This window comes from Lactuca serriola, chromosome 4 (assembly GCF_051521515.1).
Source record: "Lactuca serriola cultivar US96UC23 chromosome 4, Lser_US96UC23_V15, whole genome shotgun sequence".
NCBI classification, from domain to species: Eukaryota; Viridiplantae; Streptophyta; class Magnoliopsida; order Asterales; family Asteraceae; genus Lactuca; species Lactuca serriola.
In genome coordinates this window covers 307,675,408-307,747,496 of record NC_136411.1, presented here as the reverse complement: position 1 = coordinate 307,747,496, position 72,089 = coordinate 307,675,408, and the positions used below count along the sequence as shown (strand labels likewise).

Below are 72,089 nucleotides of genomic sequence, written 5' to 3'. Positions count from 1 at the left end.
TCGTTAGTTTTACCATAATCACCCTCAAGAAACTAATGAGTTTTGTTAGTTTGATGAAGCAGCAGGACCCCAGCCAGGGGCTCTGACCCTTGGACCCCGCTAGGGGCGCTGCCCCTTTGGAAACCCCGTACCCAGTGGTGCTGCCCCCAGACCCCCGACTCGTAATCAAACCGGCTTCTAATTCGATCTTATACATGTGTACACTCCGCACCAACCTGCACATATATTAGAGTACAAATTAAGAAGCCCCTTAGCTGACATGTCAGTTGAAGTTACAGAAAAGGACTTGCTGACACTAAAATCACCAACATTATCTAGTTTTTATTCTAGATAACTAAACTAAATTAGTCCTAAAAATAAATGAAGATTAGTGGGGTATAATTGTCTGTTGTTGTTTCCAAACATATAAAAAGATCCATTTATAATGTTAGTTCCTCCAATAATGTAAACGTCCATCGATCAAGCATTCCTAGCAAAAACGATACCAAGTTATAAATATAGGTAATTTGCTCGTATTTATTTATCCTGAATAAGAACATACTTTGGTATAGTTTTTTTAGATAACAACAATGTTTAAGTTGAAACTTGTAAAATGTTATACAGTATTACATGCTATTATCTGTATGATTAATTTCTAAGAATAATTTGGCCATACTTTTCACTAGTAACATTTTGGCCTGTAGTTTCTATATTAGTGGACTGATCTCCATTTGATGTCACCCCTACAAAGTAGTGAGGACTAGTTAGTATAAATACGAACCAATTTTATGAGACGTATCCAACTTAATATTGATTAATTTTAATCTCACATCACTTTATATGAATGATATAAATGGAAGTTGAATTGGGGCTAACAGGCAACAGTCTATAGTCGACACCAGTAACGAAAATAGTTTGTTTATGAAATTACCTGAAATTGTACTTCCAGTTCAACTTATAACAAGATTTGCATAATTAGAAAGCATAGAACCTGATATTAATAGTTAAAGAAATTCATTTTAGATAATTAGAACTATAATTAGATAATTGATGTATTCAACACACAAAATAGAGAAAAAAGTGGACATTAAGAATTACTACAAACTGAAACACAAAATCTTAATCTCAACAAGAAAAAACACAGATTGAATTTAGGAAAATGTACATAGCCATCTTCAAATCAACATTCAACTCAAGAAGATGTCAAAATCCTCTTACTGTTGGATTACTGTCTAAGTCCATAACTATTTTGGTATGTACTTGACCCGATGGTGCATGGTCCTTTTGGGTTTCCTTCACCAAAGCAACTTGATAGGATGAATTATGGAGAGAGAGGATTAATTATGATTTATTAATATATTATGAGAATAATATATTAAAGGAGAAATCATATTGTTTAATTAATATTAGTCAAGAATTAATTGATAATTAATTTTGTCGCTAAAAGAGATTAATTAAACTTAAGGGAATGGAACTGTAATTATAAGATAATTGCATTTGGGCTATGGATCGCCTTGGAATAATAGGTTGGACTAATTCTATGGGGAAACCCATTAGAAATCGTCCAAGGGATATTCTAAAAGGGTCCATGGGCTGATCAGGGCTTAAGCAGTCAGATTAGGGTTTCCTAGTTGAAAACCCTAATAGCCTACATGTATATGAAGTACCCTTAAGCCCCCAAAACGGGGCTAAGAGTTCCACTAGGGTTTCTGGAAGTTTTTGGGCAGCCTCCACTCTCGTTATTCTTCATCCTCTTGCTCTTGGTGTTTGCGAGCCATTAGAGGAGTGACAATTGTGACTCTAAGCTTTCTAAAGTCATTACAAGGAGGATTTGTGATTGTTATTGCTATATAACAATCAAAGGTAATTCTCAAAACCCTAATTTCAGTTTATAATATGTTAGATCTAAGATTGTAAGTCTTGGATACATTGCATGTACAATAGAGAAACCTAGATCCAAGCATTAGGGTTTGCATGAGCACATAGGATGTTCTTATGGCTAAAACCCATCAGTGGTATTAGAGCCTTGATTGGTTTCTGTTGTATGTGATGCTATGTTGAATTATTAACTGAAAATCGAATTTTGGCCTTCTGTTCGAACTGACTTGGGGAGTCACTACATGGACTCGGCGAGTCTGCCCTACTTGGCGAGTTCCAATGTGTGACTCGGCGAGTCGGAGCATCAGACAGAGGGAATTTCGGATTTTATTGCTGTTTTGCTTAAGGATAATTACCATATTCGTTTTAAACTTATAAATTATGATTTTTAATGTTTCTAAAAGATTATCCTTGCCAAAACACAAGATAATTACCAATTGATTAGATAATAACTTCCTTATATGATTAAAGATTGATTATTTGTATTAATTGGGTAATTTATCTTGCAAGAAATAGAAATTAGGTCAAATATAGATAATGACAAAATTAATTGTTTAATTTCTATTATTTGTTATTTGATCCTTGTGTTGTGAAAAAGTTTCAATTGTGCCCATGTAAGTTTTATGGTTTAAATTTGAACTTAAAGGTTTTATTTAGCAATTTAAATAGTTGAAACCGTAATGTTTTGAAATGTTTCAAAACTTTCCCTCAAGTTTTGGAATTTAAAAGTTGATTAACAGTTTAATTTAGAAATGTTAAAATTCTAAAACCCTAGTATTCTTTTTGAAAAGTTCAAATCACATCCTTATGGTTTTATTAATTAATTAAAGTGTACAATTAAAAGAGATTTAATAAATCCATAAAGTTTTGGTCTACAATTCAATTAAATTAAAAATATAATTATTAAATTTGACCACCCAGTATTTTAAAAATGTAAAATACACCCTATACTATATATAACATTAAAAGTCTAATATTATATATATGTATGAGTAAAAGTCAGCCTTACCATTAGTAGGCCTCTTTCACGAAACTGGTCTATAAGGGGTGTTTAAGGAAATTGCCTATAAAATAACGATTGAATGGGTATCCACTCTTACCCACCGCGCACTTGACTAGTGGAGGGTCGTTAGCCGAACGGGTAGGATACGACAGAAACCTTCCATTATAAGTATAATGTAGTACAAAAGTAACTAAATGCTTTTACAAATTCCTAATCTTAGTTACTTTAGGCAAAAGTGAATTGATGCAATTCCATGAAATTACACTTTGTGCCCTTGCGAAGACGTTAGTGGAGCGTGTGTGGTTAACCGGCACACTAAATGGTTCTAAGCAAAGGTAGCAAAGAGTGACTCAATGTTTGTCATAGTTTGGTGGAGCGTGTGTGGTTAACCGGCACATGGAAGAGGTGACTGTAACATGTGGGGGCACCATGTAAGTTTGCATGGTTATTCACACCCTGTTTTGTGATCCTCGGCATCCCAGTCACAAATCGAGGGGCATATCGAGATTTAATGTAACATCCAGAATTTCAGGTATTATATTTATTCTTTTTATTTTGAGTTTTGTGGAAGAACTCGGCGAGTTGGTGCATAGACTCGCCGAGTAGGGACGCGATTTCTCACCCGAATTAATGACCGGACTCGCCGAGTCGCAATGGTGGACTCGGCGAGTCTGCGCTGTTTAATGAAACCCTAATTCCTCGGGTTTGGGACCTATTTAAGGGGCCTTATGGCCGTCATTTGTGCTCACCAGTCCCCAGAGCGAAACCCTAGTGAGCTTGAGCGTTTGGAGTGAGAGAAGGAGCCATTGTTGACCTTGGAGGTGTTATCTAGCAAGGGAAAGGAAGCTATAGCCAATGGGAAGCAAGAGGATCCACTTCCTGAAGATCTGAGGTTCAGAACATCACGTTTGAGGTACTACTTTTTGAACCATTTCTGTTAAGATGATGTTCATGTCGATTTAGGGCATATTGAGCCCTTTTGTGGTTAGATCTAGTGCTTCCTTGGTCCCTTAAGCGAATTAGGTCCTGGATCTAGACCCTTGGAGGACCAGAGTGTCCCCTTGTCCAAGCTTTTCATGAATCCATGGAGGTTTTGAGTTGGCATCCTTGTGCTTGAATTCAAAACACCATTTATGAGTCACTAGTTGTGTTATGAACGCCAAGACTTGAACTTTACGTGATGAATAAGCTTGGAAGGACTGGATCTATGAGTTAGTGGAGCGGATCTGACCTCAGAAGGTCGTTTGGGGTTGTGTATGGAATGCACTCGCCGAGTCCATTCCCAGAATCGGCGAGTTGGTGTGGGTTGTTCAGTGATTCCGAACCAGGGGTTGAGTAACCAAGTCGGGTGAGTGACTCGGTGAGTCGAAAGGGACTCAGAGGAATCGGGTCCCCGTAGAGACTCGGCGAGTCCACGCCAGACTCGGCGAGTTGAGTTGGCCGTTAACCATTGACCAGAGTTGACCGGTGTTGACTTAATAGGGTTAGTCAACCTTAGTTGGGAAAGTGTTAATTGGAGATGTATTGTGTTATAGGAGGACTATAGCTCTGGAGAACGAGCACTAGTGATTTCAGGGATTTATGGGTTACCGAGATACGCAAGGTGAGTCTTCTCACTATACTTTACCTGGAGTAGGTGAATAAAGTTATGTGATACAGTGTTTGTATGTTATCTATGTGTTATGTGTTGCAATGCATTCTTCTATGTGATTTATGTTGTGCATGTTTGTAGAGTTAGAACCTGAGGGTTCACAGAGTTTGGGTGCACGGACCCACAGAGTTATGGCCTCGAGTGGCTAATGTGTTATATATATATATATATATATATATATATATATATATATATATATATATATATATATGTATATATATATATATATATATATATATATATATATATATATATATATGGTATTTTGGGAAACTCACTAAGCTTTGTGCTTATAGTGTTTGGTGTTATTTGTTTCAGGTACTAGTGAGGATCGCGGGAAGGCGCCGGCCTGATCACTACACACACGAGATTTTTATGTTATGAGATCTTGGGATTGTTATATGCTATGAACTTGAGTTTCAAACAATGATGCTTTTATGAATAATAAATGAATTATGTTTTTATAAAATGTGAAAAATTGTTTTGAAATTTACGGTGTTACAAGTTGGTATCAGAGCCTTGGTTTGAGGGATTCGAGTACACCTTCGGGCGTATTTGAACTCAAACTAAGGATTTGAGAAATATTTTCAAAAAGGGTAAAAGATTTTTGAAAAACGCAGAGCAGAGTCGTGTGTACGATCAGCCAGCACCCGAACGGTGATTTCCCAGAATACCCTCATAATCAGTGATTATCAGAGATGTTATGTTATGCTACATGATGAGTTACGATATGCATGCTAGAGTAGACTAGGTATTCTTATTAGGACTAGGGTGGCCTGATATATGATGCCTTAGTCTAGGGGTTTTGCTGCTAGAGATGCTTAAGAGTGACTTAGATAGCAGCGAGGTGCATATGAGAGATTTGCTAGTGAGTAGCACATGATAGAGAGAGTAGAGTACTTGGGATTTGGGGCTCAAGGAGGAGGACTTGGGGTGAATGCCGATGCGGTATGGACGGTAGTATCGGGCCCGTACTACTGAAGATACCGGGTTGGTGCGCAGACCAAGTAAGAATCCTTAGGGCACTAAGGAACAAGTCAGGTGGAGTTATCGAGTGTGATTATACTCAAAGGGGTCTCTAATATATCGTATGTTGTTTTTCAGAGGAAGATCATGGTGAGGACACGTCAAGCGCCAGAGAGCAGCGAGACCGGTGATGAGGAGATACGCCGTATCATCCATGAGGAGGTGGTTGCGGCCATCAGGGCAGAGATACCAGAGATGTTCGGGTCTATTAAGACCACGTTGATTGAGACTTTCGACGAGCGTTATGTTGCTCTTTCTGAGGCTGATGTTGCAGCGGCCACCGCAGCCATTGCTGCTGCTAGGCCGCAAGGGGGTGATTCGTTGTTGTTCAGGGAGTTCAGCAACACGAAGCCACCGGAGTTTGATGGAACGAAGGATCCGATTGCAGCGATGAGATGGGTATCTGACATTGAGGGGTGTTTCTACACATGCTCGTGCCCGGAGCACTTGAGGGTTCGGTTTGCGCTGAACCAGCTTCACCTGGGGGCGAAGGACTGGTGGAAGTTCACGATAGCACACTATTCTCCAGCGGAGCTTGCTGCGGTGACCTGGGAGAGGTTCACCACCATGTTTCGTGATGAGTACGTTCCTCCGGTGGAACGGGATCGGTTGGCACAGGAGTTTTTGACCCTCAAGCAGGGTACAGAGTCCGTTACGGTGATTACCAGGAAGCTCCATGAGAGGGCGATGTTCTGCCCTGAGCATGTGTCTACTGAGCAGGCACGTATGAGCCGATATTTGAGTATCTTGAGGAGAGACATTCAGGAGTTCGTGGCGAACTCCTCATACCAGACATTTTCCAAGCTTCAGGCCAATGCCCGGAAGCAGGAGATCGAGCTAGAGACTCAGGTTAGGGAGGAGGCTAAGTCTCAGGGGAGGGATCAGCAACCGGCACAGTCCCAGCCAACAGCCAAGCGGGTCAAGCCCGCTGATCCCAAATCAGGGAGCCAGAAGGGCCGCACTTGTGGAAAGTGCGGCAAGGGTCATGATGGAGTTTGTAGAGCTGGATCTTGCTACAAGTGTGGCAAGGAGGGGCATATGGCCAAAGACTGCCCCAAGGGGTTTGCAGTGTGTTTTCACTGCAACCAGACCGGACACCGGAAGGCAGAGTGTCCGCAATTGCGGGGATCAGCTTAGGGAGCACCTCAGGGATCTGCCCCTACCGCCATCAGAGCTACCGAGAGTCGGCCAGTGAAGGCCAAGGCGCCGAGGGCACGAGGGAGAGCCTTTTAGTTTATCGCGGAGGAGGTCCGCGCAGCGCCCGATGTCGTGGCTGGTATGTATTCTTTCGTGTATTTATTTTGATGTTGAGATATTATGCTTATATTATGTTATGCGTAGGTAATTTTCTTGTGAATTTTGTACCTGCCTTGGTGTTATTTGACTCGGGTGCGAGTCGGTCTTTTGTGTCTTTGGCTTTTAGTCAGCATATCAGTCTTAGTCGTGAGGCGCTGAGTCGGGCTCTGAGAGTTTCCATAGCTGACGAGAGGGTGATATATGCCACGGAGGTGATCCGTGGGTGCGTATTCGAGATCTTTGGTGTTGTGTTCCCGATTGATTTGGTTCCTATTGCGATGGGTGATGTTTGTGTCATTGTGCGCATGGACTGGTTGAGCAGATTCGGTGCAGTAATCGACTATGAGCGGCAGCTGGTGACCAGACGAGACCCTAGTGGGGGAGTCCTTACGGTGAACGGCGAGGTTACACGTTCTGGGTCAGCGTTTTGTTCGGCCGCTAGGGTGAGGCAGTGTCTACAGCAGGGCTATAAGGGCTTTGTGGCGTATGTGATGGATATGCGGGTTGATTCAGAGAGGCTGAGGTCAGTTGAGGAGGTTCCGATTGTGCGTGAGTTCCCAGATGTATTTCTAGAGGAGTTGTCGGGTGTGCCTCCCGTGAGGCAAGTGGAGTTCAGTATCGATTTGGTTCCGGGGGCCGCGCCTATCACCAAGGTACCTTATCGCCTTGCACCTCCAAAGATGCAAGAGTTATCCTCGCAGCTTCATGAGCTGCTGGGGAAGGGATTTATTCGGCCGAGCAGCTTGCCGTGGGGAGCGCCTATCCTTTTTGTCAAAAAGAAGGATGGTTCACACCGGATGTGCATTGATTACCGGGAGTTGAACAAGCTGACGGTCAAGAACCGTTACCCGTTGCCGAAGATCGACGATTTGTTCGATCAGTTACAGGGAGCATCTTGGTTCTCCAAGATCGATTTGAGGTCTGTATACCATCAGGTGAGGGTGCGAGATGAGGACATCCAGAAGACAGCGTTCAGGACGCATTATGGGCATTACGAGTTTGTGGTGATGCCTTTCGGGCTCACCAATGCCCCGACAGTGTTCATGGATCTCATGAACCGAGTGTGCAGGCCGATGTTGGATCGTTCGGTGATTGTATTCATCAACGATATTTTGGTATATTCGAGATCTAGAGAGCAGCATGAGGAGCATTTGAGGGAGATCCTCGGAGTTCTGAGATCGGAGAGGCTTTATGCCAAATTCTCCAAGTGTGATTTCTGGTTGCGAGAGGTTTAGTTCCTAGGGCATCTCGTTAACCAGAAAGGGATATTGGTCGACCCGGCCAAAGTTGAGGCAGTGACGAGTTGGGAGGTGCCGAGGTCACCCTCCGAGATCAGGAGTTTCTTAGGGTTGGCAGGTTATTATCGGAGATTTATCAGGGACTTCTCCAAGATCACAGTGCCACTCACCAGGTTGACCCGGAAGGGTGTCGCTTTTTCATGGGGCCCCGAGCAGCAGGCCTCCTTTGAGACGCTTCGCCAAAGGTTATGCGAAGCCCCGATGTTAGCCCTCCCGGAGGGGATGGAGAACTTTGTGGTATACTGTGATGCATCGATCTTGGGGTTGGGAGCGGTGCTGATGCAGAGAGGGCATGTGATAGCATACGCATCGAGGCAGCTGAAGCCTCATGAGACGAGGTATCCCACCCATGATCTAGAGTTGGGGGCAGTGGTGTTCGCCCTCAAAATTTGGCGTCACTATCTGTATGGGGTTCGGTGTACGATATACACGGACCATAAGAGCCTAAAGTATTTGATGGATCAGCCTAACCTAAATATGTGGAAGAGGAGGTGGTTGGATGTGGTCAAGGATTATGATTGTGAGATCCTGTACCATCCGGGCAAGGCTAATGTGGTAGCCGACACCCTGAGTCGTAGGGCGGAGAGCGCCCCATTGCGGGATGTATGTTTGCGATTGACCGTGATAGCTCCGGTGTTGGACACCATTCGTGGAGCACAGGCTGAGGCTGTGAGATCGGAGAACCAGAAAAGAGAGTGAGTTGTTAGGTTGGTATCCGTAACAGTCCGGATTCCCAGGTATTAGTTATTTTGTATTTTTTTAGTAATTTGTGAGGAGACTCGGCGAGTTAGAGCCCAAACTCGCCGAGTATGATCGCGGTTATGGACGCGGTTTCGCGTCTGGACTCGGCGAGTCCAAGAGTGGACTCGGCGAGTCCATGCTGTTTAATGAAACCCTAATTTCCAGGGTTTGAGACCTATTTAAAGGGGCTTATGGCCGTCATTTGCGGCCACCAACCCCTAGAGAGAAACCCTAAAGAGATTTGAGCGTTTTGGGAGAGAGAAGAGGCCATTGTTGACCTTTGAAGCTTGGTTTGGCAAGGCAAAGGAGATTCTAGCTAAGAGAAGGCAAGGGAAGTGGACATTCTTCGACTTTGGAGCTCAGAGCATCATCTTGGAGGTATATCTTGGCTTCCTTTTCTGTTCTTATGATGAACATGGGGGTTTAGGGTTTCTTGACTCCTTTTTTGGTTAGATTTGATGTCCATTTCGTCCCTATTTGTTATGAGGCTTGAGATGAGATCCATAGAGGTCCAAAAGAGCTTTATTCCTTAAGCTTTATGAGGGTTCATGAGAGTATTGGCCTAGAGTTATAAGATATGGGTCGAAAACATCATTTATGAGCAAATAGTTGTAGTTTGAGCCCCAAGGTTTGGACTTTACGTGATTATCATGCTTGGGGAGGCCAGATCTATGAATGTATGGAACATATCTGACCTCAGAAGTGAGTTTGAGTTGATGCATGGCATGGACTCGTCGAGTCTGAAGAACAGACTCGGCGAGTAGCATGAAGATTGTCTAGAACCACTCAGCGAGTGGTCTTTCTAAGTTAAGGGATTGACTCAGTGAGCCAGGGAGAGTCAGAGAGGGTTGACAGGTGGATTGAGTCAAGCTGGAACTCGCCGAGTTGTTCTTGAGACTCGGCGAGTTGAGTCGTGGTGGCCCCGGAACTCATGCCAGGTGGAACTCGTCGAGTTAGGAAAATACTCGACGTGTCGAGTGAGGATCCCAGGGAATCAGTGGATGCGTGTAGACTCGCCGAGTCGCTATAGTGCACTCGCCGAGTCCGGTCAAAGTTGACCGTTGACCATTGACCAGTGTTGACCTGTGTTGACTTGTTAAGGGTTAGTCAACCTTACTTGTGAAGTGTTATTTAGAGATATATTGTGTTATAGGAGGACTATAGATCGGGGGATCGAGCACGAGTGATTTCAGGGATTTGCAAGTTACCGAGATACGCGAGGTGAGTCTTCTCACTATAATTTACCGTCAGTAGGTAACCAGAGTTATGTGATAGAGTATTTGTATGCCATGTATATTATGTGTTGCACTGCATTATTCTATGTGATTTATGCTATGCATGTTTATAGAGTTAGAACCTGAGGGTTCACAGAGTATGGATGCACGGACCCAAAGAGTTATAGCCTCGAGTGGCTAATATGTGTTATGTGGTATTTTGGGAAACTCACTAAGCTTCGTGCTTATAGTGTTTTGTGTTATTGTTTCAGGTACCAGTGAGGATCGCGTGAAGGCGTCGGTCTGATCAAGTACACACACGGGATTTTATGTTATGAGATCTTGGGATTTTTATGTGCTATGAATCTGAACTTGAAACAAATGATGTTTTTATAAAAAGTAAATGAATTATGTTTTTATATTATGCGAAAAATTATTTTGAAATTTACGGTGTTACAGTATCGGAGTTCTTTACCGATGGTCGGGGGCTTATGACATTTCAGGGGCGTATATGGGTACCATTTGTGGGAGGTACGCGTACCATTTTGATGGAAGAGGGTCATCGGTCGAAATTCTCGATCCATCCTGGGGCCACTAAGATGTATTTGGACCTGAGGAGAGAGTATTGGTGGCCCTGTATGAAGAGGGATGTTGCGTGGTTTGTTGAGAGGTGCTTAACCTGCTGTAGGGTTAAGGCCGAGCACCAGAGACCGCATGGTAAGTTGCAGCCGTTGGAGGTTCCCGAATGGAAGTGGGAACAAATTACGATGGATTTTATCACCAAATTGCCAAGGACTGCTAGGGGAGTCGATGCAATTTGGGTGATTGTGGACAGGTTGACGAAGAGCGCCCACTTCCTTGCTATCAGTGAGAGTTCTTCCGCAGAGAAATTAGCAGATATGTACGTGAGGGAAGTGGTAGCAAGGCATGGAGTTCCGATTTCGATTGTTTCAGACCGAGATGTGTGTTTCACTTCTAGATTCTGGAAGAAGTTTCACGAGGAGTTGGGTACTAGGCTGCATTTTAGTACCGCATATCACCCCCAGACTGACGAACAGAGTGAGCGGACGATTCAGACGCTCGAGGACATGCTTCGGGCATGTGTGTTGGACTTCGGAGGGAGTTGGGACACGTATTTGCCCTTGGAAAAGTTTTGCTACAACAACAGCCATCATTAGAGCATTGGTATGCCACCCTTTGAGCTGTTGTATGGGAGGAGGTGTCGGACTCCTATTTGTTGGGGAGAGGTGGGGCAACGAGTGATGGGTAGCACAGAGATTGTACTTCAGACAACAGAGCAGATACAGCGGGTCATGCAGAGATTGTTGACCGCTCAGAGCTGCCAGAAGAGTTATGCGGATAGGCGTCGATCCGAGCTCGAGTTCCAGGTCGGTGATTATGTTCTCCTGAAGGTATCTCCTTGGAAAGGAGTGATCCGATTCAGGAAGAGGGGCAAGCTAGGGCCCTGTATATTGGGCCGTTCAGAGTGATCGCGAGGGTGGTCAGGGTAGCGTATCGCTTGGAGCTACCTGCAGAATTGGAGCAGATTCATGATACCTTCCACGTATCTCAGTTGAGGAAGTGTATAGCCGACGAGTCGGCAGTAGTGCCGTTAGAGGACATTCAGGTGGATGCTAGCCTGAACTACGCGGAGAGACCAGTTGCGATTACGGATCGGAAGATCAAGGTTCTGAGGAGCAAGGAGGTGCCTCTGGTACAGGTTCAGTGGCAACATCGGAAGGGATCCGAGTTGACCTGGGAGCCAGAGCGTGAGACGCGGGAGCAGCATCCGGAGCTATTTTAGGAATGAGACTTCGAGGGCGAGTCAGATTCAAGTGGGGGAGAATTGTAACATCCGAAATTTCATGTATTATATTTAGTCTTTTTATTTTGAGTTTTGTGGAAGAACTCGGCGAGTTGGTGCGTAGACTCGCCGAGTAGGGACGCGATTTCTCACCCGGATTAATGACCGGACTCGGCGAGTCGCAATGGTGGACTCGGCGAGTCTGCGATGTTTAATGAAACCCTAATTCCTCGGGTTTGGGACCTATTTAAGGGGCCTTATGGCCGTCTTTTGTGCTCACCAGTCCCCATAGCGAAACCTTAGTGAGCTTGAGCGTTTGGAGTGAGAGAAGGAGCCATTGTTGAGGATCCACTTCCTGAAGATCTGAGGTTCAGAACATCACGTTTGAGGTACTACTTTTCAAACCATTTCTGTTAAGATGCTGTTCATGTCGATTTAGGCCATATTGGGCCCTTTTGTGGTTAGATCTAGTGCTTCCTTGGTCCCTTAAGCGAATTAGGTCCTGGATCTGGACCCTTGGAGGACCAGAGTGTCCCCTTGTCCAAGATTTTCATGAATCCATGGAGGTTTTGAGTTAGGATCCTTGTGCTTGAAGTCAAAACACCATTTATGAGTCATTAGGTGTGTTATGAACGCCAAGACTTGAACTTTACGTGATGAATAAGCTTGAAAGGACTGGATCTATGAGTTAGTGGAGCGGATCTGACCTCAGAATGTCGTTTGGGGTTGTGCATGGAATGCACTCGCCGAGTCCATTCCCAGACTCGGCGAGTTGGTGCGGGTTGTTCAGTGATTTCAAACCAGGGGTTGAGTAACCGAGTCGGGTGAGTGACTCGGTGAGTCGGAAGGGACTCAGAGGAATCGAGTCCCCGTAGAGACTCGGCGAGTTGAGTTGACCGGTGTTGACTTAATAGGGTTAGTCAACCATAGTTGGGAAAGTGTTAATTGAAGATTTATTGTGTTATAGTAGGACTATAGCTCGGGAGATCGAGCACTAGTGATTTCAGGGATTTACGGGTTACCGAGATACGCAAGGTGAGTCTTCTCACTATACTTTACCTGGAGTAGGTGAATAGAGTTATGTGATACAATGTTTGTATGCTATTTATGTGTTATGTGTTGCACTGCATTCTTCTATGTGATTTATGCTATGCATGTTTGCAGAGTTAGAACCTGAGGGTTCACAGAGTTTGGGTGCACGGACCCATAGAGTTATGGCCTCGAGTGGCTAATATGTTATATATATATATATATATATATATATATATATATATATATATATATATATATATATATATATATATATATATATATATATATATATGGTATTTTGGGAAACTCACTAAGCTTTGTGCTTACAGTGTTTGGTGTTATTTGTTTCAGGTACTAGTGAGGATCGCGGGAAGGCGCCAGCCTGATCAGTACACACACGAGATTTTTATGTTATGAGATCTTGGGATTGTTATATGCTATGAACTTGAGTTTCAAAGAATGATGCTTTTATGAATAATAAATGAATTATGTTTTTATAAAATGTGAAATTTTTTTTTTGAAATTTACGGTGTTACATTTAAACATGTAATTGAAAAGTTCAATGAATCTCAAAGGATCTAGGATTTTTCAAAACATTTAAAACTTAATCTTTTTTTTGTTTTTCATGGTTGAAAATTAGTGAATCGTCATTCAGTTACCTTCAAATGTTCTGCAATTTGGGTTACGGCATCCGTCTCCCAAGTTGTGGAATATTGTGTTGGGTCCTAGCCTTAGTATCTCATTTGGGTGATTTATTAAGGACTCAATCAATCAACTAACTTGAATTTATTTTCTCCAGTTTTGTAGATGTCAAAGTACGACAACTATGGTCTTCCCAAATCCCGTGGAACAAGCTTTCCACATGAAGATGATATTCCACGATTCGATCGAGGAACAAGAGATCATGCTTCACTTCCTCCACCTCCTGCAATTATTCTCCCTAACCCACAAGTTCGATGGCTTGAAAAGTTCAAGCTCACTCAAGCCCTTTTGGCAAGTAAACATGAAGAAGGAAAGTCGGTGTGTGCACACATCCTAGAAATGAAGTCACACATTGATAGGTTAAGAATGTTGAGATCCATTATCTGTGAGGAGCTGGCTGTTGACTGGGTTCTTCAGTCACTTCCTAACTCGTATAGTGAGTTCGTAAGAGAGTACTATATGATAAACCATGATGTGACCCTTATAGATCTCACCTGCATGCTTATTGCTGCTGAATCAGCAATGGTTTGGCGCACTGGAAAAGCAAAGTTGATTGGTGAATCTGCCTTCCAGACCTCTATGGATATAGGCAATGGAAACGAAAGGCATGCCATGATCGAAAAATTTGATCATAAGAGAAAGGCAAAGTCTGAAGTATTTCCATGTGCTATTCCAAAAGAGTCAACTTGCTTTTATTGCCAAGAGAAGGGGCATTGGAGACGAAGCTGCCCTATTTACCTAAGAGATCTAAGAAATGGGAGAGTCAAAACGTATGGCTCTACTTTAGGTAAAATCAATTAACTAACTTTTTTAAGTTCCTATTCTAGACTCTTAATACATGATGTGATAAGATTACATTTGATGTTTTGTAGGATCGAAGAAAAGAAAGGAAGCTTAAGGGAAGAAGTGAGCTGAATCTAATCATGAAGAAATGGATTTCGATCGCATTACTTGAAGATTAGAATTTTGAGCTACTACTTGGAGTTAGAATAAGATTGCTAAGAAATATGTATTAACATAGTTTTTCAATGAATTGCATTGTAATGAAAAAAAATTCGCAATAAAATAAATTTTGATTTTATATTATTTATTTATCCTTGCAATGGCGTGTATGAAAATTTGATGTTTGAATGTTTCTATTATTAGCAATAATGGATTTGATTCTTAATTATGTTATTTGTGGAAGTGTCGAGAATTTACCAAATAGGGAGAGTTTCTCATCGCCCATGTTTCAATTGGACAGAAACTTGGAATCATGCAACTTGGTTGCATGATGAATAAGAAATTTCATATTTGGTAATTAGACTAATTCGTTGACAAAGTGTCAAGTGAAGGACTAGGAGATCGAGTACACAAAGTTGTGTGTTGATCAAGTCCACCACAAGAGTGACAAAGATATTCGTCATGATTTACTAAAGGTTTAGTAAATATGATTATACTTATAAGATTAAGTGTAATTCTGAGTTGATTGAAAGAGTTTCAATCAATAACAGAATGAATAAGAAGAATCAAGTAGGCAGAAAGATAAAAGTTTCTCTATTCTAAGAAGAAGGGAGAATACCTTTTATTATGTTTTATGATAGATCTTAATGATTAAGGACCATGTCTCAATTGATCCTCTAAGTGAGTCTTAGTACAATTGTATGTCTGAGAAGAGGAATCAAGAATTGAAGAAATGGTTAAATCAAGAAGTCAATCATACTTCGTTCCAAAACAAGTCTAAGAGTAAAGATTGTGACATTGAGTGACAAGTCTTAAGAAGGTTTATAACATTCATCAAATTTGGAATTTGAAAAGGTTTTCTTATTCTTGGACATTTGAAATTGGAAAGTTGTGATGTCTTGGATAAGACAAAGACCAACTAGGACCAATTTTGTGAAGTGTTTTGTCTTGATAAAAGCTACACTAACTCTTGAATATTTGTTTGTCGAGAAATGTTTATTGACAAGAGAATCTTATATGTCAAGGAATCAGTGGGAGTCTCAATGGTCTTGAAAAGTTTCAAGAACTAATCAAGAATAAACCTTATTGATCATTAATAGCACACGACTTGAGGTTCATAACCTTTCGTGTTGACACTATCTTGTTTCTGTGCCGTTCCAATTATGCATGTGAGTTCTATGAGTTCTCATTTGAACGCATAAAAGGTAAGCACCTTGATCAATGGAAAGTACATTGATAAGAAAGGATGAGCTGCTTAACTACTTGGAAGACATGGTGGGCACTCTTGTTGCCATAAGGCAAGAAATCAAGATTGAGAAAGTTCAGTCCATATGAGTTTGGATTTGTTGCAAACCTTGGTTTTGACATATTCGCATGGATAGGAACACATACACCATTAAAATCTAAGTGTCATAAGATTCCCACCTGCATGAAGATGACTGTGAGGAAATGCTTTAACTAAGAGAGATTTTAAGAAGATAGTGATTATGAAATTGTATTCTCGAATTCGACTATGGTTACGGTATCCCTTTCCATAATTCGAATTGTGAGATTTGGCAATTAGTTTGAATTGTTTAAACACACATATGAGCTATCTGAGGCAAAAGTGTATAAGTTTGACAAGCTTAGATAAAGGATTATCAAAGCATTAGGTATTAGAAATATGAACTTAAGAAATTCAATAGGTATTGTTTTTTGAAAGTTAAGTTGTTTTCTGAATACATGTCAAAGCTAGTGGGAGCATAAGTGTTATGCTTATATGATAATAATCATCATGATAGTGGGAGCATAAATGTTGTGCTTGTATGATTATTAAGGAAAGTATTGCAATTTAGCAATATTAATTATAGAAAACAATAGTTATACTTTGCAAAGTCGTAAGGGTTGAAAAGTTGTTTTGCTATAATTAAGGGAGAGAATATTATGCTTCATTTCAAATCTAAAGGCTTAGGTTGTGGAATGTTAATAAATTTAGTCAAGGATACATAGTGCGTTATCAAATTTCGATTATGATTATGGCATCACTCTTCATAGTTCGAATTGTGAGAACGTGACACATAAAATATTATGGGAAAAGATTGATAAAGTATCAGATCTTTATGTAAGACATTATGCATCGTGTCCCATACGCTTCGGGTAAAGGATCGATTGCAAGTGCTATAATATTTGATCATTCTAAAATTTTCCAAATGTCTAGCACATTAAGAGGGAAAAAGGACAATAATCGGTTTTTGACTAAAATAATTAAACAACTATCAAAGGACGATCCAAAGTTAGCCGATGATTGGTCGCTTGTGAGTAGTTGGAAGTATGATATTGGATGGACCATATCGACATTATTATGAATAGATAAGATTCTATTAAGAATGAGTTGTCATATGGTAAATATGGAAATGCTTCCATATTAGGAGTTGGATATTGAGAGTCTATGACAAGATTAGAAAATTTTATGCAAAACGATGTTCAAGGAATGTACTTTGAATGAGAGACATCATGTCTATGGAATTGTATTGTAACAATCTCCAATAAAGAATTTTGTAATTTCATTGGCAATAGTCATTGTGACTTTTGCGCTATGACTTTACGAAATGATCATTACATAAAATGTTAGAATCTAGCATATTCTATAAGTGGCAAGAATTTGATATTCTTACACTTGTGATAAGGATTGGGAGTTGTGAAATGAGTATGATTGGAAATGTGTTCAGTTGATCTATTTCACAAAGTAAGGACCATAGGTAAACATTGTGTGCATGCTAAGAGCATGGGACAATTGTTATTATAATTCAAGTAATAAGTTGATCACCCGAAACAACAAATAATGAGTAATCAATATGGTGATTAAATAAAATGTTTTATTTATACCCAGAGTTTGGGGCCATACGGGATTGGTATTATTCTTGTGTTTCACTTTGCATGTTTTGACTTCCTGAATAATTAATTATTTCAGAATAATCAAGTTATTCAAATGGACCACAGTAGTTCATATGTTGGAAGTAGGTATGAATGAAGATTGTCATGAATTGGTGTGTGGATTGTCTAAAGTGTATTAGACATAAGTAAATGTTTGTTGCAACGTTCATGAGTGCTTATGAATATGATTTGAGCATTGGATTAAACCCACACTCACTTGGGTCACTTCATGAATTGTATCACGAGTGATTGGTGAGTCGATAACATCTTATATTCTTGAAACCGAGATGTGTGTGTTGTATCTTGCAAGTCGGTTGCACATTAATAATATGTAAACACACCAGTAACTTGGTGTTATAAAACATATTGTTGTGTGTGATTCAGTGAGTGAGTGCAAGCAAGCATTGAATCAAAGTTTATCCGTTCCTTCTATCCAAATTCGGATAAAAGCAATGTCTTTGGGCCCCTCGATGATTTAGTGATGACACCTAAGCGCTTGGCCAAGCTGAGATTAATTTGATGGGTTCAATTGTAGTCTATTGTCAGTCGTCATAAATCGGAAGTCGGAAAACAGTATAGAGAGAATGATTTAAATCCATGTCTCACGTCTATACGATATCTAGAATGGAGGAATATATGAACCCTTATCTAAAGGACACGCGTATCTGATAAGATCAGAGCTGACACCAGCTTTTGAAAGCTATGATTGCAGATCAAGATCTGAAGTCATACGCAGAATAGTTATTAGACTTATCCAAGTGGGAGACTGTTGGATTAGTGTCTAAGTCCATACCTATTTTGGTATGTACTTGACCCGATGGTGCATGGTCCTTTTAGGTTGCCTTCACCAAAGCAACTTGATAGGATGAATTATGGAGAGAGAGGATTAATTATGATTTATTAATATATTATGAGAATAATATATTAAAGGATTAATCATATTGTTTAATTAATATTAGTCAAGAATTAATTGATAATTAATTTTGTGGCTAAAAGAGATTAATTAAACTTAAGGGACTGGAACTATAATTATAAGATAATTGCATTTGGGCTATGGATTACCTTGGAATAATAGGTTGGACGAATTCTATGGGGAAACCCATTAGAAATCATCCAAGGGATATTCTAAAAGGGTCCATGGGCTGCTTAGGGCTTAAGCAGTCAGATTAGGGTTTCCTAGTTGAAAATCCTAATAGCCCATATGTATATGTAGTACCCTTAAGCCTCAAAAACGGGGCTAAGAGTTCCACTAGGGTTTCTGGACGTTTTTAGGCAGCCTCCACTCTCCTTATTCTTCATCCTCTTGCTCTTGGTGTTTGTGAGCCATTAGAGGAGTGATAATTGTGACTCTAAGCTTTCTGAAGTCATTACAAGGAGGATTTGTGATTGTTATTGCTATATAACAATCAAAGGTAATTCTCTAAACCCTAATTTCAGTTTATAATATGTTAGATCTAAGATTGTAAGTCTTGGATACATTGCATGTACCATAGAAAAACCTAGATCCAAGCATTAGGGTTTGCATGAGCACATAGGATGTTCTTATGGCTAAAACCCATCACTTACTTCCATCGGAAACAACACACATCATTGCTCAATCAAACTATCTAGGTGAAACTCTAGGGTACGACTGCACCAAGCTCATCTTTTGGATTTCCATTATAAATATATAAAACAATGAAATGTAATGTTCCCAAGGGCATAACTCTATATACCTCTTTGATTTCTTCGCTAATCAACTGTTTTACAAAGTTCTGGTCAATGGATCTGATTATGCATCAATATTTGTATCTGCAACTACCATCAAGGTATTTATAAAGACTATCATTAGTCAAAACAAAGAAATTATAGAAGCAGCAATTAGTATAATAATCTTGGAACCAAATCAGTAATACAGGTAATTTGCTATAACAGGTCACATTATTGATAAAAGTCTGAATTGGAAGTATTTATCCAATTTTAAAATTTTGTTTCCACCCTTATATTAAAGGTGAGATGCAGTAGATAATTTCAATAAAGTAAAAAACACATAAAAAGGTGTAATAGCCTATTAGTTACCAAGAAGTGGATCTCGTTATTATTCTTTCACATCTCATGAGTATTGAGAATGCTCTTCCATTCTATCCATCACTTCTAAAAAGGTGTAACATTCATAAAATTCTTGAAAATTTTAAACTTTTTAAAACAACCACAAAGCCACCGTTTATCATAAACTATTTTCAAATAAGTTTTACATCAGAGAAATCCTAGAAATCATAAAACAAAATGAGAGGAAGTGCATGATCACGCATTCGCTTTCCCGCAATCCTCTATGGTACTTGAAACATAATCCATAATTGTAAGCCCAAAGCTTAGTGAGATCCCCCAAAATACCAACACCACACAAAACCAAAACAATGTCACAAACAACATGAAATCAAAGCCTTATGTCTAACTGAACACCTCACCGGCCTAAAGTCTATCTGATACGTTCACAAAACTTACAACATGACAGGTACACCACCTCAGGCTTTCAACCTATCTGGAACGTTCTCTGGGCCTAAGGCCTAACTAGTACGCCCCGCTGAGCCATTAGTCTATCTGGACGCCCTTGGTCTGTTGGCCTTCAACACAAAGCAGGACCGTCTCAACCCACTAGCCATCATATATCATACTAAAACTAGCTAGCATGTATAGACAGTAATACAAATCCAAATCCAAATCCAAATTGTCATACAAAGTAATTAAATATGTATTAATAAACAAATCCAAATCCAAATTGTCATACAAAGTAATTAAATATGTATTAATAAAAATCAAAATAGAATATCGATTAGGTTGTTTTTAGTTTATTTATAACTTAACGTGTGATTTTTTACCCGGTTTATGTCCGATAATGGTGGGATGAATCATATTTTTTTATATAAATTAAGATGATGGTGATGTTGTCCCAAAAAAAAATCCAATAAAAATGAATTAAACAAAATTAACTAAAAGAAATCAATAATCCAATAAGATAATATTTATCAATATACAAATATTATATAGTATAAATAATATTTATTAATATATAATAATTCAATTTATAATAATTAATCCATAGAATGGAAACTACAAAAGTAATTATTTAAAAAAATTAATAATCCAAAAAAACAATTGTCTTACTGGCTAATAAAAAAAAGTATTTCCAATCCATTTAATTAGGAGGCTGTTATAACATAAAAAAAACTGAATACACTATATTTTCGTATACATAATTGTTTATACATAATCGTTTGTATCAAAATTTTACTTTTATATTTTTTTTGTTGCATTTTGTAAAATGTTCTCCTTCACAACATACATTTGAATAAATATTGATGTTTTCAATTATTAAATAATAAACTATTTAGATAATTCACCGAAAGATGTTTTGTTGAGTTTATATATCTTAATAAATTTATAAATATTAATCTATATTAAATAAGGAAAGCACGGGTGACTTTCCTGGTAAGAAGGCCGTGGGTGGAAAATTTGTCCGCAACGTGCAGATTAGTTGAGTCACGAGGAATAAATAATGGAGGTAAAGAGCCAGGTGAAACAAATAAACTAAAATCTTCCAAATCAAAGCGATGAAAAGAGGCGGATCAGGAGCAGTGAGAACTAAGAAAATCCCCGGAGATGCTAGTAACTGTAATGGTAATGCTGTGGGTGGTGAACAAGTTCAGAGATTAGCCACCGATGAGGATGTTCAAATGATCAGTAAAGAAACAGCAAAAAAGGTATCACCTTTTATTGGCAATGGACGCAACAGCCGTTTTGGCGCAACTAGATATGCTCATGATGCTCCCAGGAGGGTAGCACGATGTTACTCTAGAATTGAGGATATTTCTCATGTACGTCCAATTCCATTCAAAGTTGGTAAGCATTATGAAAACCAAGAGTTCGGGCGGGACCCAAATCGACTGGATTACTTTTATTCAAGGCCTTTTGATGTCTTTGAAAACGATCATCTCCCTGGAGTTGGTAGTTATGGCGGCGGTGATGGTGGTAGAAACCATGGTGGCGTAGTGGCAGGCCAGACTACAGCTAGTGACTCTGCCGTTGCAAGTGAAGGTATAAGGTTACGAGTTCCGGTTGGGATTTCTGCTAATAATGATACTGGAACAGTACTACAAAGACTCAACAAAGGAAAAGGTAATGACGGTGATGGTGATGGTGGTTGTGGGGGTGGTGGTGGTGGGAGTCGTGGGGTTGTGGGCCTGAGGCTGGAGAAGGAAAGAGGTAGTAGTGAGACTGCTGGAGCAGGTGGTGGTGACAGGAATCGCGAAGTTCCGTTTTGGGTTTTTGATAATAATGGTGGTGATTGTGGTGAAGCTGTAGTCGAAAGATTGCTTCGATTCAAGCAGGATGGGGCAACGGTGACAATGCGGGTGGCGGTTATTGTGGTGATGTTGTTGATGATGGTAATAATGATGGTGATGGTTATGGTGGTGTTGGTGTTGGTTATAGTGAAGATGGAGGTCAAGACGGTAGGAGGATGGTGGGAAAAGTGGCGGAGGTTGTAAACTTATTGGAAGATAATTTTTAATTAATTTGGACATTTAGTAGATATGTTATGTATTTTTATTTTCATGTTGTTTGATATTGGATTATACTTATATTGTAATGTAATACGTATGTTGAAAAACTATCATTGAGTTATTTCTAATATTTAGAATTTTTTAATCACCAAAGCTAGTTATAAGTATATTAATTTACAATAATGTTTCCAAAAACACTTAAAACCCGTATGCTACAACCCTTATATATTTTTAAAATTAATTCTCATCATTTATCTGTATATCTATTTTGAATAGTTATATTTTCCACTCTATACTTTTTGAAATTTCAATTTGGTTCTCTACTTTTAAAGAATTATAGTGTTCACCCTCTACTTTTCAAAAATGTCATTTTTATTCTTTGCGCTTGAGCTTAAGTATGGCATTTTCACTCCCTTGTTTTGTAAATTTTCTTGTTTATCACGGTAATAAACATAATCTAATTTTTTATAATAGTTTTTCATTGTTAATATAATGAAATGAAAAAGACTATTTTTACGTGTATATTTTTATGTACGTATCGTTAAAATCGTTTTATCAATAAATTCATTAAAATTCAATTTATAAAACGGATTGACACCGCAATAACCGGCAAAATCTCTTTTAATTTTGAGTTTGAAAATAAAATTCTCTTTAATTTGTTTGATTTTTTTCTAGGATTTGCCGCTTCTTTTCATGACTTTTTGTTGAGATTAAATTAGGGATGTCAAAAACTTTTGTGAAACTCAGTTCCCGTTGGACCCCGATTCTGTACGAGATTAATTTTTCAAAAATTTGAGGGCGACGGCTGGGGCGGGGGCAGGAGTGGGATAAACCTTGTTTTATTTTCGGGACCGGGGGCGAGAGTGAGTATTTCCATCTAGTACTTCCGCGGGGGCTCCATTTGTATATTTATAAAACATATATTTAATTTAAATATATATAGACAATACATTATATAAATTTAGAGTTCTTGATTTTCTTCCACTTCACATGACGATCGGATAGTAAATTGATTATATATACATTATAGGTTACTACCAAATATTGCTATTATAATTGGCAAAGAATTTCATAGAAACACCGAGTACTATGATCCTTGCTAAGATCTATTTCTCTATTACTCCTTCCGTCCCAAAATTATAGTCCATCTTTCCTTTTTGGTTTGTCCCAAAATAATAGTCCACTTCTAAAAGTAAATAACATTTTTACCAAAATACCCTTCATTATTACTTAACCAATTAAGCATTTAATGGAACATTAAATGCAAAGTAAGGACAAAACTGTCATTTTATTATATAAAGTTAGTGTTAATTAATGTTTTTCTTAATCTTTGTGTTTTTTGTCTGTGAACAATAATATTGGGACGGATGGAGTATATAACTAGCAACAATATGTTCATTGCAAATTCCGTTGAAAAGTAATGAATCTAAGAGGAAAAAATTTCACTCTATTTTAGCACCCAGTGTTTAAAAAGGTGCAACTTCATAAGTATATATATATATATATATATATATATATATATATATATATATATATATATATATATATATATACCGCTCTAAAAATACAAGCCAATTTAAACTTTTCAAAAACTACCCAGTTTCATTAAATTATTACAAAAGGTTTTCAATACATTTATTATCAGAGTGTTCCCAGAACCCTATCATAAAACAAGAACATGAGGAGTGGTACGATCACGCCTTTGCCTTGCCACGGTCTCCTGAAGTACTTGAAAACATTAAACCACAACTGTAAGCCCGGGAGCTTAGTGAGATACCCCCAAAATACCAACTACATATACCACGCATAACATATCATAACTGAACAGAACAGCCATGCACTTCGGGTCTACTGTGTGACTGGTCCGCCGCACCGGGCCTTCAGTCCACCTGGTCCACCCTTCAAGTCTAGCCATATCCATCGAGTCTGCAGTGTGGTTGGTCCGCCCGCACTGGGCCTTCAACCCACCTGGTCCACTCTCTGAGTCTACAGTATGACTGGTCTGTCCGCACCGGTCCTTCAGTCGGCCTGGTCCACTCTCCGAGCCTCAGCACGTCTGGTCCGCCCTCATGGGGCCTACAGCCTGTTCGGACCACTCGCTGGGCCTTCGGTATAACCGGTCCACCCTGGGTATGTTGGCCTACAGCACAAAGCAGGACCCGCCTCAACCCAACACCAATCCAAAAACCATGTGCACATAAACATTCAATCATATAACAATTCGCATCCAATCAAGCCGATCTACCATATCACATAACATAACATCACATCATCCTAACCAGAATACCGACCTAACCGGTCACTAACATATCATCATCCTATATACCATGATACCGACCTTAACCAGGTCTCTAACATATACCATCCTAACTACCAGGATGCAAACATAGCAAGCAGTAACATAACAACGATACCTGGATTACAATCCGATAAAGGGTCGGCCATGGTGCCGTAGACCCTGTCGATATAGTGAGGATAACTCACCTCGCAACCGCCGACTGAAAGGATAAGATCACGCTGCTCCAACCTTCGACACGAACACCTCTACTCCAAAGCCAAAAGACTGAACTCAATACATACCAAAAATTACCAAAATACCCCTGGAAGTCAACTGGTCAACTCTTGGTCAAAGTCAAAGTCAACCCTCCTGACTGACTCTACTCGCTGAGTCAACCCTCTGACTCGTCGAGTTCCCATGCTCTGAAACTCCCATAACACGACCCAACTAGCCGAGTTGCCCTAAGACTCGCCGAGTCCCACAACTCTGATTCTAATCGTACTCAACTCACTTAGTCATCCCTTGACTCACCGATTCACAGCTTAACCAAAAAAGGTTAGGACCTCATGACCAGACTCGCCAAGTCCAAGAACAGACTCGTCGAGTCCAAGGCTATCTTCAACCAACTCGCCGAGTTGTTCTTCCAACTCGTCGAGTTGCTGCCTATCTTCAAGCAACTCGTCGAGTGCACCCATGTGACTCGCCGACTACCACTAGCTCTTAACCCATATAGAGGCTTTCCAAGCCATGCAGGGTCTCCAATCCATAGATCTACTCTTATACAAGCCATCCATCACGTAAAGCGGCAAACTTTACGTGAATCCAAGGAGATCTAAGCATAATACACTCTTGGGCTAAGGTTTGGCACTAAAAGGCTTCATCAACAGCTCTTAAACAGGGACTTTATGCTCTTTTGGATCATCACTACAGTAGATCTGAGGTAGCAACCTCAGATCCAACCTCCAAACTCAAGATAGCACTAGGTATACACCCAAAAATCCCACAAATGATAGATCTAGATCGATAACCGCTCAAGCAACGAATCATTACCTGAAAAGAAGACTCCAACAGAAGAATAAGCCAAAACCTTGAAAAGCCCCTTTCCCCAAGTCTCTTAATCTTCAAAGATCTCTTCAACAAACACTCCTTCTAGATCCAAATGCTCTCTAATTCTCTCACAAACAAATATTAGGGTTTCTAGACATCAAGGGAGAGCAAAGAGGTTGGGGAGTGGGTATCATGTTCCTTATATAGGGCTAAATTCCTGGGATTAGAGTTTTCTCCACACAGCACCAACTCGCCGAGTCCAACCACCGACTCACCGAGTTGGCCACTAGACATGCGACCCTACTTGCCGAGTCTACCTATGGACTCGCCGAGTTAACCATTCACATTTCACTTTGAACCCTGAACTTGCACTCATGAACTCGGGATGTTACAATATATGTCTGCATATAGCAAGGATTATGTAACCCGAAGATCTTGGTTTTTAATTTCATCATTACAATTTGTGTTGAATGAAATCATTCACATGTAAAATGTAGTTACTAATTTATTCTTAATTTTTCTTAGCACCAAAGCGACATAAACCTCGATAGATCAATGCAAAAACTTGATATTGGCAACCCTAACCAGCCACATGAAACACAACCTCACTTTAACTTAACCATATATATATATATATATATATATATATATATATATATATATATATATATATATATATATATAAGGTCTAGACATTAAGTATTTTCTAAGGTAAAATTTTGAAATAAATATAAATGAAATGATGAATAATTCAGTCTATACTAATAAAAAATTATTATCATGTTTTAAATAATCATGTTGAATATTAACGTATAAAAAATTAAGTGTTTTTTGAAGTAAATTTTCGAAATAAAAACAATAAATAAAATAAACCACAAGGACCATATATGTAATTTGTCTTAACTAATCTATATATTAATAAAACTAATTAATATAAATTCTAAACGGGATTCATTAATATATTAACAGAAATAAAAATTCACAAATGGAAAGTATATTATATACATTAATTTACATTAATTATTATGAGGTGACATTTAATAGTTGGAAGATGAATAAAAATGAAAAAAAAATATACAAAAATGACAAATGGAAAAAAAGTAATTTTAAAATTATAATAAAATGACATGTATCAAATTCAATAAGAAGTTGACATTTGACAAAATTATCTTTATTTATTAGAGTATATATATATATATATATATATATATATATATAGAGAGAGAGAGAGAGAGAGAGAGAGAGAGATTAATTTAGTGGTTTCAATGATACAACTCACCATCCTCACTGATGAACACCACTAGCAGTCAACACCGCCATTAGACCATTTATTGTTCACTGTCATCTCTACCTTTTGTTCTTACTGACAAATAGGGCGATATTGTTGACCGTCAATGTTCGAAATTTGAAATTGACATCAATGTTCAACATCCATAAACTTCATCCCTTAGAATTAGTAATCTACAAATGTCTTCAAGTTTGATTTTCGTCTTTTTATATTTGGATTTGGCATCTCTTTTTGGTTTCATTTTACCACCACGTACCACATATGTGATGTTGGACTCAACCCTAAATTGTCTCTACCTTTTATATGATTAAGATGTGAATATGATGTTTCAGGTCTTCCTTTAATCGTGTATGTGTCTAATTTTTTTTTTTTTCGTTATCATTTAGGGATAGAAATTTCGGTGGGTTCAATGATACAACTCACATGTCAGATGTTGAAAGCTAACGATGATATCTATCCTCCATTCGTTTCAATGTTAATCTTGAAAGCAATTGATCTGTAGTTTGTTATCATGCATCTAATTTTTTATTTCATATTCTATGTATTGAAATGTGTGTTGGTTTTGGGATAACTAGAACCTCTATACTATGTTCAAAACCTTAATATGTATAGCGATTTTCTTTTATAGCCCCCGGGGTTTTCAGGGTTGAACTTTATAATTTCATACTGACACCATTAACGACATTAACTTTTACCGGTGTGTAATTAGTCCTATATGCTTTTTACCTTTTTGAGATTGACTATTGGAGATTCAATTTCTCATTTATCTTCGAATTGATGAACCAAATATTTTGTGAATACCTAATTTTTTATGGGGCATTGTTATCTCATTAATCATTTTATGTGTATGATCATATTACATAGTTACATTTAAAATTTTCAGCTTTAAGTTCGATTGATACCCACTTCAAGATTTGATATCATATATAGCATTTTTTCATAGGAAGAATCCACTGAAATCTTAGATTTTCAACCGAAACAAACCATAACATGGTCAAAGATTTTAGTCTATTGGCGATTGTTGTTGGATTTGGTGCCTAAGCCCATAACTATAACTGGGATGTACTTGACCCAATAGTGGCATGATCCTTTTGGGTTGCCTTCACCGGTGCAATTTGATAGGATGGACTTTTGAGAATAAGGTTATTTATGATTTATTAATATATTACAAGTATAATATATTAACATATGAAATCATATTATTTAATTAGTATTGATCAAAAATTAATTCGGAATTAATTTTGTGGTAAAAAAAAGACTAATTAAATATATGGGGACTGATTATGTAAATCAATGATTCATGTAGTGTGGGCCAATGATCAAAGATTATTTAGATGGGCTAAACCAATAACTTAATCCATGGAGGTTAAACCCATGGAGCATAAGAATGTGAAACGTCATGGAGCATTAGGGTTTACAAAGTGTAACCCTAGCATTTGCCACACTATAAATAGAACCCTCATGAGCCAAAATCGGTGACACCATCTTTTTGTTTGACCAACTTAACAAATTCACCTTCATTTTTCTAAACATGATGGATTTGGAACTGTGCATTGACCTTCCCTGACCTGTATCACATGAAACTCATGTTAAACAATTTGTGCCAAAAAAAAAATAAATGGATTAAGTCCCTTTGAAAAATATATTGCATAGCCATGATTATCCACCACACATTTCACCCGATTTTGATCACATGCATCTGCTTTCAAAGATGTAATTGTAGTGCTAAATACAGCATCAGGGGTTGCCTACAAAATGCAAAGGCATTCCATTTCCATTCCCACCATGGAATGGAATGAAGAATTACAATTCCATTCCTTTGTCATTCCATTCCATCATACCAAACAGAAGTGTGATTGTAACTTACTTGTAACACTTTGACAACTCCACTAATTATATCGGGCTCATCTCCATCAATTATAGGAGTGCCTCATTGCAACGTTCAGTTCCTGTAAATTTGATGCAAGAAATAGCGATGTAAATTATAATTAAAATTGTGTAGATTATTCAAAGTATAATGATGCTATATTTAACAAACAATGATATTTAACCTTACCATTTCGACAAGATTGTTATGACATCTGCTCCAAATCCATGACAACAATCTGCAATCCTCTCATCATCTGTAGCCACCACTGCAACATAGATTAAAGCTAGGGACAGTTAAGTAATTTTACATTTATCTCAATAGTTAATTTTCTTATTGCTTATCATTGATTGTTGATTTGTTTCTAAAAATATATTCATTTTAATCCTAAATAATCATTAATCACTTAAATTAAGAATTCAATTGATTGAAGCTCGGTTTTGATGGTGGATGTTTAAATATTTCTTGTTCTATTTGGTCTCTATCGTGCTCTTTTTCATTGGAAAAGTTCGGTAAAATTGTCTTTTGGTGGTTTTTTAGGTTGCTTTTCTAGCTTAAAAATATATATAACTTTTTAGGAAAGAATATAATTGTTGTATTGTAAATGATAACTTTTTTAAAAGATCCATTTTGATAAATAATATGTGCAAGGGATGGGTATAAGGTCAAAAAGTAATCACATATTTTTGTGAAGAAGACGGATTGAAGATTCTACAGCTCTATATGACAGAATATAATCAACCTCCATCATGATCCTGGTCTGAATAAACAAGCATATATGGCAACATAAAATAATTGTAATAACATGTAAAAAGAAAGAACTAAAAAAAATACATGGCTTAAATCCAATAAGGATGAAGCATGTTTATGAATTGTTGTCTCAATATCATTTGAAAATGATAACCCAAGACGAGCTGGAATTCTTAATCCCCAAGGTATTCTTGCTGAATAGAATTATACAAATCCATGGTTAGTTCATCAAGATTAAAACAGATACTCAAAATTGCCACTATAAAATTTCATGATAGATGGCAATATTCAGGTTTCTAGTGATCTTTTGTTGAATTATAAAATAGAAAGTCCACTTTACATATAAAAGATGACTGTAAATCATTAGCTTGAAGAAATTGAACTCAAAATGACCATTTGAACCACCAATTGTAAGATCAACATGGTTTCCAATTGCCTGCATCACATGGGAATGGGATCTCTAACTCATTAAGTCTTAATGTCCTTATTTCATACTATTGATACTTTTACAAAATAAAAATAACCACAACTCAAGAAATAACCACGAAGGAAGCATTACACTGCATCTAAACAAATCGATTGAGTGGACTATGTGCTAAATGATTTTATTACATGCTTTAGAACAGTAAAAATTGAAGGAAGATTCTCAAACATCATTAAAATAAACAGATCAACGACATACCTCTATGATTTTTGAAACTGGATGTTGTTGGAGAGTAAAGAAGCAATCGTCGTCACAGGGGAATTGAAGCATCATCAGTGGTGAAGGTGGTTGTGATGTGGAGTTCGGCTGGTAAAGTAGCTGTCGATTTCGTATCCAGAAAAGCAGCAAATCTTCGATCAAAGTAGAGAGAAGAGTGAAGGGGGAACCGTCATCATGAACTACCGAAGGAGGTTGCGGGAAACGAGTCGGTACCAACGTTGGCAATGATAGCGGTTGTTGCTGAGGAGGCTGGAGGTGAACGTGATCCACCTGTGTGCCCTGGTGTTCGACGTCTACCAATCGCGATCGAGATAGAGGAAAACGTGAAAAGGAGCTGTTATTGAATGAGAGAAGAGGATAATGTATTCTTGACATCAATTTAGGGAGTAGAAACCCTATAGGGACGATCTCTCATCCTTGCAACCTTAAACAAAACGACACCCCTCCAATATTCTAAATAAACAACATATAAAAAATATAAAATACATCTATTTTTTTTTGGGGGGGGAAGACTTGTCGTCCCCATATGTTTTCAGTATGCCACCAAAATTCCCACCTAACTTGTCGGGACGACAAGTCGTTGCTATATCTTTTCACAAACCTGCAAACTACCCACGTAACCTATTGCAACAAAATGTCGTCTCTATAGATTATCGGGTTTAAAAATTTTTGTTAACCCTATAGAGACGACATGTCGTCTCTATAGATGATCTATAGAAACGACTTTTGTCGTCCTTATAGGCATCGTCCTTATAGATGCTTTTCCTTGTAGTGTGGTGATCCTTTTAAAATATTTATTGAAATGGCGGTAACCGGAATTAATGAAAGGAATAGGCTTAGCAAGATACTTTTTTTTTTTTCAATTTTGAAGACAAAAATAGTCTAAATGCAAGAAATAGACACATACTTTTGGTTTATTATTTATTATTACACTCTGCTTTCATATTCTTCTATCTTTTTGTGATAGAAAGAGAAGATGGATTGAGTCCACACTTGGTTCAAAATTAACCAAATCCTTGTCACATCGTAAGTACTTCCATTAATTTACATATATAAACTTCAAATTGCATTAATTTATACGTTGTATATCAACATGTTGAAATTTCTTTCTAAAGAACCAACATATTTGCGAAAATACAAAAAAGTGCCATGATAAGCAAATATTTGTAGCAGGATTACCCACTAAGTATCTCCATGAAATATGACTCTTTATCATCTAATATGTGATCTAACTTTTTTTTTTTTTGTGTTTGTAATTGTTGTAGGTTATACAACATACAAATGTCAGTTCACTTTGAATGAACTTAGGTAATAGTAACATTAATATTAGAAGTATATAGACATATTGCTATTGGAAAGGTGCCATTAATTTTAGGTCCAAAAAGAAAAATAAGTAATAAGAAAAGTTTGTTATATTCGATAAAGGAAAAAAAAAAAAGTAAATTGCTATATAGTAAGTTTCTCTTATTGAAACTTTGTTCGTATTTAGCGCAAAAAACTTAAACTAATTATACCATCTAGAATCAGGTACGAACATCACCAGGAAAACATTGACAAGTACGGCTTACACCATTTTATCCATATTTATGATTATTGTATGTGTTTTGCAGTGTTTGATGCGTTGACTAGGTTTAGGAGGTTATCAATCTTGGTTAGGGACAACATGAACCACCCTTTATTGAGCCTATTGAGCCAGTTTGCACCGATTAGTTGGATCTTGAATGGTGGAGTAGACCCAATCTTGGTGGTTTGTAGGGGTATAGCCATCATCTAAAATGACCAATACTGTATATTTTGCAAAATACGCTAAAAGTTTTGGTCAGTTTTATTTAACCTGTTATAGCATATATAATTGTATGTTAACCTATTGGAGATACCTTTTACTATTTTTGTAATACTTTGACAATTTATTGTCAAATTTTTGTTAACATGTTTTTAATTGTTAAGGATGGACTGAAGGGAAGTGTTGTATTGTTTGAATAGTATCTGAAATGTGTTTGTGTCATGTATAGTAGTAGGTTAAAAATATTATGATTGTAGGTTAGCAATTGTGGTCCTTACTTGGGCTTTTTTATTAACAAAACATAAAATTGCTTCTCGATTAAAATTTGACATGAAGAGCTTTCTAATTAAAAAATGCTCAAAAATCTCCGTAAAGAAAAATGAGATAATTTGCTAACGTACAAAGGGCTTCTAGCCCAACGGTATTAGGTGGTGCCCACCCTCCTAGAGGTCGAGGGTTCAAGTCCCGCGGTGGACATAGGTGGAATTAGGTGTTAGTTTAGGAGTAAATTATCATATTTGTATTTGCCGGTTCAAAAAAAAAGTATAAATAAACGTTGTCTAAACAAATCCAGAAAATTATTTTGGTAAAATGTTTGCTGATATTTCAATTAATAGGTTGTTATATTTATTTATTTTCCATGGCAAATTGTAGGCTTTCTATTTAACTATTTTGTTTATTATTTCTCTAATTTAATAGTTTTTTTTTTTTTTAATTTTTATGAATGCAATGTAGGGTGTTATTTGACAGTTTTTGTATTTTTTGCAAAGTAGGTTGCTATTTTTTTGCAATTACAATTTTTTGTGCAAACAAAGTAGTAATGCTTCTATTTATTGCTTTTTAATCTATTGACAACATATTGGCACCGATCTAATTTAGTAAATTCGTTAATATAGTCTAGGAGTGTCTTGAATTCCCGAAAAATACCTTATCTCATCCAAAGTCATGAGTTTTACTTATTTTCCATCCTTATGAAAAATAAGTCAGTCTATAAGATTACAAGAGAAAGTGGTAATGTGTAACAACCCGAAGTTGTTCATCGCTGAAAACTCATTCTACCCGTATAACTCGCCGTATATCGAAACGTTCCGATGTCGTTTTTGGGTTTAGTTAATTAAAATTATATGTTTAATTGATACTAATGAGTGTCCAAACCTCTTAGGAACTCATGAATTTAGCCCAAAATGTTTATTTCATAAATTTTAGAAATGTCCTCGTCGGATTACGGAAACTTAATCGGGTGCGACCAAAAGCCCCGTTTAATGCCGGTATCGGGTAGAATTCCACCATGTCCAAGTTTTTTTCTACCTATATAAACGTGTTAAACATTTCATTTGAAGCTTTTTCTCTCTCTCTCACTACTCTCTCTCTCTCTCTAACCTCTCTCCTAAATCCAAGTTTAAGGGTCCAAAACTCAATTTTAAGGCCTCAAATCCCTAAGGTACCTTCCTAAACTTAATGTATAGCATATTTGACTTCCAAATTCGGGATTTAATCATGAAATAAGGCCTTGAATGTGAGTTTACGGCCTTGGTTGAAGCTTAGGCCGTAAACACATAGTTAAGGGGTTTTTAAGCCCTAAAACCCTTCCAAACCACAACTAGACTTTAGATATGGCTTAATGACTTCATGGAATGGACTTAGAACATTTTAAACATGGATTTTGATGGATTTAAAGGAGTTTACGGCCAAGGCACATGCTTGGGCCGTAAACTCATATATATGGGGTTTTTGTGACCTTAAACCCTTCCAAAACACTAATAAGGCTTAGATATGAATTTTAGAATATTGGTTTTAGCCTTAGAACACCTTAAACATCTTATTTAAGGTAAAATTGAGAGTTTACGGCCAATACCTATGCTTGGGCCGTAAACCCTTCATTTTGGGGTGTAAACTCCTTTAAAGGTGTTAGAAAGCCACTTTAACACCCCTAAAGCCTTAGAATAATTTTTAGAAGTGCATACAAACAAGTTTTTGGCCTTAAAACATAATGAATCACACTTTAGGAGAGTTTGAGGCCATGAGGGGGGTCTCATAGGCCGTAAACTCCAAAAACACCTCAAAAGTCCCATAAAAATTCATGTAAGGCCTTGGAACAATTTTAGCAATCACATGTGATTTGTTTGGAATCAATAACACAATTATTCATGGGTATATAGGAGTTTACGGCCATGAGTCCCATGCTAGGCCGTAAACTCCCTTAAGTATGTCCATTGGTGTTTAAAATTCATTCCAAGCCTTTAAACCAAACCTAGAAATTTTCCCCCAAGTGTTTCAAGCCAAATTGCACCATAAACCACCCCACCATGAGTTTACGGCTGTAAACTCATGGGGAATGGGTGTTCTAGGCCGAAAACTCTTGTATGAGTTTACTCTTGAAGAGTAAACTCCATTTCCCGGTCATTCAAGTCCTTAAACGCCACCCGGGTCCCTCCAAACACTTGTAATGGGGTGTTTCCGTGACTAAAAGTGTTTGTCCCTAAAAATCAAATAATCTAAGTCCTAATTAGATACAAATATGTATCTTTTCATTATACTTAGGAACCTCGTGCGTTTGCAAGCCCCGAACCAACGTTTAGCATCCTAAATCGTCACGTTTCTCGTCCGGTGAGTTCATACCCCTATGCTTTTTCCGTGTTTTTCAATGTTTTCAGGAGGGAATACAAGCAAACTTTAACTATTTTCAAAACATAACATTGATGTGTTTCAAATAATATCTGGCAAATTTATAAATACTTTTACTCCTTATGTATTATGCTGAGCATAAGGGATGATCTATCAACTACAACTAAATGGATTTTAGTTAAGAAAATAACCAAACTAATCAAATTATTATGGGAATAATTTGGGGTTCTTTAGTTTTCGTTTTATCATGTATTGATATGTATATAAAGTTATTAGATAAACTATGTCTGATTCAGTTTATCTCCGTATCATTTGAATGTATTGTCAGATAGTTTCACTGTATTATGTTTCATAATCTTTTGTATGTTTGATATCGTATGAGAACCCTGTGAATAATTAGTACTAGTTTGTGAGTTAGTCACTACCCTTTATGGATGATTAGTAAATCCTCCCCGGAAGTGTAACCAGAGTCTCCTGGAGGGAGAGCGAGAAATTTGTGAATAGATCTATTCGGGACTGACAATCCCACACCTTAACTGCTAGCTACAGTTAGGCGGGCACGCCTGGGGTGACAAATTCTGGATATCGTCCGACGTCTGACAAGCGTCAAGGAGGTCTCGTTGTCGTATCAGCATGGTTACCCGACTCACAATATGTATTAATATAAATTTATTCACGGTTTTGGTTTTGGAGATATATATCAAGTACGGGATGGTGATCCCATGGTTTTTAGTCTATAAGTTTCATATCTATTGGAGGATGTTATTCCTATGGTTAGAATCTATATCTAGTTCAGGATAGTGATCCCATGGTTTTATCAAACTATTTTGTATCTAGTCCGGGATAGTAGTCCCATGGTTTCAGTCTATATTTTCAAGTATATCAAACTATCTTGTATCTAGTCCGGGATGATAGTCCCATGGTATTAAATATATTTGTAGTACGGGATGTTAGTCCCAAGGTTTTCAAACTACTTTCCATCTACAGTTCGTATAGTTAAAGTATTTTATACCTAATTCGGAATCGCAATCTCATGATTCTCAATATATAGTTTTGTGTATTAAACTATACTCTGTAATATTCAATCGGTCTTGTATTTAGGAAAATATAGGATTTTCTTGGGGTAACGTATAACACGTAATTGAACTGTAATGAAAGATAACTAAACTGTTTTACATAAGAAAATATGGGATTTTCTTGGATAACAAACCTTTTCGGAAAAACTAAAGGAAACTGATACATTTTCACAAAACAAAACCGCTTATGAACTCACCAGCTTTATGCTGATTTTCAAACCGCTTTATTCTCAGGTCCAAGTTAGACAGGTACCCAGCGATATCTTTTGGTGAAGACGGAGTGCTCAGAAGACTCGTCTCAACTTTTGTTCATATGATATATGTATAAAACTTATACAATTTACTTTTGAAACAAATGTAAACTTTCAAATATATGTAATGTAATGGTTGTTTACTGTGATTACTATGTACATTGGATTTGATACTCAACGTGGAGTCAACCCCCGGAAATGTTTCCGCTTTTGGTTTTCGGGGTGTTACATAATGCTCAACTAATACAGTCTGAAAAATAATCATATAGAACGAAGCGTCGATGGCTAAAAAACATGTGTTGGAGGCGGTTGACCGTAGATTGAAAGATATATCTACGGTGAGGCTTCCATTTTGGGAGACAATTTCAGACAAACGTTGTCGGTAGTGAGACATGGAATACGAGCACATACTATGAATAATTGTTTAGACATAGTAAACTAATTGCGCAAAAGAGCTAATTTTCTCTAGAAATTAATTTCTAAAAATCCTATTAACAACGGTCGCTAGGTGTGGATAAACGGCTAGTGTGTGTGTGGGTATATATATATATATATATATATATATATATATATATATATATATATATATATATATATAGGGATGAAACAAATGAAAGAAATAAACTAGTATATAAGCTATATTTTGTAATTTGCAAATGTGTTGCTATTTCATTGTTCATCATCTCTTAGTGTGTCACATGTGCTATAATATTTCTTTGTACGTTTTACGTTCATGTAACCAAAGAACTTATTAAGATCGGTACCGGCGACGTCTATATCGACGATGATAGATGTTGTTACAAATTAGGATTTACGGGCAACAAGTCGTAACCAAAGTGTTGGCTGGGAACTTTCGACCTCAAAGTCTACATAAACGACAAGTTGTCACAATAGGTAACTCTGGAACCGAAAATATTTTACTGTAAATTTTAAAATAAAATTATAAGAAAACAAAAAGATGTCAGATTTGTTTTTTACTATAGCAATGACATGTTGTCCGTATAACCGATCTTGGTGTGGGTTATAGGGACGACATATCATCTACACATGTTGATATTTCGTTTCTTTTTTTTATTATGATTTCTCTTAAATAAATGAACGACTTGTTGATTTGGGCTATAGAGACGACATGTTGTTATAGGGTTCTAATTTTAACATAATTTATATCGCGATCTGCTTAATAGCATCGCAACCTCAAATTAGCTTTTGCTTTCCCTCCCTCCTCTCTCTCTCTCTCTCTCTCTCTCTCTCTCTCTCTCTTCTCTTCTCCCTCTGAAGTCGTTGACCTCTGTTACAACCACCACCTTCACCGTCAAACTCATGTAAGCTTCTATGTCCCTCCTTTTTTATACAATTACAACCTTCGGGCACCATTTTCCTCTCTTTCTTATTCCATTGAACACAAGCCACAACAACCAACATATGGCTGCTACCACCAGGAAAGGCTTGTTCTCATATATTTTTATTTCGCATCTTTTTTTTCTCTGATTTTGTGTTTTATTTCCAATCACTACCAGTAACCACCGTAGGGCCACCGTCGGCTACCACAACTCATTCCGAAAAACTACCAGAATTCCACAACTACTAGATTTCGGCCACAATAGTAGGACAACTTGGTACGGTTTCTAGCACTTTTTTTACTTTCACCATTGTTTAAGTTAATCGTAGACGTTAAGTGGTTGCTTTAGTATGATTTTAATCTTGTTGGGTGATTTTTTTATGCGTTTTGATTCTTCCAACAACCAAATGATGCTTCAAATCATGCTCACACACATATTCATGTGCTACATTATGTTTTAAATGTTGGCTACTTTTTTTTGTATAAATTTGATCTTGATTAGTGATGTTGGCTACTTTTTTTGTATAAATTTGATCATGCTCACACACATATTTTATGTTCGAGATGTTGGATACCTGTTTTAGTATATATTTGATTTTGTTTGGCATGTGTATACAAATAATTCTAAAAATAATAATAACTTAAATAATAACAATATATTATTAGTGAATAGAGAACTCAATCCACTAGATACAATATTATAACTATATAAAATAATCTCATTACCTTAATGTTCGTGCACCCTCATGAATAATAAAGACATATCCTGATTGTGAATTACAATCATCTATTTCTGGTTGAAAGAAGCATCAATGTAACACTTTACACTTAGATCTTCTTCACAGCCATTCAGTGACTATCTCCTGCATTTTGTTGATTGTTGATATCTTCTCGTCATTCTCAAAGTATGAACTTAATATTGTGCCATATGTCATTGGTACATATCCTCTCTTGGAGTTTTCCATCTTAAACCACTTCAAGACTTTATAAATGTATGTACTTTGGCTTAAGCCTATTAATCGCTTTGATCTATCTATGTAAATCTTTATACCAAAAATATATGCTACCTCACCTAGATCTTTCATTGAAAAACACTTTCCAAGCCAAGACTTTACACCTTGAAAATTTGGAATGTGATTTCCCATGATAAGTAAATCTTCCACATATAGAACTAGGAAGGTCACTAAGCTCCCACTAGTTTTCTTATAAACACAAGATTCATATTCGTGTATGATAAAACCATACTTGATGATTTCATCATCGAATTGGTGATTGCATTTTTGAGATGCTTGTTTTAACCCATAAATGCATATCTTGAGTTTACACACTTCAAAATGTGTTTTGTCTAGGGTAGTACTAAGATAGTAGTGAGAATAAATAATAAACACTAGTATATTCTCTTTACCTAATTAATGAACCAAAACAAGCTTTTCAATTAATCATAATTTTTTGCTAACCTAATTAAACAAGCTCTTAATCAAATTAGAAAAGTTGCATTATGATCTTTATAAAATTCCTAGCAATATTCAATACTTCTCACAAGCTCGGAAGCGTAAAAATATGAAATTTCAGTTTATACCAGAATTAAATAGCATCACGGAACCAATCTAATATTTGTTACTTATCATCAGTAGATTAGAACAATTACATATCCATTAACTTATTATCTATAATGATTCAATCCTAATTAGGTGATCAAGCTAAAAACAATCAAAATCAAACATTCAGTAAGATCAAAACTGAAAAATCTAGAAAGAACCACAAATCAAAAATCAGGTCTAATGATTGATTACCTAAAAAGTACTAATCTATGCAGAATTGAAAACTAGGGTTTAACCATACATGGCTAAAACGAGTGTCGAACAATAAAAAGAGACATTAAACTACTGAGTCTTACTAAACTAAATGATTGAGATGATCCATAGCCTTCAGATCTTCAAAAAGTGAAGAAAAAGTGCTGAAAATCGCTATCATAAGCCGTTTTCGCCGTCTGGGGACATTTAGGGTTCAAACTAATCAGATATGGAGTCTTTATATAAAAACCAACAATAAAAAACACGTTTTTTCATAAAATGTGATCGCATTCAGATTTTTCCTTCGAAATCCCGAAAATTTCTATTTTTCGCATTTAGTGAAGTACAATGCTATTTTGAACACTTTTCTCACATCAAAGAGAAGTTAGGATCACATTCTGGGCATCGACGATCACATTTTCATTTTTGCAAAATTTTGCAAACTGATTTTTGGTCCGGCAAATCCTCGAAGCAAAAATGCGACCACATTTGTTGTAAAGCATGATTACATTTTTAATAAAATGCGCGTTTCGGCCGTGAACTTTTCAGTTTCATCAAATCCAACCCAGGCTCCAGCTTCCTCATGTATTTTAGCACCATTAAACTCCAAATATGCATCCAAAGTTGCTCCCAAAATACCGATCCACTCGAAATATCTGAAAACGACATAAAACCATGAGTAGAATGTGAAATTTTGACGATAAACATGAGTTGAACATTATTTATAGTAATGAACATGAAAAAGCATATAATACGATGCGAAATGCTAATAAAAACTACTCTAAAAGATGCATAAAATGACATCTGTCAGCACTCCTCATTTTTTTTTTCTTTTCCCTAAATTAAATCGGCTAAATTTAGATCACATTACAAATTTTAAAGCATTTAAAGTAAGTTACAAATATAAACATGTTTATGAAAATAACTATTTTTTCTATGGTTTTAAGGCCTATTATAATTTTTCTTTCAAGTAGTTTTAATCTAATAGTTAAATTACAGTTTTTGGTACCTTACTACAAATTTTCCTCCAGGTAATTTTAATCTAATAGTTAAATTATACTTTTTATCTGGGATAATGACTTAAAAAGGTAATATATTATTTGATTTGTACACATTTAGTCACTGACTTTTTTTCGTCCACATTTACCCCTTCAACTTGTTAAACTGTACACATTTAGTCTTTATGATCGGCTACTCCAGGTTAGCCGGTAAAAATGACTTAATAGGGTAATATATTTCTCACTTTGTACACATTTAGTCCTTAATATTTATGTACACATTTAATCCTTAATATTTTTTTTTGTTGCAAAATAAGTCATTTTTGTTTTTGTAATCATTCAGTACTTATGAATGATTTCTTTAGGTTTTTCTCGCAACATCTTACATGGGATAGCCATATGGTGGTGGGATAGGTTGAGGTGGTCCTGCTATATGCTGTAGGCCAAGATACCTAGTATGGGTCGGCTGTAAGTCGTAGGCACGGAGGCTCGATTGGATTTGTTGGATCTATTGCATGTTGGCATTCTAGTCCGATGACTGATAGGCCAAGGTATCCCAGTCTAATGAGTGTGGGCCCGTTATGCATGATAATGCGTTTGTTGTATCGGGTATTTTACGGGAAACTCACTAAACTTTATGCTTACCCAGTTGTTTATGTTTTCCAACAAACCCTGGGTATTCCAGTTCGATTACTGATTGGATCTGTTGCATGTTGGCATTCTAGTCCGATGACTGATAGGCCAAGGTATCCCAATCTGATGAGTGTGGGCCCGTTATGCATGATAATGCGTTTGTTGTATCGGGTATTTTAGGGGAAACTCACTAAACTTTATGCTTACCTAGTTGTTTATGTTTTCAAGTTCTATCGTTGATCGTGGGAAGGCGAAAGCGTGACTGTACACATTCATCAATAGTATTGAGGAGTCCGTGCTTCTTATATTACTCTGATTTTCGATAAATGTATTTTGGAATAAACGTTTTTTCTTAATAATAAATTTATAATCAATGACTTTTTCCTTATTTAAAAATGAAAATTTTTGTTGTGAAAATGAAACGTTACACATAAACATCAACAACCTCACACACTTCATCAATGATTGTCCCATATTCATAACTATTGAATGAGTACAAAAGCAGAGGTGAGTTTACATAGATGGTTGGTGGGTCACTTGACCCACCTTAATTTTCAAACCTTATAATAAGTTATATAGGAAAAAAATTAGGAACCATCTTGAAAAATTTTTAGGACCTACCTTATAGTGTTTGATCAAAATAGGTGATCAATTTTAACGACCTAATTAGTTGATTTATAAATTTATCTATACCTAACCTGTAACAGCCCGAAATCTCAGGTATTGTTAAATTATGTTTTGGGGTGAGTTAAGAGGGGACTCGGCGAGTTGGAGCCTAGACTCGCCGAGTAGGACCGCAGACTTGGTCGCGGGATCGCGACCGGACTCGACGAGTCCAGATATGGACTCGGTGAGTCTACGCTGTTTAGCGAAAACCCTAACCGTTCAGGTTTGGGTCGTATATAACGCATCATATGCCGTCATTGTTCGTTTTTAGTCGATTGAGAAGAACCCTAAACGGCTGTGGGCATCTAGAGCAAGTTTGAAGGGTATTAGGGCTTTTGAAGAATTTGTGGTGCAAGGAGGAGAAGAGTTTTGGCTAAAGGAACTGCAAGGGATTCGAGTTCTGCGGTTTGGGGACACAGAGAGTGCGTTATTCAGGTAATATCTCGAATTCCTTCTGTATTGTTGATGTGTGTATGGATTTAGGGTTTATGGAACCCATTTGGTGGTTAGATGAATTAATACATCGTTACCCAAACGACTATACCTCTGTATTAGGACCCTTAGAGGTCCAGAAGGTCCCATGTTTGTGTATGTCGGGACAAAACTTATCTCAGGAAGCAGTTTGATCGACTGCATGGCATGGACTCGCCGAGTCCGATGAACAGACTCGGCGAGTAGCTTGGAGATTACTGGAACTCGTCGAGCTGTTCTTCAGACTCGACGAGTGGAGTCGGGGTGGCCCCGCGATTCTTCCACGAGGATCTCGTCGAGCCAAGAGGGATACTCGACGAGTAGAAAGGGAACATCAAGGGAAGTTGGGGAGGACGTCTAGACTCGCCGAGTCGCCATGGCACTCGCCGAGTCCGGTCGAGTTGACCGTTGACCAGAGTTGACCTAAGTCTGACTTCTTAGGGATAGTCACACTTAGAAGATATAAGTGTTAATGAGGGATATGTGATGTTATAGGGAGGTTGTAGCTCGTCGGATTGTGCACGAGTGATTTCAGGATTTGCTAGCTTTCAGCATTCGCGAGGTGAGTCTTCTCACTATACTGTACCCGGAAGGGTTTGACTGTATGACCGGAAGGTCAGCTATGATATGTGATATGTATGCTATATGTGGTAAGCTGCTTGTTATATGTGCTATGTATGTTATGGGCCGGAAGGCGATTATATTATGGGCCGGAAGGCAATATGTTATGGGCCGGAAGGCAATATATTGTGTGATGGACCGGAAGGTCGGCGTGGGTAGGACCGGAAGGTTTACCCAGCAGGGACGGAAGTCCCCTGAGACACATGGACCGGAAGGTCAGGGCCTGGAAAGGCGTATGCGCGTAAGTATATATTGGGGAACTCACTAAGCATTTATGCTTACAGTTGTTGTGCATGTATTTCAGGTACTAGCGAGGACCGTGGGAAGGCGCCGGCGTGATCAATACACACTGAAGAATGCTTTTATGATCTTGGGATTTTGACTATTTGTATTTGACAGAATACTTAAACTATTTATGCCTTGTTTTGAATGGAAATAAATATATTTTAAGATGAAAAATTTGTTTGAAAATTTGCGTTGTTATAATTGGTATCAGAGCCTTGGTTTGAGGGATTCGGGTGCACCTTCGGGGTAACTGAACTCAAACCGAGGATTTGAGGAAACTTTTTAAAATAAAGGCATAAACCTTTATAAATGGTTTTGTGGTAAGCAAGAAAGAAGCAGTGTGTACGATCAGTCAGCGCCCGAACGGTAAAGACCCCCAAAATACCTTACAATGTTATATGATATGAATTGTTATGCATGCTAGAAGACTAGGTATTCATGATAGGACTAGAGTGGCCTGATTTGTGATGCCTTAGTCTAGGGAAGTTTGCCGATATGAGATGCTTTGTTAGTGTGCGAGTAGATAGTGCATAACAGAAGTAGAGTACTCACTATCCGGGGTTTGGGGAGGAAGATTTGGGATGACTGCCGATGCGGTGTGGTCGGTAGTATTGGGCCCGTACTACCGAAGACACCGGGTCAGTGGGAGGCCCAAGTAAGAATCCCTGGATATCGGAGACTGAGTAGGGTTGCGTTATCGAGTACGATTATACTCGATGGAGTCTCTGATAGATTTATGTTGTATTTCAGAGATATCATGGTTAGACCACGCCACGGAGCGAGTTCGAGCAGTGTGAGTGACGAGGAGATTCGTCAGATGGTTCACGAGGAGGTAGCGGCGGCGATCCGGGCTGAGATCCCGGAGATGTTTGGGTCTATTAAGACCACCCTGATGGAGACGTTTGATGAGCGGTACGCCGCGTTGACTGAGGCTGCAACCGCTGTAGCTACCGCAGCTGTGGCCGCTGCTAGGCCACAAGGGGGTGACTCGTTGCTGTTCCGAGAGTTCAGCAACACGAAGCCACCGGAGTTCGATGGAACGCAGGATCCGATTGCTGCGATGAGGTGGATCGCGGATATAGAGGGGTGCTTCTACACTTGTTCATGCCCGGAGCACCTGAGGGTACGGTTCGCATTGAACCAGCTCCGTCTGGGAGCGAAGGACTGGTGGAAGTTCGTGACGGCGAACTTCACTTTGCCAGAGACTACAGCAGTGACATGGGAGGGGTTTACTGCCATGTTCAGGGATGAGTATGTTCCCCCGGTGGAGAGGGAACGATTGGTACAGGATTTCTTAACCCTCAAGCAGGGTACTGATTCTGTTGCGGTGATCACGCGGAAGTTTCATGAGAGGGCGATGTTCTGCCCCGAGCTGGTATCCACTGATCAGGCTCGGATGAGCCGGTACTTGGGAGTGTTGAGGAGGGATATCCGGGAGTTTGTGTCGAACTCCACTTATCATACTTTTGCTGAGCTTCAGGCGAATGCTAGGAAGCGCGAGATCGAGTTGGAGACCCAGGCCAGGGAGGAGGCCGAGTCTCAGCGGGTGAACCGGCGACCGGCTCAGTTCCAGCCGGCAGCCAAGCGGATAAAGTCTGCCGATGCGAGCAAAGGAGGTTCGAAGGGCCGCACTTGCGGAAAGTGCGGCAAGGGTCATGAGGGGGCGTGTCGATCTGGTGCTTGCTACAAGTGTGGCAAGGAGGGGCACATTGCTAGGGAGTGTCCCAAGGGATTTACGGTTTTCTTTCATTGCAACCAGACAGGCCATAGGAAGGCCGAGTGCCCTCAGCTTCTTCAGGGATCTGCACCTGCTGCCGGAGCTACTGCGACTCAACCGGTGAAGGCCGAGGCCCCGAGGGCTCGAGGAAGAGCCTTTCAGCTGACTGCGGAGGAGGTCTGCGCTGCGCCGATGTCGTGGCAGGTATGTTGTAATTCATGTATTTATTTTATGTCGAGATGTTATGCTTATGTTATTATATGCGTAGGTACTTTCCTTGTGAACTCTGTGCCTGCCTTAGTGTTATTTGACTCGGGTGCGAGTAGGTCCTTTGTGTCCTTAGCCTTTAGTCAGCATATCAGCGTTAATCGTGAGTCGTTGAGTCGACCTTTGAGAGTTTCTATAGCGGACGAGAAAGTGATTTGTGCCACGGAAGTTCTTCAGGGATGCGTGCTAGAGATTTTCGGGGTTGAGTTCCCGATAGACCTGATTCCTATTGCGATGGGTGACGTCTGTGTCAACGTGGGCATGGACTGGTTGAGCCGATTCGGCGCTGTCATCGACTGTGAGCGTCAGTTGGTGACTATACGAGACCATAGTGGGGGAGTTCTTTCGGTGTACGGCGAGGGTACCCGTTCGGGATCAGCTTTTTGTTCGGCCGCCAGGGCGAGGCAGTGTCTACAGCAGGGCTATAAGGGTTTTGTGGCGTATGTGATGGATACGCGGGAGATTTCCGAGAGACCAAAATCAGTTGAGGAGGTCCCTGTGGTGCGCGAGTTTCCAGATGTTTTCCCCGAGGAGCTGCCGGGAGTACCTCCTGTGAGGCAAGTAGAGTTTGGCATCGATCTAGTTCTGGGGGCCGCGCCTATTGCCAAAGTGCCTTATCGTCTTGCACCTCCAGAGATGCAAGAGTTGTCCTCGCAGCTCCAGGAGTTGCTGGGGAAGGGATTCATACGGCCGAGCAGCTCGCCATGGGGAGCACCCATTCTGTTCGTCAAGAAGAAGGATGGTTCACACCGGATGTGCATTGATTACCGGGAGTTGAACAAGTTAACGGTCAAGAACCGTTACCCGTTGCCGAGGATCGATGATTTATTCGATCAGTTGCAGGGAGCATCTTGGTTTTCCAAGATCGATCTGAGGTCAGGGTACCATCAGGTGAGAGTGCGGGATGGGGATGTCCAAAAGACAGCGTTTAGGACGCGATATGGGCATTATGAGTTTGTGGTGATGCCTTTCGGGCTCACCAATGCCCCGGCTGTGTTCATGGATCTCATGAATAGGGTATGCAGACCGATGTTAGATCGGTCAGTGATTGTATTCATCGACGACATTCTGGTGTATTCTAGATCTAGAGAGCAGCATGAGGAGCATTTGAGGGAGGTCCTCGAGGTATTGAGGTCGGAGAAGCTTTATGCAAAGTTCTCCAAATGTGACTTCTGGCTGCGGGAGGTCCAATTTCTAGGACATGTCGTCAATCAGAAAGGGATATTGGTCGATCCGGCCAAAGTTGAGGCGGTGATGAGTTCGGAGGTGCCGAAGTCACCTACCGAGATCAGGAGCTTCCTTGGGTTGGCAGGGTATTATCGGAGATTCATCAAGGATTTCTCCAAGATCGCAGTGCCACTCACCAGATTGACCCGGAAGGGTGTTGCATTCTCATGGGGGCCCGAGCAGCAGACCTCCTTTGAGACACTTCGCCAGAGGTTGTGCGAAGCCCCGATATTAGCTCTCCCAAAAGGGATGGAAGATTTTGTGGTATATTGCGACGCATCGATTTCGGGACTGGGTGCAGTGTTGATGCAGAGGGGTCATGTGATAGCATATGCGTCGAGGCAGCTGAAGCCTCATGAGGCGAGATATCCCACGCATGATTTAGAGTTGGGAGCAGTAGTGTTCGCTCTCAAGATTTGGCGTCACTACTTGTATGGGGTTCGATGTACGATATACACGGACCATAAGAGTTTGAAGCATTTGATGGATCAGCCCAACCTAAATATGCGCCAGAGGAGGTGGTTGGATGTGGTCAAGGATTATGATTGTGAGATCCTGTACCACCCAGGCAAGGCTAATGTGGTAGCCGATGCATTGAGCCGTAGAGCGGAGAGCACTCCATTACGAGATGTATGTTTGAGACTGACTGTGATGACTCCAGTATTGGATGTTATTCGTGGGGCACAGGCCGAAGTGGTGCGATCAAAAATGCAGAAGAAAGAGCGGGTTGTGGGGTTAATTTCAGAGTTCGTTAAGGATGGACGAGGGCTTGTGACGTTTCAGGGTCGGATTTGGGTACCGTTCGTGGGCGGTACACGTATTACTTTGATGGAAGAGGCTCATAGATCGAAATTCTCGATCCATCCCGGTGCTACGAAGATGTATTTGGATTTGAGGAAGGAGTATTGGTGGCCCTGTATGAAGAGGGACGTCGCATGGTTCGTTGAGAGGTGCTTGACCTGTCGTAGGGTTAAGGCCGAGCACCAGAGACCGCATGGCAAGTTACAGCCATTGGAGATTCCCAAGTGGAAGTGGGAACAAATCACTATGGATTTCATCACCAAATTGCCGAGGACTGCCAGGGGAGTTGATGCAATTTGGGTGATTGTGGATAGGTTGACGAAAAGTGCACACTTCCTTGCCATCAGTGAGAGTTCTTCAGCGGAGAAGTTGGCGGAGTTATATGTGAGAGAGGTGGTATCTCGGCATGGGGTACCGATCTCGATTGTTTCAGACCGTGATGTGCGTTTCACTTCCAGGTTCTGGAAGAAATTTCATGAGGAGCTGGGTACTAAATTGCATTTTAGTACCGCATACCATCCCCAAACAGACGGTCAGAGCGAGAGGACGATTCAGACACTGGAGGACATGCTTCGAGCGTGTGTGTTAGACTTCGGGGGTAGCTGGGATGCATATTTACCCTTAGCAGAGTTTTCTTACAACAACAGCCATCATTCGAGCATTGGTATGCCGCCTTTTGAGCTGTTGTATGGTAGGAGGTGTCGGACCCCCATTTGTTGGGGAGAGGTGGGACAGAGAGTGATGGGTAGCACAGAGATCGTGCTTCAGACGACAGAGCAGATTCAACAAGTTAGACAGAGGTTATTGACTGCCCAGAGCCGACAGAAGAGTTATGCAGACAGGCGCCGATCCGAGCTTGAATTTCAGGTCGGCGACTTCGTTCTCCTGAAGGTCTCTCCTTGGAAAGGAGTGATTCGATTCAGGAAGAGGGGAAAGTTGGGGCCCCGGTATATTGGGCCATTTCGTGTGATTGCAAGGATAGGCCGGGTAGCCTATCGGTTGGAGTTGCCAGCGGAGTTGGGTCAGATCCACGACACTTTTCATGTGTCGCAATTGAGGAAGTGCATAGCCGATGAGTCGGCAGTGGTTCCATTGGAGGATATTCAGGTGGATGCGAGCCTGAATTATGCCGAGAGACCGGTGGCCATCAGGGATCGAAAGATCAAGGTGCTGAGGAACAAGGAAGTACCTCTGGTGTTGGTTCAGTGGCAACACCGTAAGGGGTCGGAAATGACTTGGGAGCCGGAACGTGAGATGCGGGAGCAGCATCCGGAACTATTTTCAGAATGAGACTTCGAGGGCGAAGTCTAATCCAAGTGGGGGAGAGTTGTAACAGCCCGAAATCTCAGGTATTGTTAAATTATGTTTTGGGGTGAGTTAAGAGGGGACTCGGCGAGTTGGAGCCTAGACTCGCCGAGTAGGACCGCAGACTTGGTCGCGGGATCGCGACCGGACTCGACGAGTCCAGATATGGACTCGGCGAGTCTACGCTGTTTAGCGAAAACCCTAACCGTTCAGGTTTGGGTCGTATATAACGCATCATATGCCGTCATTGTTCGTTTTTAGTCGATTGAGAAGAACCCTAAACGGCTGTGGGCATCTAGAGCAAGTTTGAAGGGTATTAGGGCTTTTGAAGAATTTGTGGTGCAAGGAGGAGAAGAGTTTTGGCTAAAGGAACTGCAAGGGATTCGAGTTCTGCGGTTTGGGGACACAGAGAGTGCGTTATTCAGGTAATATCTCGAATTCCTTCTGTATTGTTGATGTGTGTATGGATTTAGGGTTTATGGAACCCATTTGGTGGTTAGATGAATTAATACATCGTTACCCAAACGACTATACCTCTGTATTAGGACCCTTAGAGGTCCAGAAGGTCCCATGTTTGTGTATGTCGGGACAAACTTATCTCAGGAAGCAGTTTGATCGACTGCATGGCATGGACTCGCCGAGTCCGATGAACAGACTCGGCGAGTAGCTTGGAGATTACTGGAACTCGTCGAGCTGTTCTTCAGACTCGACGAGTGGAGTCGGGGTGGCCCCGCGATTCTTCCACGAGGATCTCGTCGAGCCAAGAGGGATACTCGACGAGTAGAAAGGGAACATCAAGGGAAGTTGGGGAGGACGTCTAGACTCGCCGAGTCGCCATGGCACTCGCCGAGTCCGGTCGAGTTGACCGTTGACCAGAGTTGACCTAAGTCTGACTTCTTAGGGATAGTCACACTTAGAAGATATAAGTGTTAATGAGGGATATGTGATGTTATAGGGAGGTTGTAGCTCGTCGGATTGTGCACGAGTGATTTCAGGATTTGCTAGCTTTCAGCATTCGCGAGGTGAGTCTTCTCACTATACTGTACCCGGAAGGGTTTGACTGTATGACCGGAAGGTCAGCTATGATATGTGATATGTATGCTATATGTGGTAAGCTGCTTGTTATATGTGCTATGTATGTTATGGGCCGGAAGGCGATTATATTATGGGCCGGAAGGCAATATGTTATGGGCCGGAAGGCAATATATTGTGTGATGGACCGGAAGGTCGGCGTGGGTAGGACCGGAAGGTTTACCCAGCAGGGACGGAAGTCCCCTGAGACACATGGACCGGAAGGTCAGGGCCTGGAAAGGCGTATGCGCGTAAGTATATATTGGGGAACTCACTAAGCATTCATGCTTACAGTTGTTGTGCATGTATTTCAGGTACTAGCGAGGACCGTGGGAAGGCGCCGGCGTGATTGATACACACTGAAGAATGCTTTTATGATCTTGGGATTTTGACTATTTGTATTTGACAGAATACTTAAATTATTTATGCCTTGTTTTGAATGGAAATAAATATATTTTAAGATGAAAAATTTGTTTGAAAATTTGCGTTGTTACATAACCCACATCAGAATCAAAGTAAAAGTTATGTGATTTTTGTTATTTATAAAAGGGAAGGGTGATGGGAAGGTTTATTATGGATTGTTTAAGCAATAAAGTTTTCTATCTCCCACTCCAACATTATTCAATGGAGTTATTAAGGGAAAATGTTAACGATTAAAATCTTAGACTTGATTTATTACAAGTTTAACCTGGTTTTAGTCATTTAATATTATTTTTGTATGTTGAACCGATTTTATTAGTTTAACAATGCTTTAGTCTAAAAGGGATTGTTTTTTAAGTTGAATCGGTGTGAGTTCTATTGAGTTTGAAAGACTTCTGATTCTCTTAGCCAAGTAGGAAAAACTCGCCTTAGTAGAAAGCCAAGCCCAGGTAATTTGTGGAGTACTCGGCCGAATTATACGAGTTTTACAATAGTATACACGACCCACCCCACAACTAATAATTTTAATTATTTCATTTTTCCTGGTTTCACTTAAATAGGAAACCACATAGTTTTTTCTTCTAAACTCGCCACTGACAAAAAACAAAAATTGTTTATTTCGAAACAAAAACAATATTAAGAACTAAATGTGTACAAAAATATTAAGGATTAAATGTGTACAAAATGAGAAATATATTACCCCATTAAGTCATTTTTTCCGACTAACCTGGAGTAACCGGTCATAAGGACTGAATGTGTACAATTTAACAAGTTGAAGGTGAAAATATAGACGAAAAAAAACTAATTAAGTGATTAAATATGTACAAATCGAAAAGCATATTACCCTTTTAAGTCATGATCCCTTTTTATCTCATACTTTTAAAGTTAAATTGTTATTTTATATTTTGGTCTTTTACATAATTTGTTTTTATAACTTTTGGTTTAATTAATATTATTTTTGTTATTATAATTTCTTAATTAATCATCATTTCTATTCTTATACAAAACAAAATATACTTTCAAATTTTATTTTTGTTCATCGATTCAATACATAATTATTTTTTTCGAAACATTATTTTTATATTTTTAAACTCCTTTGCAAAAGTTTCCTCCAGGCTACACACTTATGACTAAAAACTGGGTATTTTCAATTATTCAATAATAAACTATTTGCCTTGGATGGGGGAGACTTGCACGTTGCAAGATATCAAACAGGTCACGGGTTGAATCCCTGGCCCTCCATTAGCCACCGCCGCTGAGTTGAGTGAGCCTTTAAAGTGCCCGTTGAATCAACTCGCCCCATTGAGGCTGGGGTTAAAATAAGCCCGGTTTGGGTTGCCGGTAATCAACCTTAAAAGAAGAAATAATAAACCATTCCGATAATTCACCAAAACATGTTTTGGTCATTTTCACATATCGTAATCAACTTATAAAAATTAATCTACATTAAACAAGAAAGAAAGCGCTGGTGACTTTCCTGGTAAGACGGCCGTGGGTGAAACTTTTGTCCTCTACGTGAAGGAGAGTTGAATCACGAGAAATAAATAACGGATGTAATTAAAGAACTATGTGAAACAAATAAACTATAATCTTCCGAATCATGGCAGAGCAAAAAGTCGGATTAGGAGAAATGAGAAACCCCGAAAATCCAACTAGAAGTTGAGGAATGATCCTCCGTGTTGGTTATCCAACTTGCATCTGAATGATCTTCTAAAGCCGAAGGACTTCCCAAATAACTCAAGCCATAGTCCATGGTTCCCTTGAGATACTTGAATACTCTACTCACTGCCTGCCAATATTGAGCTCTAGGATTACTAGTATACGTGCTCAACTTACCCACATCAAAAGCAATATCAGGTCTGGTACTTGTCATGGAATACATCAAGCTACCAATAGCCTTAGAGTATTCCAACTGTGAAATGGGAACAACATTATTTGGCATTAGTTTCACATTGGATGCATAGGAGTACTCACAGGAGAACAATCGTTAAATTAAACCGCTTGGGAATTTTCTCAATATAATGACTTTGAGTCATCACCAAACCTTTGTTCATCCTCTTAATTCTTATTCCAAGAATTACATCAGCCTCTCCTAAATCTTTCATGGAAAACTTGGATGATAACAATTTCTTTGTTTCATCCACTTGATTCTGATCGGGACCAATAATCAACATGTCATCTACATATAAGCAAATGATCACTCAAGCTCTAGTAGCATCATCAAGTCTACTATAAACACATTTTTCATATTGGTTTTTCTTGAAACCAAAAGACAAATCACCTCATCAAATTTTTGATTCCATTGTTTAGACGCTTGTTTCAGCCCATACAAAGATTTGACAAGTTTACAAACCATATGCTCTTTACCGGGCATAACGAAACCTTCTGGTTGTTTCATGTAAACTTCCTCGTCAAGATCACCATTTAAAAAGGCTGTTTTCACATCCATTTGGTGAATAACCAGATTGTGGATACTTGCCAAGGCAACCAACAATCTAATGGTAGAAATACGTGCAAATGGAGCATACGTATCAAAATAGTCAATGCCGGATTTTTGTCTAAAACCTTGAATGCCTAAGTGGGCTTTGAATTTTTCAATAGTCCCATTAGCATTCATTTTCTTTTTGAAAATCCATTTGCAACCAAGAGGTTTAGAACCCGGAGGCAAATCAGACAACACCCATGTGTTGTTCTCAAGAATTGATGACATTTCATCATTAATTGCTTCCTTCCAAAAGGCACTATCATGAGACTCTATGGCCTCTTGATATGTGTTAGGGTCATCTTTATTACTATAGCAATAAGAGTATTCAATATTACTTTCATCTCTTCAACCTTCCACCAAATACAATTGGAAGTCGGATCCGAAAATTTTCACAATTTGGCCTCTTTTGCTTTTACGAAGCTCTTGTGTTTCTTGCACGATACCACCATCTTGACTTTATGAATTTTTCTTTTTATTAGCACCAAAAGTCAGATCCTTAGGCCTTTAAATTGATGAAAACCACATCCCATCAAAAATTTCATCCCATGATTCAATAATAGTGTTAATTGAAACCGAATGATTAGGTTCTATTACATAAAACGTATATGCCTTGGAATGTTCTGCATTTCCAATGAATATGCAATCAGTCCACGTTCTCCCAAAATTTTCTTTTTGGGCTCGGTGAGTTTTACAACTGCCCGACATCCCTAAACCTGAAAATAACTCAAATTCGGCTTTTTCTTGAACCAAAGTTCATATGGGACTGTTTTCTTCCTTTGTTTTGGAACCCTATTTAACAAATAGCAGGTTGTTAACATGGCCTCTCCCCAAAATCCTTCACTCAATCCGAGTATGATAGCTTCAAGTTTTCCATTTCCTTTAAAACTCGATTTTTACATTCAGCAATACCAATCTGTTGGGGTGTGTGAGGTGTCGTGGTCTCATAAATGATACCCACTGATTGAAAATATATGGGATCCATATATTCACCTCCCCTATTAGTCCTCAGACGTTTAACCGAAATTCCCAATTGCAATTCCACCTCGGTTTTGTATATTTTGAATTTATCTAAGGTTTCATCCTTAGAATGTAACAAATACATATAGCAAAATCGAGTGTAGTCATCAATAAAGGTGACTACATACTATTTATTTCCCAAAGAAAAAGTGGAGTGAAAATCACACAGGTCACTGTGCACAAGTTCCAAAACAGTTGAATTTATAGTGACACTAGGAAATGGTTGTTTTGTTACTTTTGTAAGCATGCATGTTTTACATTTATCAGATGTCATCAAAAAAGGCTGGAATTAATCCATCCTTTGACATCTCATGCATCCTTCTAAAGTTGACATGACCTATTCATATATGCAAAATCATAGATTTATCAACATTAGAAGCAGAAGATACAAATGCAGAATTTTGTACAGGTAATAATTTATCAACAATATTCAAACGAAACATTCTATTATTTAAATATCCAAAGTCAACAAACATTCCACCCTTAGACAAAACAAACTTGTCCGACTCAATAACTTGTTTAAAACCATCATAATTCAAACAACTAGAGCTAACAAGATTCTTACGAATCTTAGGAACACACAAAACATCAAATAACCTAATTGTCTTTCCAGAAGTAAATTCAAGACACACGACACCTAAACCACAAATAGGAATAAAAGAATTGTCTCCTATTTTTAGCACTGACCCATCTTCAAGCGGAGTTAATGTTTCAAACATCTATTTATCTTTTCATACATGGTTCGTTGCTCCAGAGTTTATCCACCAAGCAACATCATCATCTTGCATATAGAATGATTCAGGGATAAATGAAACATAGTAAACATAATTCTGATTAGAATTATCAAAGTTAGTCAAAAACTCACCTCCTTTAACTTTGGGCCGAAGACCCGTTCACTTTCCCATTGGTTCCACTATTTCCAGCACCATTGTTGCCTAAATTCACACGACAATCATGCTTGCAATGTCTAACTTGATTGCACCTCCAACAAACCAGATTCTTTCTCTTTTTGTTGGAGTTTCTTGGGACATGTTCCTACTTGCGTTCTGGTTCCTTGGTTTATTTTCAACCATATGAACCGAGGGCTGTCCAGGTTCAACTTTTCCTTTAGGTTTTTCAGATTTGTCACTTTCCTTCGCACGAAGAGATTCTTCAATACGAATGTGACTAGCAAGTTCAACCAAGGACAGTTCCTCCTTTTGATGTTTCAAGTTATGTTTGAAGTCTTTCCCGAATGAAGGCAGTTTGTCAATGATGGTTGATACAACAATGGATTCATCCATATTCATATGGTGTAGTTTAAACTGACCGTATATGCCAAGGAGTTCATTATATTGTTAAGTAACAGACCTTGAATCGTCCATCTTATAATTGTTAAAATCACTAACCAAAAACTTCTTACTAGAAGCATCCTCAGTGATATATTTCAACTCAAGGGTGTCCCACAACTCCTTGGAACACAAGGCTTCACTAAGGGTATCAAATAAAGCATCATACATACCGTTCAGAATGTGACCTTTGCAGATGTAGTCATCATTGTCCCACTTCTGTCTCCTTCTTATCTCTTCAATTGTCTTGACAACACCTACTTCAGGCTCCACTGGTCTAAGAGTAGTCAGCACGTATGCTGCCTTCAGAGTAGTCAGCATGAAGTGCATCTTCTTCTTCCATTGCCTGAAATCAACAACTTCGAACTTCTCCAGCTTTGCAAACTTAGTGGTCATCTCGTGGATTAAATCACCCATCTCCAGGAACATATAATATCAGTTTGAATGTAAGAAAATTAATAGGGTTTATGGTGGAGATCTGGATACCAACTTGGATCGTGAGAGCACTTTCCGAACTGATATTTCTACCCTATGCCTCGGTTATAAGAAATTCAGCCTAGGATAATCCAAGTGGACACTTATGATTCTAGGCACAAAAATTATAAGCCAATTTGCTTGAGAGATTTAGTGAGGGTTTTATGAAAATGAGAGCTAAAATTCGTAACCCTCTTCTGAGACAGAAGAGCCGTTTATATAGTAAACGAGATTAGGCTTTTATTAGGGTTGGCCCGTCATTAGTTGCTTTGGAAGTAAGTCAGGATAATCCGGATTTAATGAGGATTTAGGGTTACCAAAACTAATGAGTTTCGTTAGTTTTACTGTCATCACCCTCAAGAAGCTAACAAGTTTCGTTAGTTTGATGAAGCAGCAGGACCCCAGCCAGGGGCTCTGACCCTTGTACCCCGCTGGGGGTGCTGCCCCTTTGGAAACCCCGGACCTAGGGGTGCTGCCCCCAGACCCCCTACTCGTCGTCGAACCGACTTTTAATTCGATCTTATACATGTGTGCACTCCACACCAACCTATACATATATTAGAGTATAAATTAAGAAGCCCCTTAGCTCACATGTTAGTTGCAGTTACAGAAAATGACATGGTGACACTAAAATCACCAACATTATCTAGTTATTATTCTAGATAACTAAACTAAATTAGTCCTAAAAATAAATAAAGATTAGTGGGGTATAATTGTCTGTTGCTGTTGTAAAACTTATATAAAGATCCATTTATATTGTTAGTGCCTCCAATAATGTAAACGTCCTTCGTTCAAGCATTCCTGGAAAAAACGATACCAAGGTTATAAATATAGGTAATTTACTCGTATCTATTTATCCAGAATAACAACATACTTTGGTATTCTTTTTACAGATAACAACAATGTTTAAGTTGAAACTTGTAAAATGCTATACAGTATTACATGCTTTTATATGTATGATTAATTTCTAAGAATAATTTGGCCATACTTTTCACTGGCAACATTCTGGCTTGTAATTTCTATATTAGTGTACTGATCTCCATTTGATGTCACCGCTACAAAGTAGTGAGGACTAGTCGGTATAAATATGAACCAACTTTATGAGATGAATCCAACTGAATATTGATTAATTTTAATCTCGCATCAGTTTATATGAATGATATAAATGGAGGTTCAAATGGGGCTAACTGGAAACAACCTATAGTCGACACCGGTAACCAAAATAGTTTGTTAATGAAATTACCTGAAATTGTACTTCCTGTTCAACTTATAGCAAGATTTGCATAATTAGAAAGCGTAGAACCTGGTATTAATATTTAAATAAATTCATTTTAGATAATTGGAACTATGATTAGATAATTGATGTATTCAACACACAATATAGAGAAAAAAAGTGGACATTAAGAATTACTTCAAACTGAAACACAAAATCATAATATCTACAAGAAAAAACACAGATTGAATTTAGGAAAATGTACACAGCCATCTTCAAATCAACATTCAACTCAAGAAGATGTCATAATCCTATTACTTCCATCGGAAACAACACACATCATTGCTCAATCAAACTATCCAGGTGAAACTCTACGGTACGACTGCACCAAGCTCATCTTTTGGATTTTCACTATAAATATATAAAACAATGAAATGTAATGTTTCCAAGGGCATAACTCTATATACCTCTTTGATTTCTTCGTTAAGCAACTGTTTTACTGTTTTACAGAGTTCTGGTCAATGGATCTGATTATGCATCAATATTTGTATCTACAGCTACCATTAAGGTATTTATAAAGACTATAATTAGTCAAAACAAAGAAATTATAGCAGCAGCAATTAGTATAATAATCTTGGGACCAAATCAGTAATATAGGTAATTTGCTATAACATGTCACATTATGGAGAAAAAAAATCTGAATTGGAAGTATTTATCCAATTTTAAAATTTTGTTTCCAACCTTATACTAAAGGTGAGATGCGGTAGATAATTTTCAATAGAGTAAAAAACACATAAAAAGATGTAATAGCTTATTAGTTACCAAGAAGTGGATTCTTGTTATTATTCTTTCACATCTCATAAGTATTGAGAATGCCCTTCCATTCTATCCATCACTTCTAAAAAGGTGATCACGCCTTTGCCTTCCCGCAATCCTCTGTGGTACCTGAAACATAATCCACAATTGTAAACCCAAAGCTTAGTGAGATCCCCCAAAATACCAATACCACACAAAACCAAAACAATATCACAAATAACATGCAATCAAAGCCTTTTGTCTGACTGAACACTCCACCGACCTAGAGTCTATCTGGTACGTTCACAGAACCTACAGCATGACAGGTACACCACCTCGGGCCTTTAGCCTATTTGGAACGTTCTCTGGACCTTCGGCCTAACTCGTACGCCCCACTGAGCCTTCAGTCAATCTGGGACGTCCTGGGTTTGTTGGCCTTCAACATAAAGCAGGACCGCCTCAAACCAACCGCCATCATATATCATACCAAACACTAGCTAGCATGTACAGACAGTCATACAGATCTAATGGATCACTAATCATAGCATCATCCTATATATGGGGAAACAGATCTAACAGATCACTACACATATCATCATACAATAAACCAGGATACAATCCAAAGGGCTGACCATGGTGCCTTCGACCCTGTTAGTATAATGAGGTGAACTCATCTCACAAGTAGCGTTGATTGATAAGATCCAACTCCCGAATCTCAGATCTGAAATCAAATGCCTACAACCACCATTTGACCAATCCCAAAATACCCAAAATTCCCTCAAGAGTCAAACTTGGTCAACCATGGTCAAAGTCAAAGTCAACAGTCCATGTTGACCCAACTCATCGACTTCACCTACCAACTCATTGAGTTCCTACAGTATTCAGAGAATCAGGAAAACCGAAGCCAACTCGCCGAGTTGTCAGGACAACTCGTTGAGTCCGCACAGTGCCTAGAAGATCGGGGAAAACCCGAGCCAACCTTTTGAGTTGTCACGACAACTTGTCGGGTTTTCCTAGTCTTAACACATTCAACCCCTTTTTATCGAATCTAATGCTTAATAAATGTATATCTAACACCCAAGGGTTGGAAACCCACGTAAAGTTGCTCACCTTACATACATGTATGTCACCAAGGGCTCCAAAATTCAAAAAAGGCTATATAAGGGACCTAAAACATGAAGGAGGCCTAGATCTGAAGTGATAGCTTCATGAAAGGCTCAACACATGAACAAAACCAAAAATGAGCCAAATATGACAATAGACTTCCAAGGAGGAGAGCTAAGCAATAGATATGCAGGTTTTTGACTTTTTACCTCAAAAGAGTAGCAAAACTCAAGGAGAGTCTGGATCTATAGCTTTCCCTTCAAGCTAGGAACCACCAACTTCAAGCTCTTTCAAAAAGGAAACCAAAAGAGGCAACTCTTAAGCTCACACTATGAACTTGGGGTAAGATGCAGAAATTTTAGGGTTTATGGATACAGAAGGCGATTAGGGAGGCCATCCATGGGACTTAAGGCCTTTAAATAGGGTGCAACACCCTAAAAATCAGGGTTTCATATTCAGCCACCAACTCGTCGAGTTTTCCTTGCCAACTCGTCGAGTTGGTCCATAACGATCCTCGGTCCAAAAAGATCCTCGGCCCAAAAACTTTCAACACGTCAAGTTGAGGCCATCAACTCGACGAGTTCCAAGGAAAATTGCGTTTTTTATAAAATTTCTCATTCCTGGGAATCGGGATGTTAAAAAAGGTAGTGATTTTTTATAAAATCACTTAGACTTGAGCCTTACATAAATTTAAGTGGTAATAAAAATGTAACATATGGGAAGAGCAAGGACCTCTTGAATTGGTTCCCCAATTACATCTATTACAATGTGGGTTTTGCTTTCCTTCTCCATGATGTTGTTAAAAAGATACACATGTAAGCATCAGAATGTTGACCAGGAGCAACACATCCCAATAAAAATAGCATATATGACATAAATACAAACCTGATAAATGGTATCAAATACGTGAGCTTCAAACAAAAGCAATACATGGTGAACTGAATAGATGATACCCAAAAGGGAAGTGATATTGCCATGGCAACTTTTTATACCTCCACTGGAAAATAATACAGATTGACAATTACACCCTTCTTTACTTTAGAGAGGGAAATATCAATGTTTCCTTAAAAAAAACACAAGATCTTCAAGTGGATATCAGAATTGGGATTTAACCTACAAAATTCTCACTAGAAAACAATAAAACGAGTATTTTACATAATAGAGCTAACATAACTGAGACGTTAATTCTCGCCCAGGCGTTGAGGTCCAACTGGACCTCGCAGGAGTACAAACATATCCTGGAAACGGACTAAGTAGGGTGATCGAATGGGTAACTCACTAATTAGGTTCTCGTCTTCATCATAATAGATTACTCTGGAGAAATACAGGGCAGTTATTTATCCCCTATCAGTATTTCCTTCTGCCGGCCTGTCACCTCCGTGATCAACTCCTTCTTATCATGTTCTTTTCATCTGGTGGCGTAACTTGATGGATTTGTTGCTTATGTAGGAAATTACTTTCTTCGGCACCCCCAGATAGATCTTTGTATTGTTGTTCAACTTTTTCGAAGCTATAATCGTTTGCTTAGCATAGAGAAGCATCATAGATGTTATTGATTGCAAAACTTCGTAGAACATACGTTTAGCCTTGACATCGTTGGAGCTTGCGTCGTCGTTATCGTGTTTGCTCGCCATGTCGGAGGAAGGGCTGTGATTTGATTCCAATACGAGGAGGATGGGGGCATACATATACGGAGGTGATATTTCCATTGCAACAAAACTAGCAAAGAAGACTACATGTTGGTAATGGTTGAACCTTAATATGGGAAATACAAAATCAATCAAATCCAATCCTTTTGTCGCCATGGCTGCGACGAAAGGTAGTTCAGTGATGTATATTTATAACGAGGTCTCCTTTGTTTTGAGTGATATAAAGTGGTCTTCCATATATGGGATGTGTATTTCAAAACAGAAGGTATAAAGGTTCATTAGTTTTTAATTCTTAATTTGTATGATCACCCTCTGAAACTCCAAGCGATTCCTCCGTGGGATGTGAGATTATAGTGGAATACAAAGATCTTTTGAAACTCAATTTATATTTTTTTTTCAGTGGAACTATCAAAAATTGTCGTAGCAATATCACCTCCCTACCCAAAAGGAAGCCACCCATAAAGTACAACTACTGCCACAATCATATATTACTATTGCAACATTGTAATTTGAGATTTCTACCAAAATATACCTTAAAAAGTCTACCTTATAACACAACAAACCAGAACCACTTTTAGTCTTCATTTACCTTCCAATAATAGTCTTACCACAACTGACTTTTGAAAGCTTGTTGAACAAATTTAAAAACAAACTACTTTATGCTATTACAAAGTAGAGGTTGAGTGAGATTAAACATTTCTAAATGGAAAATTAATTATAGCAAATATGAAAAATACCTTTTCTATTTGTTGGTTGCAACAATCGTGAGGGTCTGAGTGAGTATGATGGGTAAGATTCATAGAAATCATATGAATATTAGCATCAATTTAAGTTATAATCTCACTTGAATTCTGAAATGTAGCAAGCAATCAATATGTCAATGTAATTCTAAGAAAAGATGGATCAAACACCTTTACTTCATGACCCTATATAAGAAAAAGACCCTGTAGTGATGAGTTGTATCCATAGTGTTTACAAAATTAAAAACAGATGAATGAAAAGCCACTAATGATGTAAATGTAGTTGCCTAAAGTCGAATTTCAACTTTCTCTTCCTCTTCCTCGTCTTATCCCTCTTTTCTCCGTGTTTCCTTTGCATTTAGGCTGATGGAGGAAACACGTTTAGAAAACCAATATAAACCAAAAGAAAACGTATTGTAAAAAAAACAAAACGTACTGTAAAGAAGTTATAAGGTTAGGGTTTACCAGAGAAAACCAATTTTATAAGGTAGGGGTTTACCTAAGAAAACTAATTGAAGCAGTCGGTGGTAATAGTAGACAACAAATAGAGAACTGACAACCGGAAATTGAAGGCAAAGAAAGAAAATAAATCCATCATGATGTGGGAAAATGAAGTAGATGGCGGAATCAAAGGCAGAGAAAGCAATAAACCAAAATTTAAGAATATCAGCGGGGAAGGAGTCATCAGTGAATGGTTGTTTCATTCCATGCAGTTGTCAAAGGGAGTAAGAGGGACGATTTAGGGTTCGATGGATAGTGTTGTTGTTGATGGTTCCGAAAATGGTTGGCACGGAGGTGTGTATAAGAGTTTTTGTGGACACAAAGTAGAGAGTTATGGTGATGGTAGAAGAGTTCGTCGGTAGCTCTTACTAAGGAGCTAGGTGGAAGCGATTATTGATATGAGTTGGCCGGTCCAATAATCGGTGGAATATGGATAGGTTTGAAAGATGAAATAAGCTGGTGGAAGATGGATAGGTTTGAGAGATGAAATTGAAAGCAGTAGTAATGAGGCGGTAGATAAAGGTTCTAGAAGTCGGAGGAATGATCGGTGGGAAAAGAGAGTCAAAGAGAAAAGAGAGCCGAAGAAGGATTGGGAAGGATGGAGAAGTAAAAAAGAAGCGGTGGACCGACTAAAAAAAGAGATTTTGGTTAGATAGGAACAAAGTATTGTTCCTAAAGGTACGTCACAATATATATATATATATATATATATATATATATATATATATATATATATATATATATATATATATATATATATATATATATAGAGAGAGAGAGAGAGAGGTAGGTTCCGTTGAGATTAAAAATAAAATAGAGATCTCGAGAGTCAACCTCAGCCATGTATTTCACTTCTTCCGCTCTAACCCTTCGGCGTACCGGCGCTGCAGGTCTGGTGTAATCATAAATGATTACATAGTGCCACCCGTTCCTTTCTCCTCCGCCACGATCCCCACCATCGTAACCGCCACCGCCACTACCATCACCTTTGACACCAGTCGACCCCACCATTATCACCTCCATTACTTATACCACCGCCACCTTTGTCACCACCACCTCTTTTGCGACTAACTATAATAATCATTTATGATTACTCAATCTGTGAACAGACATATATGTATAATCATTTATGATTATGCATATACGTATAAACATATATAATCCTGTATGATTATACCTCTCTGCCATATAATCATTTATGATTAGGCATACATCGTTGCTGCTGGTACGCTGGAGCATTATAGCGGCAAATGCGAAATATGTGGTTGAGGTTTAATCTCAAGATCTCTACTTTTTTTAATTTTCAAGTGAATCGTCCCCTATATATATATATATATATATATATATATATATATATATATATATATATATATATATATATATATATATATATATATATATATATATATATATATATATATATATATACAGAGAGATACAGAGAGAGAGTTAGGTTCAAATGTTTTCACTATCTATTGTGTGCCCGTATGATTGATTTTGGATCAATCATTTTAGTTATTTTAAGAAAGTAATTAATGCATATTAAATGTTGAAGATGTAATTAATACCTATTATATCTTCAACATGTAATATGCATTAATTACTTTCTTAAAATAACTAAAATGATTGGTCCATAGTCAATCATATGGGCACACAATAGATAGTGAAAACAAAATAACCTAACCCTATATATATATATATATATATATATATATATATATATATATATATATATATATATATATATATATATATATATATATATATATATATATATACCAACAAGTAGTTATAATTCAATCTACCCGCAAATGCCAATATTTGTGCAACGATTTCCGATTATTGCAAATGCCGACACAATTTGTGTCGGAAACACAAAACATGAACCTATTGTATCGTCAACCCCAAGATGCCAATGAAAGTTAGTGAAGAAATCAACCTATCATACAAGATTAAGAAGAATTAAACGAGTCATCGGATACACCCCAATGACTTATTTATACTAAGAAGAAATCAACATAGTGGAGCGCTAACAAACAAGTCATATTTGGCCAAGTTTTGGAATATTTAAAAAAAACATTTCAAACTATTTAAAAAAAAATTTTAAAAACAAATTGGTAGATACCGATCTTACTATCTATCAAACTATTTCAAAGTTGAACAATAGGCAATTTAAAATCATCAAGTCTATTTGAAAAGGTGGTGAAGCAATTTATCATAAATCAGAGCAATGTCGATAAGAATCCGTGATGCAATAGACAACAACCAGTGGAAAGAAAATGAATAGAAACACGATGAGTTTTTAAGGTAATGGGGCAGATACAAGTGTTCCTAAGGTAGAGAAACTCTTATCCAAGAATAGCACCAGTGTCCCCAAGATAAAGCAGTGGGGCTAGGCGTATAGTTAACGACGTACTGCTCACCAATGTCTCATGCAAGATTTCAAGGATATTATTTTCGTCGGCGGTTATGTATTTAGAAACATTTGTTTCATTGTATAGTAAGCAACGTCACGAAAACGTGTTCATATTTCCAACAACGTACAGATGCTACAAGTATAATTGGTTTTACTCACTTACAAAAATGCACCACCTCATCACTTCGTCAAGTAACATATGTCACTTCCCCCAATCCACGATATTTGCATAAACCTACTTGTAGCAACATGCAATAATTATATTCTCAATATTCGAATGTGCACAACTTCCCTCGAATTTTAGGAAGCCAAGATTGCCTCCACTGGAAATGGGGCAAATTCCCGAAGGCAAATCGAGACCAATACACCCGAGGTGATCATGGTTATTTAATTATCATACTTGAAGCGATGGCCTAACAAGATTTGTGGATATGACATGAATTTTTTGTTTATGTTGGTTCCTAAATGACATAAATGTTCTTAACATGTCACTGTTATTCGACGACATGTATAAACGGACTGCACCAAATTCTTCATTCAATATGCGTGGAATGTCATATAGGTATGAGTATTATCTTGTGAACGAGATCTATCTGGAGCACCCTAGTTTTGTTAAGTCATTTTCTTGTCCTAATGATCTTAAAAATGTTGAAGTTTAAGAGAGCTCAAGAGAAGGCGAGGAAGGGTATTGAATGAGTGTTTGGACGGTTGGCCACATCGATCATAATGCGGAGTCAATCGATAATTTAGACGGCTATTTTTCAAGGACGATGTCATTTAGGTATATCTATATTTCATATTTTAATTTCTAAGTTTTGCAATTTTAATTTCTATGTTGCATTTTTTAGGTGTGTCGTATTTTCCTTTCTAGTTTAACGAAATTTTAGTTTTAATAGAAATAATTTGTTTAAATTGTCTATTTTTTATATATTAATTATTTTAAGAAAAAAAAATAACTTAGCATGGAAATGCACGCCCTCTAAATAATATTTTTTGATACAATGTGTAAATCATACGAGGCACATACGTGGACTGTGGCAGGTATGATGTTGATGAGTTTTGAGGACTACAACATTCATATGGTGCACATGCAACCCTAATGTTTTGCATCTAGGTTTTTCTCAAGTTATACATACAAATCATTATCCAAAGCATAAATTGTAACGACGCGTTAGTTCAAATCAATGTAATAGTATAGATCAACTTGTAATTCATTTTTAATGTAATAAAGAGAAATTATTTGAAAATTTTGTGCATTTAATTATTTTTAAATATAAAATTAAAATAATGTCAAATAGTCGACGTAGTGTAAATGAAAGTTGTAGAGTATAATCTCACCTACGCGTGGATATAAAGAACGTCGAAAACGGAGCTCGTATGCAAAAGTTATGAATATTTAAAGTTTTGGACACAAAAACCGAGAATTTTTGCATATACTAGGTCCGGGTTCGACCACCTCGTCCTACACCTCGCAGGCATGACGCGTGTCCGACCAATGACTCATCTGTAGCGAAGGTTCAACCGGAGTCTGACGTGTGTTGCATCTGTGGTACGTCCGAAGCCGAGACGTGTGCCTCGCCTGCGAGTCCAACACGTGCCCCCCCCCCTCGCCTACGTGTCCAACGCGTGCCCCATCCTCGCCTACGATTCGACGCATGTCCCTCCTCCACCTCTCCGGTGTGAGACTTAGGTCCTATAAAGAGGGTGCGAAATCTCCCGATTTATGTTACAAAAATTCACCATTTTTCACACTTTTTCACATTTTTTACTCCCTTAAACCTTCTTACAACCCCCGGAAGTCCTGGAAAGATATCTAACACCCGTAGAACATCCTGAAGCACCTGAAGTCCACTAGAAAAGAATCTTTTGGTTTCTAACTTGACCCTCGCAAAGCCTGGTTTTCATCAGAAACTCACAGTTTCTTCAAGAAAAATCCTTTCTAGAAACGAAACGCAGCCCAAATCACCACATATCAAGTGAGTTCATACCCTTATATTTTTTCTATTTTCACTATTTTAGGGGGGGGGGGGGGAATACAAATCTAACACAAGAATATTGTGTTTACAAATAAATGATTTCTAAATATATCTAAAACAATTTTAAATGTTTTATAAACTCATTTTAACAAATACTTTACCAAAATCATATTTATATTATATTATAATATTATATATATATATATATATATATATATATATATATAAAAGTTATTTCGATCAGATTTATATTCCCTTTTTAACATGTCGAGTAAAGGGGATATTTTCATGAATATTACATGTCAAACAGAATACACATATAAATTATAATAGGTATAATTTATGGAACTCTCATACTATTTTCATTAATCAGATATACAAAGTTTAATGGTATAGTCTCGTACAAATACTTTACAGTCAAGTGTATTAGAAAAGAGACATACTGTCAGTTCATTGATTTCAAAAAGAGTTTTTATCATTATTATATACGTAATCGTCAATATGGTTATTCTGAGATAAAGTTCAATCGCTTTTCCATTTAAGAAATACTATTAAAGTCCTGATAATTATAACCAGAATCTCCGAACAGAGAGAGAGACAAATGTGTATAAATCTATACGGGATTGACAATCCCGCACTCAGATTGTTCACTATAGTTAGGTTGGTATGCCTATGATTGACAAATGTCGTTACACTTCTAACGCCTGTAAAGTGTTGTGTCAGGCTTACTAGTCTTAGTATGGTTATAATAACTCACAAAAAGATATGAATAATACGATTAGTGAATGAATAATAAAACCAAACAGTACAAATACAATGTACTAGTTTTACAATAATACGAATTACAGTATAATACTACGACTTACAATTACAGCTGGTGGAACTAGACATACTCACTTTTACAAGGTTTCAAGTAAAATTTCAGAATTTGGAAAAGATAAACAACACAGAACACATTCTTTTTATAATTTTATTTTGAATTAAAACTATGTAACGCTATTTTATAATAGAACAACATTTACACAGAATATTTTTATGGTATTAAAACTAATTTTCAGTTAAAATAGAAAATATTGGATTTTCTGGAATAATAAACATACCCACTATTTCAAAGAACAGAAAACAAGTTTTTAAACATAAATACTTATGCACTCACCAACTTAAATTTTGATATTCTCTTTTTCAAAATACTTGTATTCTCAGGGAACCAGTAGATAGGTATCCTCCCAGGATTTTCAGAAGACGGAGCAATATATAATCATGTATTTTATCTTTTTCTATATCTATTTTGGTGTCAATATATAATGATTGAACACATATTTAAAATTTATACTTTATTAATGCGATGGTTGTTGTACTTTGATTACTATGATGCATGTATTGTGATACTTAACATGAAGTCATCTACCCCCAGATGTTTCTGCCGCTTCGGTTTGGGTGTTATAGATTGACATCAGAGCATTATTTATAGTGAACTCAGTATATCAATTCATAAGTGAAATACAACTATAAATACCTTGGGGCTAAAGAACTCTGCCTACAAGTATACTTTTCAAATACAAGTATTTTATAAGAAGTATACTAACATTCATACATACAGGAACAACATCACAGTAAGCAACAACATAAAAGTGTTTGGATGTTGGACACTGCAGTTAAACCTGAACGGTTATGTAATCATTTATGGGAAAAATATAGCCTGATCAACTATATTTATTTGTGATACGACCAACATGTGTTTGGGAGTGATGGTAGTGTCACGACAAGTCTAAAACTTACCGATAAACCATATAGAGAACCTTTAACATACATATTTAGAATACTATAGGAGTATTTTGTAATACTATAAAACTACATTCTTTCTATGCATCTTTACCATTAATTTCTCATATAGACTTTATGGCAGGATATCCCCCACATGGAGATCCCTACTTCCCTGATCAAGGGAATAATGGTTGGATTGAAAATGATCCTAAAGAGGATCCCGAGAAGGATTAAGAAGGTACAAACTTAGATCCATAAGTATACAATCCACCGCCAGTTGATCAAAATCCCTCAGCCAGACAGGATTTCCAAGGTCCGATACCAGCATGGGGCAAAGAACTATATAGGTGGAGCCAACAACAAGGATAACGCCCTTCTTTTGGTATGAACATAGGATTCTATAACATCAGCAATGGAGGTTCAGTTGACAGGGCCCTCTCTGTTATAGTACACCACATTTCCTGCCAAGTTGATCAATCGAGAATATCGATCAACCGAATTTTGGAAGTGAACGCTTCCTCCCAAGCTAACGCCATTAATCTTCGTTGTCTGGATGGAGATCACGATCACACTAGACATCATACTGAGATGCTTCACAAAGAAATGATTGCTACTCAAGCTGAAATTAGAGCACTCTGGGAGCATCAAGCCACACTAGAGAGGCGTTTGAGAGGAAAAGAGCACCAGGATACAGATTCCATTGCCAAGAACCGTACTTGCCGCAAGTAGTGTTTACACTACTTCTATTTTTACTATAAAATGGAATCTCAGATATGTATATTACTTTTATTTTTACGTAAAACTATACCCTATGATTAAGTAAATACACTACACGTAGGTTGTAATACTATCAAAATTTCCCTATGTAGGTATTATATAAATCTATATCAAGGTTAAATATTTTCAACTGTATGTACAAAAATATATATCAAATGACAAGCATCTTATTTTCAATGGGAGTTATCACAATTTTCATAACATATTGACTACTCATGGTAAATCTATAATTATTTAATATGTATAAGTATTATGTAATTAAAATTTTATTGACCTAGAAATGGTAGGTCCAATTAGGCCATGTTCCTTGTTTGGTTGTGGACTGAAGGCAGACATATTATGTTCAACATTTTGTTCAATTTTAATTACATACAACTTGTATACACTAAATGAGCGTAGAAGAACCTAGTACGTAATACATTATACAATACAAGTGTTGCTATAAACAAAAATTTGTGATTGTTTACTTATATTAGTAGAAATTAATTGTAAATCACTTAATAGAACACTATGTCAGTCAGGAAATAATATCATTAGAATTAAGATATGTCTTATTCAATATCCCATGACTCATGATCACTAAACAATACTTATCACTATTTTTCTTAAATAATTATAGATAAAGATTCCTCAAAGAAGAAATCCAAGGCGTGTCAATGCAGCTTCGGCACTACCTCCACCTCCGCCGACACCTCCACAATTTGACACTGTTATGTTTCAGGCAGCAGTCACTACAGCTGTGGCAGCCGCCATGTCACACATAAATACAACCGGTGCCAGTGGATCTGGGAGTGGTGCTCATCCCTCCAATCATGGTGAAAGTCATGGACACGCACAAGAGTGTACTTATAAGGACTTCATAAATGGGAAACCTTGAAACTTTAATTGGACTGGGGGAGTCATGGCTCTAACTCAATGGATAGAGAAAACCGAAGAAGTTTTTGAAATCTGCTCGTGCCCTGAAGGGAGCAAGGAGAAATTTGTTGCATGTACCTTTTCTAATTGAGCTGTTACATGGTGGAATAGCCATGTAAAGTCACTAACTCTTACAGTGGCTAACTCAATGGGCTGGGAGAATCTAAAATAGATGATGATGCATGAGTATTTCCCGAGGGGTGAAGTATAAAATCTTGAGTATGAGCTTTGGGTCCTTACCATGAAAGGTACAAACATAGCAACTTACACCAATAGGTTCAGTGATCTAGCGACTAGCAAACCTATGTCCTGGAATGGTTGCTCTGGAGAGCAAGAGAATAGAAAGGTATATCTGGGGACTATCGCCTTAGATCCAAGGGAGTGCGTTAGCTTCAAATCCTGTTACCTTTGATGGTGCCAAACAACTGGCACAGTCTCTAGTAGATCATGGAGTTCGTCAGGGCTTCATGACTGTCGTTCCAGAACAACCCAAAGGCAACAACAACAACAACAATAACAACAATAGTAAGAAAAAGTCCTGGAACAAAAGGAAGGGTCAATCTTCACAAGAGCCTTCCAAGAAATAGCAGATAATGGTCGTTCATGCTGCTACTGTTCCTACTGCAGTTCCTGTTACCCTTACCCCAGCAAAGCAGTATGCTGTAAATTTATTGAAGTGCAACAAGTGTAATTTCGATCACACAGGAAATTAACGTGAAATGCACTCTAATAATTGCAACAGAAAGGGGCACACTGCCCGTTTCTGTAGGTTACCTGTGCAACCGATCACTCAAGTTCCCGATGTTGGAATAAGCTGGGTATGTTATGAGTACGGTGAAACTGGACATTTCAAAAAGGATTGTCCAAAGGCAAGGAATGTCGGTAGTGTGGGAAAAATATTGGCTATTGGTCACGAGGAAGCCGTTGTGGACCCTATGGTAGTAATGGGTACGTTTCTCCTCAACAATGCATACGCCTGCATTCTATTTGATAGTGGTACAAAGAAACGTTTGGTGAGCCATAAATTCGAACACCTACTTAAACAAAATTCTCAACCACTAAAAGATACCTTCATTATAGAAATGACCAACGGGAAAACCGAGTGCACTAACAATATATACATAGGATATACCCTTACTCTAAATAACTTTTCCTTCTCAATCGACTTGATGCCAGTATCCATAAAATGTTCAGACGTCATTATTGGGATGGACTGGTTAAGTCTATATCGTTCTGACATCCTATGTTATGAGAAAGTTATTCGCCTTAACCTGCCAAGTAACGAAACCCTTATCGTTTACGGCGACAAATCCAACGTAAACCTACAAATCATTTCCTGTATCAAGGCACAAAAGTATCTTCGCAAGAATTACTATGCCTTCTTAGCTCATGTGGTAGACAAGAAACAAGAAGTGAAGGAATTCGAGAGCATTCCAAAAGTCTGTAATTTCCCTGATATTTTCCCAGATGATCTTCCAGGAGTTCCACCTGAAGGACAAGTCGAATTCAGAATCGACTTAATCCCTGCAGCTACCCTAGTAGCCAAATCACCTTATCGTCTTGTGCCTTCAGAAATGCAGGAACTATCTAGCCAATTGAACGAACTCCTTAGTAAAGGTTTCATTAGACCAGTCTTCTCACCTTGGGGAGCACCGGTCTTGTTTGTGAAAAAGAAGGATGGATCGTTTCGCTTGTGTATAGACTACATGTAATTTAATAAACTCACTATCAAAAATTGATACCCTTTACCACAGATAGATGACCTCTTTGATCAGCTTCAAGGAGCAAGTTGCTTCTCCAAGATTGACCTGAGATCAGGATACCATCAGCTACGAGTCCAGGAGGCTGATATTACAAAGACTGCTTTTAGAACTAGCTACGGTCACTACGAATTCGTAGTGATTCCCTTTGGTATAACGAATGCACATGTAGTATTCATGGACTTGATGAATCGAGTGTGTTGACCTTAAAGTCCGTTATAGTTTTTATTGACGATATACTAGTCTATTCCTAAAGTAAGGAAGAACAAAACCAACACTTGCGACAAGTTTTGGAAACTTTAAGGGCAGAAAAATTGTATGTGAACTTCTCAAAATGTGAATTCTAGATTCAAATAGTGGAATTCCTAGGTCATGTGGTCAGCAAGGAAAGGATACATGTCGATCCCTCCAAGATCAAAACTATTGAAACCTAGGCGACCCCACGAACACCAATAGAGATTCGCTAGTTTCTAGGTCTTGGTGGCTATTACAGAAGGTTCATCCAAAACTTTTCAAATATCACAAAGCCACTCACCATTCTGACTCAGAAAGGTATAACCTTTAACTGGGAGGAGAAAGAAGAAACTGCTTTCCAGACACTAAATCAAGCCTTATGCAGTGCATCGGTCTTATCCGTTCTAGATTGGACAAAAAAATTTGTAGTTTACTGTGATGCGTCCAAGAAAAGGGTTAGGCTGCATCCTTATGCAATAAGGAAAGGTCATATCTTATGCCTCGAGACCGCTTAAGAACCATGAGGTCACCTATACCACGCATGATCTCGAACTAGGAGCCATGGTTTTCGCTTTGAAGATCTGGAGGCATTACTTGTATGGTACAAAATGAACAGTCTTTAATGATCACAGAAGCCTTCAGCATATCTTTGATCAGAAAGAAGTAAAAATGAGACAACGACGTTGGGTGGAACTACTAAATGATTACGAATATGAATTTGTTATCATCCTGTAAAAGCAAATATAATAGCTGATGAACTTAGCAGAAAAGAATACTCGAGACGTCGAGTAAAGTCGTTGACCATGACTATCCATTCATACTTGTCCACACAGATCAAAGAGGCTCAACTTGAGGCCTTGAAACCCGAAAATGTGACAAGTAAATCTTTAAGAGGAATGGACAAGAACTTAGAAATCAAAGGTGATGGAGCCCAAAATCTCATGTACCAGATCTGGACACCAAAGTTTGGTGGTTACATAGAGGTTCTCATGAATGAAGCAAACAAGGCAAGATACTTCGTTCACACGGGTGCAAACAAGATGTATCTAGACCTTAACAAAACTTTATTGGTGGCCTAACAAGAAAGCTGAGATTGCTACCTTTATGGGTAAGTGTCTTACTTGTGCCAAAGTCAAGGTAGAATACCAAAAGCCTTCAGGTATACTCCAACAGCCAGAAATTCCCGAATGTGGTGATGACACCATTTGGGTAATCATTGACAGATTAACCAAATCCGCACACTTCCTGCCAATAAAAGAAACTAACAAAATGGAGAAGTTATCAAGGACATATATTAAAGAGATAGTCTGATTTCATGATGTGCTAATATCCATTATCTCTGACCAAGATAGTAGATTTACCTCGTGGTTTTGGAAATCATTGCAAAATTCCTTGGGAACAAGTCTTGACATGAGTACAGCTTACCATCCTGAAACTGATGGACAAACTGAGAGAACCATACAAACACTGGAAGACATGTTAAGGGCTTGTGTGATAGATTTTGGTAAAGCTTGGGATACCCATTTACCACTAGTTGAGTTCTCCTACAACAATAGCTATCACACTAAAATCAAAGTTCCACCCTTTGAAGCTCTCTATGGCCGTAAGTGCAGATATCCTCTGTGATGGGCTGAAGTGG

At 38.3% G+C, this 72,089-nt stretch overlaps 1 protein-coding gene and 1 long non-coding RNA gene across 4 annotated transcripts; both read right to left on the bottom strand.

Annotated features, from left to right (window-relative positions):
* Positions 1–53,745: 53,745 nt before the first annotated feature.
* On the bottom strand, positions 53,746–54,549 carry LOC145099502 (uncharacterized). The gene is made up of 2 exons (XM_079037071.1): positions 54,193–54,549; positions 53,746–54,108 (listed from the first exon to the last, which is right to left on the bottom strand). Exons 1-2 carry the CDS (start codon positions 54,547–54,549, stop codon positions 53,746–53,748), a joined length of 720 nt encoding a protein of 239 aa, XP_078893197.1.
* Positions 54,550–56,194: 1,645 nt separating this feature from the next.
* LOC145097270 (uncharacterized) lies at positions 56,195–61,246 on the bottom strand. 3 transcript variants are annotated; one of them, XR_013704304.1, is made up of 3 exons: positions 60,573–61,246; positions 60,105–60,470; positions 56,195–56,764 (listed from the first exon to the last, which is right to left on the bottom strand). It is a non-coding gene; the product is annotated as an uncharacterized LOC145097270 (long non-coding RNA). The 3 variants fall into 3 exon arrangements; XR_013704302.1 differs by lacking the exon at positions 56,195–56,764 and adding an exon at positions 58,847–59,437; XR_013704303.1 differs by lacking the exon at positions 56,195–56,764 and adding an exon at positions 58,847–59,437 and having other exon boundaries at positions 60,607–61,245.
* Positions 61,247–72,089: the final 10,843 nt, after the last annotated feature.

Excerpts from the sequence above, each read along its gene's own strand:
- LOC145099502 (XM_079037071.1), bottom strand. The coding sequence starts at position 54,549 with ATGGGTGATTTAATCCACGAGATGACCACTAAGTTTGCAAAGCTGGAG. Across the intron at positions 54,109-54,192 it reads CTTCTAGTAAGAAGTTTTTG|TTTAAACTACACCATATGAA; the intron begins GTTAGTGATTTT and ends ATATACGGTCAG.